This window comes from Cheilinus undulatus, linkage group 8, assembly GCF_018320785.1.
Source record: "Cheilinus undulatus linkage group 8, ASM1832078v1, whole genome shotgun sequence".
NCBI classification, from domain to species: Eukaryota; Metazoa; Chordata; class Actinopteri; order Labriformes; family Labridae; genus Cheilinus; species Cheilinus undulatus.
The window spans coordinates 53887200-53959288 of record NC_054872.1 but is presented as its reverse complement, the minus strand read 5'-3'; the positions used below and the strand labels follow the sequence as shown (position 1 = coordinate 53959288).

Here is a 72089-nt window from a genome sequence, read left to right as displayed (position 1 = left end):
GAAGGAAAGTCAAAATGTCGGAGGTCATCCTTTGAAGGCTTAAAAGGATGATGTCGTCAAAGGTTATAAAGCATTCAATCCTCCCGTGTTCATGCTGGCCTCTTTACATCAGCCGTTCCTCTCATTCTGCAGTCCTGGGATCCTTTATCAAACATAAACAGGTGATTTCTAAAAAGCCCCCCCATTCTGACTGTCTTTCACGGTTATCTTTATTAAACCATCAGATGGATGTAGACGGACCAGTCTGAACAGTTTTCATGTTTCTGAGTGAGATGGACGGATGGATTGGCATGACCTCAGCAGCGCCGTGGTGAGTTTGGATTTCCCATTAGTCTACATTTGAACTCTCGCTCTGTTCTGGTCATTCTGAAAGAGAAGTGAAAACACATGCAGCACAGTGAAATGATCAGCTCTCAGTGTTTTACCCACCAGTCTGGCCACCAGTCCAGATCCACAGGCGACGTCCAACACCTGAGCGTCCCCACGACCCCCAGGATAGTTAGCATGGAGGAAGTCCACCACCATGTTTGGACACCTGTACTTTATGATCTCTGAGTCCTGTTGGTGAGACGAGAGGTTGATGTTACAGCAGGGCTCTTTAACCACATGTAGACAGGTTTTTATGACAGATTTTCACATTTATAAAATAAAAATGTACAACTTTTTAACCTATTCCTGTTAAATATTTCTATTCTCTTCTAACATAAAAAGTTTTAGGGGCTACCACGAAGGTCTTTACACACTGAGTCCATTTTTCACGTGGAGTTTCTACATCACAGAAGAAATCCAGTCTGAGTACTGGCTGGAACATACATCCATTATCTTTTCTTTCAGAACAGGTTTGACAGTTTTACTTTTTTTCACAACCATCTAAGTCCTTCCACAGCTCCTGTCTTTGTCTCTCTTTAGAGACAGTGATTGATGAATAAACCGACCAATGAACATCAGAGATAAAGCACAACATTCATAGAACAGGAAGTCAAACATCTGGTGTACTGCCTCTAACCCGTGGCACACCAGCTTCTGCAAATAACCAACATGAGGATCTCTGTCTGGATGGACCCAGGGCTTGTCTTCTAATTTTTCAAGGACTGACAGACTTTTTAGTACCAGACATAACATTTTCAAAATGAAAACATATGTAGGACTGTGTGTGTGCAAGGTTAGAGTGTGTGTTTCATCTTTGGATCTGAGAAACAGTCATAATAATGACGGAGTCAGCACGCCTGGTCCTTGAGTTTGACACTTAGATGTTGTCATGAGTGGAGAAAAGCCCGTGCAGGAGGTCTGCACATTTATAAATCCAGCTAAATCCATGCCAAACAGGGAGAAAACTCCTGAATTACTCTAAAACCTGAGAGATGTTTCAGCTGTTGTGTGGTTTAAACAGTGTGCAGGAGTTTATCCTGCATTTCTAATCATTAAAGTGTGATCTGACCCAACGCTGAGTATCAACAACAAATTAGAAAATGAAAAAAAACATGTTTAACTTTCCACCAGACATCTTATCACTGACCTGCTCATATGTCTGAGCCCAGCGGTCATAGAAGTCTATCGTCTGCTGTGAGTCGTATTTTTCCCAGGACTTGAGGAACGTCTTCACATCATCTGCATTTCTGCTGGCGTGAGCCATGATGGGGGCGCCACTTCAGATTTACATAGGACGCACACGGCATGTTAAAGTCATCATTCAGTCAGAATTCACTGTGTAAACCAGATATTTACAGCTGATATAGACTGATATTTAAAGCTGATATAGACTGATATTTACAGCTGATATAGACTGATATTTACAGCTGATTTAGACTGATATTTACAGCTGATGTAGACTGATATTTACAGCTGATGTAGACTGATATTTACAGCTGATACAGACTGATATTTACAGCTGATATAGACTGATATTTACAGCTGATATAGACTGATATTTACAGCTGATATAGACTGATATTTACAGCTGATGTAGACTGATATTTACAGCTGATGTAGACTGATATTTACAGCTGATGTAAACTGATATTTACAGCTGATATAGACTGATATTTACAGCTGATGTAGACTGATATTTACAGCTGATACAGACTGATATTTACAGCTGATGTAGACTGATATTTACAGCTGATGTAGACTGCTATTTACAGCTGATATAGACTGCTATTTACAGCTGATATAGACTGCTATTTACAGCTGATATAGACTGATATTTACAGCTGATGTAGACTGCTATTTACAGCTGATATAGACTGATATTTACAGCTGATGTAGACTGATATTTACAGCTGATATAGACTGATATTTACAGCTGATATAGACTGATATTTACAGCTGATATAGACTGATATTTACAGCTGATATAGACTGATATTTACAGCTGATATAGACTGATATTTACAGCTGATATAGACTGATATTTACAGCTGATATAGACTGATATTTATAGCTGATATAGACTGATATTTACAGCTGATGTAGACTGATATTTACAGCTGATATAGACTGATATTTACAGCATATATATACTGACATTTCATTCTGATATACACTGATTTTTACACCTAATATAGACTGATGTTCACAGCTGATGTAGACTGATATTTATAACTGAAACAGACTATATCAGCTGTAAATATCAGTCTATATTAGCTGTAAATTTCAGTTTATATCAGCTGTTTTTTCATTTATTTGCACAAATCCACATAAATCAACCATTTAATATTTTTAAAAAATCTTAAAACTGAACACTGATGTTACAATGACATGCAGATTTTATTGTGAAAATCATCATAGGTAGTAGATCTCACTATTTTGACAGGATGAGGTATTTTGTTCTTACCTGTGTGAATGAGTCCAGGTGAAGAGGGCTCGTCTGAGTGTTCAGAGAAGCTGTCTCAGCGTGCTTTTAACGGCCAAAGAGCAGACTTGATCTAGAGTTTCTGGTTTGTCTTTCCCGAGAATGTGACGTGTCAGGTGTTTCCAATCACCATAGGACCCGCCCACCACCCACCACCCTCCTCCCCCTCCTCCTCTTCCTCGTCCCCCTGGGGGAAATCTTCAGCTCTATATGTGCTTCCCACGTCTGCACTGTTCTGCATGTTGAATGAATTTAAGGGTCCAACAGTGAATACAAAGCAGCAAAATCCAAAAATGATTTACTCTTCAGGAAACATTTTACCAGGATGAACAAGCAACGGAAGCTTCTAGTAGAAATCAACACTGATAATGCTGCAGCACATAAGTCAAGGCAAGTTTATTTGTGTAGCACATCTCAGCAACAAGGCGGTTCAAAGCGCTTCACACGGGTCATTGAAATACACTGACAAAGGGAAAAAACAACAATGAAACCATTTTAAACAAAGCATTAAAAGGTGATTAAAAACAGGAAATAAGACCCACACGAGATAGACACATCCCTAGTGTCATTTGTCTGAACTTTATATGTATAAAATCCAAAAAAGATAAAAACACACAGAAAATTTTTTAAAACAGCAAAAAAAAAAAAAAAGCTACAGTGCAGAGTTGGAGAAAAATTGGAAAATTAGAAAGGTAAAAAGTTTTTAGTCAAAGGCAGCAGTGAACAGGTGAGTCCTCAACCCTGATCTAAAAGAAGTCAAACCAGACCACCTGAGCGGTCTGGATGGTTCATACTGGACTAGAAGGTCTCTGATGTATTCTGGGCCTAAACCATCCAGATCTTTATAAGCTAACAGGAGGATCTTAAAGTCTACTCTCTGAGAGACAGGGAGCCAGTGTGGAGACCTCAGACCAGGACTGATGTGGTCCACTCTCTTGGTCTTAGTGAGGACTGGAGCAGCAGTGTTCTGGATCAGCTGCAGCTCTCTGATGGACTTTTTGGCAGACCAGTAAAGATCCTGTTCCAGTAGTCAACTGGACTGAAGATAAATGCATGGACCAGTTTTTCAAGGTCCTGCTGTGACATTAGTCCTTAATCCTATAAATATTCTTGAGGTGATAATACGCTGACTTTGTAATGGTTTTTATGTGGTTTTTGAAATTCAGGTCTGAATCCATGACACCACCCAGATTTCTGGCCTGGTCTGAGGTTTTTAACTGAAGTGACTGGAGCTGCATGCTGGTTTTTAGAGAGTCCTCCTTGGGTCCTAAAACAACTACCTCAGTTTTTTCTCTGTTTAACTGGAGAAAATTATGGCACATTAGTGAGCTATTGAGACCAAAGAAGATCCTCAGTCTCCACACCACCACCATGAACCAGGAGGCTTTTTACAAACAGATGTATGTGGTCGGCAGGTCAGAATGTATTTTAATCCAATAATGAGCCGTTTTCACATTGAGGTAATCTCTCACAGGTTTTTATTTCATGACTTCATGTTAAACCCAACAGACAGAGGGAGGGGTTAGAGACTAATACAAAGATTTCCTGTAGAGATAGATGTTCCCAGTGAGGTACTGGTCATTCTCCTGGTTGTCATGGTTACTATAAACATCCATCATGTATCTGCTTATCTCCCCGGTAGCAACAGGACTCCACAGGCCCTCCTCCACCATCAGCTGCAGCTCTTGCTCCATGCACTGCTTGTATCTCTCGCCAGATGCTGACTTTGGGTTCACCCTTGACATGCAAACATGGCCGCCTGCAGGAAGAGAAGTGAAGATCCTGGTTTTATGCCTGCTCGGTCCCCCCTAACAGTTTTACCTCAATGAATCTCCCTACAACCAGAGGTGTGTGTGTGTGTGTGTGGGGGGGGGTCTGATTACCCTGGCATACAGTGGGGGGGGGGGGCCTGAAAAGCCTGCAATGAAAAGAGTGTTTTTATGTATTTTTGGAATTTGTATGAAATAGAATAAAATAAAATACTTGGGGGCCCCTCCCTTAAAAATATCCAAATGGTATAGTCCAGCGCTGCAAAACAATGAAAGTTAATTTAATCTAACCATAGTAAAAATGTTGCTCATAAATGGGTCAATTATAGTTCAAAAATACATTCAAATGCAGAGATATTTGTAAAAATGACGCCACTTTTGCTGCTTGGCTAGCTGGTTAATGGGGCCCCTGTGTAATATTATTTCTGGGGGCCCTAAATTCCCAGCTATACCCCCGCCTACAACTGACACGGTTCATTACAGAGCGCTCTGTACAAATGATCTGAGCGTCTCTGCAGAAACCCTGAAGGAGGCTTTTACTTTGAAAAGCCCAAACTGGAAGTGAAACCGTGTTTTTGTGTTGCCTTCAGCGTATTCTACAACACAGAACAGTTTTCCATGTTTCCTCAGTCCATGTTAAATGAGCTTTGGTCCAGAGAAGACGGACCACGGTGTTTCTGGATCTTGTTCACATTTCTGCCTATGTCTGTTTTTAATGACGTGGCCCCTGAGGGCCCCTGAGGGCCCCTGAGGGCCCCTTCAGCCTTGTCCCTCGCTCTCAGAGATTTCTCCAGATTCTCTGAATCTTCTGATGATTCTGTGGACTGTAGATGGAGGGAGATTCAAAGTCTTCAGGAACATTTTCCTAAACTTGTTCCACATTTTTAGACTCAGTTTTTGTCAGATTGGTGAACCTCTGCCCATCTTCTCTGAGACTCTACCTCTCTAAAATGCTCCTTTTACACTGTCATGTGACTGACCTGTTCATAATTAACCTCATTAGTTGGAAAATTCTCTTTAAACTTAGCACCACATACGTTTCCAGCCTTTTGTTGCTCCGTCCCAACTTTTTTGAGATGTAATCAAATCCGGAATGCGGCAGTGTTTCATGTAGTGGTAAAATGTCTCGATACAGCAAAAAAAAAAAAAGGCAACAAAAAGGAGCACTCTCCTGACTTTTAACAGAAAGGTGCACGACCACAAAGGAAAGGTCAGCACTCCAAATGTCCTTTTACCGTTTATTAAGGCATGACAGGCCACAACGGACGACACGTAGGTCATCTTCAGCGTTGTACGTCTCACCATCTGATATGTCGTTTAGTTCTACTGTAAATAAATTAACTTTATTAGAATTACAGATCATTACATTTTGTTTGGTAACATTTTACAAGGTGACCCAACTTTTCTGGAATCTGGGTTGTAGCAGGAGGATTGAACGTTCTTAGTTTTCCTGCCACAGCTGGGGTCATAAATCGCCCCCACAGCTGATGCCAGAGAATAATCACAGTCTATCAGTAAGGAGGTACAGCAACAGAACGGCTGCTTCCTGTCTTCATACGCTCCTCAGCAGTCAAACATGCTACTCTATCAGCGACATGCATGTCAGATAAAGCACGGCTCTCTATCAATCATTGCTGTGGCTGAGAGGCACACCCTACTCTGGTAAAGACTTCTAATCTACTTCTAATCTCTGCCACGTGAGATTCATGGTCAGCGAGGGTCTCCAGGCCCCGCCCCGTTTACATGAACAGTAGATAAAGGTCAACCCACCTTTACAGCGGCTGTACTCTCAGGTTAGAGACAGACTTTAGTCCTCTCTGCTCTATCTGCCCCTCTCATGTGTCAAACCAGCACAAGCTTCTACAGCAGGGGGGTCAAACTCAAGGCCCGGGGGCCAAACCCGGCCCCTGGTACAGTACTACCGTATCATCTTTTGATTATAACCGGCCCACTGTTAAGAGGTGTGCAGATTTCCTCCAGTGTAACAGAGTCAGCTTTGATTATTTAGAATAACCTGGTGAAATCAGGAACACCTGAAAAAGAACCAATGTTCACAAGTCAGAGAGGAAAAGATAATAATGTTTCTGTTTCATCTTTCCAATGTTGTATCTCATGATTCTGACTTAAACTTCAGATTTTCACTTTTTTTCTCATATCTTTATTCTTCAATTAATAAATTTCATAGTTTTATTTCATATTTGACCTTTTAAACTCATCATTTCTCATTTCATCTCATATTTTAAAAGCATTATTTTAACTTTTGAATTCTTGTTTTGACCTTTTTAACTAATAAGTTTGATCTTTAATCTCAGATTTTGAGCCCTTTAACTCATCAGTTTGACTTTCTTTTATCTCAGAAAGATTCATCATCAGGGTTTTTTGGGGGGGGTTCATGTTTTATTATAGGTGAGAATGAAGGTGACAGTTTATGGATAAATGTTGACTCTGTTAGGCCCTCAGGTTAGGCCCAAATCCAGAATCTGGCCCCTATTGTGACTGACTTTTACATCCCTGGCCTAAATAGTCTGGCCCTCAGGTCTTATTGGAGGAAGTCTGGCCCAGGACCCAGTATGAGTTTGACTGTCCTGTTCTACTGGAACTGGCGTCCCAGTGTGAGTCCCAGCACTGCTGCAGAGCCAGTGTGTCTTCAGTTCACTCCTAAAAACACGCCAAAGACTGGAACAATCCAGACTGGTGGGTTTAATCACAGGGGCTGCAGCAGCCTCAGGCCGTCCCAGCAGTCAGGTTACCTGAGCTCAGGTGAGAACAGGTGTTATCTAAGCACCCCTACAGGTGTGCTCACTCTGCTACTTCATCCAACTTCCTGTCAGCACTGGAGCTGGGAATCAACAGGACATAGGCAGGCGTACAGGTAAACTATGACCCCAGTTCCAAAAAAGCTGGGACACTGTGTAAACTGTAAATAAAAGCAATGTTGTCAAATCTCATAAACCCAGATTTTGATGCATCATCACATTTTAAATAGTGGGGACAAGACTAGAGGGGCCTCATGATTCTGTACTCAGAACCTACCTACAAAAACTGTTCTCAGGTCAGATTTCAGCTTAGCAGTTTGTATGATGTGTTCAGTGCTCTGATTGGTTTAGAAGTGAGCCCTCGTACTATTGGCTGATAGTTCACAACTGCATGAGACCCGCCCCAGTTATCGTTCCTCAGTGATTCAGTAATATGGCTGTTCGGACTTTTGCACACCATCAGATTTCCCTTTTGTGTGTTATTGACCAGAACGTAAGTACTGACCCCGTAGATTTGTGTATGTGTCCATGTTTTAGGATGTGGGTGGATTCATACTGCTTCATTATGACACACGTGTTTTATGGTGTGCTCCTTACAAGCTCACCAGCTAGATTATTTCTTAGCACTACGTTATACTGCATCTACTTTACCATGTCTGTATGCTAACAGCGCTTCATTTCTTCATGTGGCAGGTAGACTCATTAGTAGGTGGTGTTTCAGCCTGGTAGAAGTGTTATAAGGCGTTTTCACCAACAGGTGGCGTAATTACCTCATTTATGGTCTCATCAGAAGCTACAGTAGCTGTTTATGTAGCTGTTGTGTTCTTGTGCATTTAAATTGATGTCTATTTTTCCTTTTGGCCAGTTTTGTTTCTATATTTGGTAATCTGTCAATTATCTAAGTGTCCTTTTATTATTAATGTTCTAAATCTGATTTCTATTTCTGCCTTATCCACCTTATTCCTGGGGCCGCTACTGCAAATCTGAATATGGGCGAAGCTTCTGGTGCTAAGGCTGAAGTACATAAATACATGTAATTTAATACAGCAGCTAACCATAGATGCTAACTACCAATGACAGTTGTTTGAGAGAAATTCACCATGAATTTGTAAATATTGATATATTTTTGAAATCATATGTTCACAGTGTTTGTACTGTAAGTAAGTAAATAAGGTGGATCTACATTATTCCTGGGGGTCTACTGCTATAAATGAGGTTGGAACTTCCTGTACAGTAGCAATAATAGCAAAACACCATTCTTCCAAGGGATTACTAAAGTGATTTGGCGTCAGCAGTGGTTGTTCTGAAATAAATATTTGCTGCATTAAATACTGCTTCATTTTTCTTAACTCAATAAAGTTAAATGAGCTGAATGTTTAAATAATATTTTCTGTAATGCTCTGTACCTGTTGCTTTGGTTGTGGTACTAATTATGTTAAATATGTCTATAACAGCAGTGTTTCAAACATGCTGTTCACTGTTTAAAGGCATTTTGGGATGTAAGTCTTTCAATACTGATTCACCGTTAATTCAAAACTTGACATTTACCAAACTGAAGAGCTGACAGCTTCAGTCATGGATCATTTTATTTAATATAGTTCCCACATTTAAGAGGGATTAGTTGGTGGAATAAGGATTTCAGCAACCCTACAAACTGGAAATGTTACCTGAAGGTGGTGTCCAAACTCATTTAACAAAACATGATCGTTTATTACTGTACTGATATGAAGCTAATAAAGTTAGCTAAATATGCTAGTCTAGGTTATCTGAGGTAATGTTGTCACTTTGTACTCAGAGAAATAATCATATTGTCCTGATTGAGGTGAAGCAGACGAAAGTTACATGTTTTCATGTCCGGATTGCTCTAAAAATCGCGTTTCACATCTCGTATTCAATGCAAAGTCCCGTTTAGATAGAAGGGACCAAAAGCTTTCCCCATTTTTCATGCAAAGACTCATTGGGACTAGGAATGAGGTGGATAGACCACAATCAAAGATATACAGTACAACATAGACCTGTGATGCCGTCTATGCTTGACGTGTGCACATGCCTTCATTAAAGTGGAAAACTAAACCAGTACCAGTGTACTGTGTGTACCTGTAGGGTTTTAGACAGCAGCCAGCCAGGTAGCAAGTCCTTACCAACATGTAAACTAGTCCTTAACAACATGTAAACTAGTCCTTACCAACATGTAAACTAGTCCGTACCAACATGTAAACTAGTCCTTAACAACATGTAAACTAGTCCTTACCAACATGTAAACTAGTCCTTAACAACATGTAAACTAGTCCTTACCAACATGTAAACTAGTCCGTACCAACATGTAAACTAGTCCTTAACAACATGTAAACTAGTCCTTACCAACATGTAAACTAGTCCTTAACAACATGTAAACTAGTCCTTACCAACATGTAAACTAGTCCTTAACAACATGTAAACTAGTCGTAAACTAGTCCTTACCAACATGTAAACTAGTCCTTACCAACATGTAAACTAGTCCGTACCAACATGTAAACTAGTCCGTACCAACATGTAAACTAGTCCTTACCAACATGTAAACTAGTCCTTACCAACATGTAAACTAGTCCTTACCAACATGTAAACTAGTCCTTACCAACATGTAAACTAGTCCGTACCAACATGTAAACTAGTCCTTACCAACATGTAAACTAGTCCGTACCAACATGTAAACTAGTCCGTACCAACATGTAAACTAGTCCTTACCAACATGTAAACTAGTCCTTACCAACATGTAAACTAGTCCTTACCAACATGTAAACTAGTCCTTACCAACATGTAAACTAGTCCGTACCAACATGTAAACTAGTCCGTACCAACATGTAAACTAGTCCTTACCAACATGTAAACTAGTCCTTACCAACATGTAAACTAGTCCTTAACAACATGTAAACTAGTCCTTACCAACATGTAAACTAGTCCTTACCAACATGTAAACTAGTCCGTACCAACATGTAAACTAGTCCGTACCAACATGTAAACTAGTCCTTACCAACATGTAAACTAGTCCTTACCAACATGTAAACTAGTCCTTACCAACATGTAAACTAGTCCGTACCAACATGTAAACTAGTCCGTACCAACATGTAAACTAGTCCTTACCAACATGTAAACTAGTCCTTACCAACATGTAAACTAGTCCTTACCAACATGTAAACTAGTCCGTACCAACATGTAAACTAGTCCTTACCAACATGTAAACTAGTCATTAACATGTAAACTAGTCCTTACCAACATGTAAACTAGTCCGTACCAACATGTAAACTAGTCCTTACCAACATGTAAACTAGTCCTTACCAACATGTAAACTAGTCCTTACCAACATGTAAACTAGTCCGTCACAACATGTAAACTAGTCCTTACCAACATGTAAACTAGTCCTTAACAACATGTAAACTAGTCCTTAACAACATGTAAACTAGTCCTTACCAACATGTAAACTAGTCCTTACCAACATGTAAACTAGTCCTTAACAACATGTAAACTAGTCCTTACCAACATGTAAACTAGTCCTTACCAACATGTAAACTAGTCCTTTACAACATGTAAACTAGTCCTTACCAACATGTAAACTAGTCCTTACCAACATGTAAACTAGTCCGTCACAACATGTAAACTAGTCCTTACCAACATGTAAACTAGTCCTTACCAACATGTAAACTAGTCCTTACCAACATGTAAACTAGTCCTTTACAACATGTAAACTAGTCCTTAACAACATGTAAACTAGTCCTTACCAACATGTAAACTAGTCCTTACCAACATGTAAACTAGTCCTTTACAACATGTAAACTAGTCCTTACCAACATGTAAACTAGTCCGTCACAACATGTAAACTAGTCCTTACCAACATGTAAACTAGTCCTTACCAACATGTAAACTAGTCCTTACCAACATGTAAACTAGTCCTTACCAACATGTAAACTAGTCCGTACCAACATGTAAACTAGTCCTTACCAACATGTAAACTAGTCCTTACCAACATGTAAACTAGTCCTTACCAACATGTAAACTAGTCCGTCACAACATGTAAACTAGTCCTTACCAACATGTAAACTAGTCCTTAACAACATGTAAACTAGTCCTTAACAACATGTAAACTAGTCCTTACCAACATGTAAACTAGTCCTTACCAACATGTAAACTAGTCCTTACCAACATGTAAACTAGTCCTTTACAACATGTAAACTAGTCCTTACCAACATGTAAACTAGTCCTTACCAACATGTAAACTAGTCCGTCACAACATGTAAACTAGTCCTTACCAACATGTAAACTAGTCCTTACCAACATGTAAACTAGTCCTTACCAACATGTAAACTAGTCCTTTACAACATGTAAACTAGTCCTTAACAACATGTAAACTAGTCCTTACCAACATGTAAACTAGTCCTTACCAACATGTAAACTAGTCCTTTACAACATGTAAACTAGTCCTTAACAACATGTAAACTAGTCCTTACCAACATGTAAACTAGTCCTTACCAACATGTAAACTAGTCCTTACCAACATGTAAACTAGTCCTTTACAACATGTAAACTAGTCCTTTACAACATGTAAACTAGTCCGTCACAACATGTAAACTAGTCCTTACCAACATGTAAACTAGTCCTTACCAACATGTAAACTAGTCCTTACCAACATGTAAACTAGTCCTTACCAACATGTAAACTAGTCCGTCACAACATGTAAACTAGTCCTTACCAACATGTAAACTAGTCCTTAACAACATGTAAACTAGTCCTTACCAACATGTAAACTAGTCCGTCACAACATGTAAACTAGTCCTTACCAACATGTAAACTAGTCCTTACCAACATGTAAACTAGTCCGTCACAACATGTAAACTAGTCCTTACCAACATGTAAACTAGTCCTTAACAACATGTAAACTAGTCCTTACCAACATGTAAACTAGTCCGTACCAACATGTAAACTAGTCCTTACCAACATGTAAACTAGTCCTTACCAACATGTAAACTAGTCCGTACCAACATGTAAACTAGTCCTTACCAACATGTAAACTAGTCCTTACCAACATGTAAACTAGTCCTTACCAACATGTAAACTAGTCCGTACCAACATGTAAACTAGTCCTTAACAACATGTAAACTAGTCCTTACCAACATGTAAACTAGTCCTTAACAACATGTAAACTAGTCCTTACCAACATGTAAACTAGTCCGTACCAACATGTAAACTAGTCCTTACCAACATGTAAACTAGTCCGTACCAACATGTAAACTAGTCCTTACCAACATGTAAACTAGTCCGTACCAACATGTAAACTAGTCCTTACCAACATGTAAACTAGTCCTTACCAACATGTAAACTAGTCCTTACCAACATGTAAACTAGTCCTTACCAACATGTAAACTAGTCCTTACCAACATGTAAACTAGTCCTTACCAACATGTAAACTAGTCCTTACCAACATGTAAACTAGTCCTTAACAACATGTAAACTAGTCCTTACCAACATGTAAACTAGTCCGTACCAACATGTAAACTAGTCCTTACCAACATGTAAACTAGTCCGTACCAACATGTAAACTAGTCCTTACCAACATGTAAACTAGTCCTTACCAACATGTAAACTAGTCCTTACCAACATGTAAACTAGTCCGTACCAACATGTAAACTAGTCCTTACCAACATGTAAACTAGTCCGTACCAACATGTAAACTAGTCCTTACCAACATGTAAACTAGTCCGTACCAACATGTAAACTAGTCCGTACCAACATGTAAACTAGTCCTTACCAACATGTAAACTAGTCCGTACCAACATGTAAACTAGTCCTTACCAACATGTAAACTAGTCCTTACCAACATGTAAACTAGTCCGTACTAACATGTAAACTAGTCCTTACCAACATGTAAACTAGTCCGTACCAACATGTAAACTAGTCCTTACCAACATGTAAACTAGTCCTTACCAACATGTAAACTAGTCCTTACCAACATGTAAACTAGTCCGTCACAACATGTAAACTAGTCCTTACCAACATGTAAACTAGTCCTTAACAACATGTAAACTAGTCCTTACCAACATGTAAACTAGTCCTTACCAACATGTAAACTAGTCCTTACCAACATGTAAACTAGTCCTTACCAACATGTAAACTAGTCCTTACCAACATGTAAACTAGTCCTCAACAACATGTAAACTAGTACTTAACAACATGTTAACAAGTCCTTAACAACATGTAAACTAGTCCGTCACAACATGTAAACAAGTCCTTTACAACATGTAAACTAGTCCTTACCAACATGTAAACTAGTCCTTACCAACATGTAAACTAGTCCTTTACAACATGTAAACTAGTCCTTAACAACATGTGAACTAGTCCTTACCAACATGTAAACTAGTCCTTACCAACATGTAAACTAGTCCTTACCAACATGTAAACTAGTCCTTACCAACATGTAAACTAGTCCTTTACAACATGTAAACTAGTCCTTACCAACATGTAAACTAGTCCTTACCAACATGTAAACTAGTCCGTCACAACATGTAAACTAGTCCTTACCAACATGTAAACTAGTCCTTACCAACATGTAAACTAGTCCTTACCAACATGTAAACTAGTCCTTTACAACATGTAAACTAGTCCTTACCAACATGTAAACTAGTCCTTACCAACATGTAAACTAGTCCTTAACAACATGTAAACTAGTCCTTACCAACATGTAAACTAGTCCTTACCAACATGTAAACTAGTCCTTAACAACATGTAAACTAGTCCTTACCAACATGTAAACTAGTCCGTCACAACATGTAAACTAGTCCTTACCAACATGTAAACTAGTCCTTACCAACATGTAAACTAGTCCGTCACAACATGTAAACTAGTCCTTACCAACATGTAAACTAGTCCGTCACAACATGTAAACTAGTCCTTACCAACATGTAAACTAGTCCTTAACATAATGTAAACTAGTCCTTACCAACATGTAAACTAGTCCGTCACAACATGTAAACTAGTCCGTCACAACATGTAAACTAGTCCTTACCAACATGTAAACTAGTCCTTAACAACATGTAAACTAGTCCCAAACATGTAAACTAGTCCTTCACAACATGTAAACTAGTCCCAAACATGTAAACTAGTCCTTACCAACATGTAAACTAGTCCTTACCAACATGTAAACTAGTCCGTCACAACATGTAAACTAGTCCTTACCAACATGTAAACTAGTCCTTACCAACATGTAAACTAGTCCTTAACAACATGTAAACTAGTCCCAAACATGTAAACTAGTCCTTCACAACATGTAAACTAGTCCCAAACATGTAAACTAGTCCTTAACAAAATGTGAAATAGTCCTTACAAGCATGTAAACTAGTCCTCAACAACATGTAAACTAGTACTTAACAACATGTTAACAAGTCCTTAACAACATGTAAACTAGTCCTTAACAACATGTTAACAAGTCCTTTACAACATGTAAACTAGTCCTTAACAACATGTAAACTAGTCCTTAACAACATGTAAAGTGGACCACACTTCAGTGTCGCAGTCAGAGGGTTACCTGGTTTGGTGACCTGGCAGAGCTCCCTGATGACGTTGACGGGGACAAAGCCGTCCCGTAGAGCACCGATGATCACCACCAAATCAAAAGAGTCTGAAAACAGCACAGGAAGTAGTAGAATTAATATTTAGGCCTGTTAACATGGAGGCAGTCTGCAACAACTCTACCAGACTACAATCTAACACATGAGGACAAAATTATTAAAACCATTCCAGACTGTTCCACAGTCTACAAGACAACCCCTTTCAGAACCACAAGGGTCTACATGATGATGTTTTTAGAACTACCATGGTCTACATGATGACCCCCTTTTAGAACTACCATGGTCTACATGATGATGTTTTTAGAACTACCATGGTCTACATGATGACCCCCTTTTAGAACTACCATGGTCTACATGATGATCCCCTTTTAGAACTATCATGGTCTACATGATGACCCCCTTTTAGAACTACCATGGTCTACATGATGACCCCCTTTTAGAACTACCATGGTCTACATGATGATGTTTTTAGAACTACCATGGTCTACATGATGACCCCCTTTTAGAACTACCATGGTCTACATGATGATCCCCTTTTAGAACTACCATGGTCTACATGATGACCCCCTTTTAGAACTACCAGGGTCTACATGATGATCCCCTTTTAGAACTACCATGGTCTACATGATGATGTTTTTAGAACTACCATGGTCTACATGATGACCCCCTTTTAGAACTACCATGGTCTACATGATGATCCCCTTTTAGAACTATCATGGTCTACATGATGACCCCCTTTTAGAACTATCATGGTCTACATGATGACCCCCTTTTAGAACTACCATGGTCTACATGATGACCCCCTTTTAGAACTACCAGGGTCTACATGATGACCCCCTTTTAGAACTACCAGGGTCTACATGATGACCCCCTTTTAGAACTACCATGGTCTACATGATGACCCCCTTTTAGAACTACCATGGTCTACATGATGCCCCCATTTTAGAACTATCATGGTCTACATGATGATGTTTTTAGAACTACCATGGTCTACATGATGCCCCCCTTTTAGAACTACCATGGTCTACATGATGCCCCCCTTTTAGAACTATCATGGTCTACATGATGATGTTTTTAGAACTACCATGGTCTACATGATGCCCCCCTTTTAGAACTATCATGGTCTACATGATGATGTTTTTAGAACTACCATGGTCTACATGATGACCCCCTTTTAGAACTACCAGGGTCTACATGATGACCCCCTTTTAGAACTACCATGGTCTACATGATGATGTTTTTAGAACTACCATGGTCTACATGATGCCCCCCTTTTAGAACTACCATGGTCTACATGATGCCCCCCTTTTAGAACTACCATGGTCTACATGATGCCCCCCTTTTAGAACTACCATGGTCTACATGATGCCCCCCTTTTAGAACTATCATGGTCTACATGATGATGTTTTTAGAACTACCATGGTCTACATGATGCCCCCCTTTTAGAACTATCATGGTCTACATGATGATGTTTTTAGAACTACCATGGTCTACATGATGACCCCCTTTTAGAACTACCATGGTCTACATGATGACCCCCTTTTAGAACTACCATGGTCTACATGATGCCCCCCTTTTTGAACTATCATGGTCTACATGATGATGTTTTTAGAACTACCATGGTCTACATGATGACCCCCTTTTAGAACTACCAGGGTCTACATGATGACCCCCTTTTAGAACTACCAGGGTCTACATGATGCCCCCCTTTTCGAACTATCATGGTCTACATGATGATGTTTTTAGAACTACCATGGTCTACATGATGACCCCCTTTTAGAACTACCAGGGTCTACATGATGACCCCCTTTTAGAACTACCAGGGTCTACATGATGACCCCCTTTTAGAACTACCATGGTCTACATGATGCCCCCCTTTTCGAACTATCATGGTCTACATGATGATGTTTTTAGAACTACCATGGTCTACATGATGACCCCCTTTTAGAACTACCAGGGTCTACATGATGACCCCCTTTTAGAACTACCATGGTCTACATGATGATGTTTTTAGAACTACCATGGTCTACATGATGCCCCCCTTTTCGAACTATCATGGTCTACATGATGATGTTTTTAGAACTACCATGGTCTACATGATGACCCCCTTTAGAACTCTGCAGGGCTGTTTTATGATAAAGAAGCATGCATGTGTTCTATAATGGTACCAGTGTCTGCAGGCAGTGGTTCTGTTCCCAGTAAGGCCAGTCTGAGGTCCTGGTAGAGTCCGGTCTTCTCTGCTAGCTCCAGCATGCCTTTACTGCCGTCCACTCCCACAAAGTTCCTGAAGCCCACTTCACTCATCTGGACACAGAGAGGAGGAGCTATCAGCGGTTAAACGACCCAACATTCATGAGGATCACAGCACACGTGTCTTCTCACCAGTTTAGCAGCCAGTCCAGATCCACAGGCCACATCCAAGACCTGAAGGTCCTCACGGCTATGGGGGAAGTTAGCGTGGAGGAAACTGACCACCCGGTTAGGAGCTCTGTAGTTCATCAGCTCTGAGTCCTGTTGGAGGAGAAGTTTAAACCAGACCACCGTCATTCCTCTGGTCTTTGTCAAACTGAGACTTTATTCCCCCAGGATCAATAAGGCCAGTTTTTCAGACATTTCAAACAACACAGCTGGACAGAAACTTCATATAAATGGACTTGTTTCATGGTCCTGGCTCGGGTTTTGGTCACTAACCTGTGCTTGTGTTGTAACTACATGCAGTTTTGCTGTATGCGTTTGGATGCTACGCTATTGCAGAGTGTTTTGGACACACATTTGTCTGAGAGCTCCCGGCCTCTGCAAATATAACTCTGTTAGTGTCTTTAGCCGTTGTTTGCTGGGTGATAGCAGAATGCTCACTAGCCAGCCCTGCAGCCTTCTGTCTAACAAAGTCCTCTGTCCAATATTTACTTAAGTCCGGCTTCTTCTAAGCTTGAGTTTTCATTGTTTTGTTGACCAGAACAGAGGGAAGTTAGAACTTTACAGCTCTAGGTGGCGCTGCAGTTATCATCAGAACATTTCTACAGACTAGAGTAAAACAGATGAGACCAGAGTTTACCTGATCTACCTGGAGAGGAGGAGATCCAGACCACTGATACTCAGTCCTGCAGACTTCCTAGTGTGGTCTATCCAGATGGTCTACCAAAGTCTAGAGGAGTCTAGTCCTGACCTAAGAGTCTAGCTGAGCCCCTTTAACATCTAAAATCCTCCTTGAGACTCCAACAGTCTGTTCAACTAAACGACTCTTTAATGTGAGCCGTTCATGAACCAGTCTGTTCAACTAAACGACTCTTTAATGTGAGCCGTTCATGAACCAGTCTGTTCAACTAAACGACTCTTTAATGTGAGCCGTTCATGAACCAGTCTGTTCAACTCAACGACTCTTTAATGTGAGCCGTTCATGAACCAGTCTGTTCAACTCAACGACTCTTTAATGTGAGCCGTTCATGAACTAGTCTGTTCAACTCAACGCCTCTTTAATGTGAGCCGTTCATGAACCAGTCTGTTCAATTCAACGACTCTTTAATGTGAGCCGTTCATGAACTAGTCTGTTCAACTCAACGACTCTTTAATGTGAGCCGTTCATGAACCAGTCTGTTCAACTAAACGACTCTTTAATGTGAGCCGTTCATGAACCAGTCTGTTCAACTCAACGACTCTTTAATGTGAGCCGTTCATGAACCAGTCTGTTCAACTAAACGACTCTTTAATGTGAGCCGTTCATGAACCAGTCTGTTCAACTCAACGACTCTTTAATGTGAGTCGTTCATGAACCAGTCTGTTCAACTCAAGAATCAAAAATGTTTTTATTTTCAGACTTGAATCCTTGTCGTAGTCCTAATTAGCTCAAAACATGGACTTAGAGAAATCACTCAGCAGACACATCTGAAACGCATCTTAACACACAAGGCATGATGGGAACTCCACCTTCAGATCTGACATATCAGCTCTGGTGCTTGGATCAGGTGTCTCTAGTTGGGCTAGACCACCTGTAAATGTGGAATTTCTCCTTGTAGGACTAATAAAGGAATCTCTCGTCTTAATGGGAGGACTTTGACCTCCTCTGGCTGAAATACCTTGAAGTCAAAGGTCACCAATCACAAGACAAAGGATTGTCTTTAAAGTAGACAGGAGCTTTCATTTTAAAAAGTGTTCTGAAAGTCTGTGAGCCAAGAAAAGAGTGTATTTCTATTAAGAAGTGGACATTTGGGATGTAAAGATGAAGATGGCTGATGATTGGTTAACGAGAGTAAAGAGGAGCGTCGCTGACCTGCTCATACGACTGAGCCCAACCATTGTAGAACTTCATCCTCTCCTGACGGTCCAGGTCTGTGGCGGACTGGAGCAGCGTCCTTATGTCGTCAATGGATCTACAGCCGTCAGACATTGTGGCGAGGAGACGAAGAGATGGCGAGGAGACGGCGCCCTAACTGTTAGGAGAATAGGAGGAGGTCTGCTTAGGAACATTTCCTCACCTTTACGTAAGCAGGAAAAGTAGCTGCAAGGGTGCAGGTAAACTATGACCCCAGTTCCAAAAAAGCTGGGACACTGTGTAAAATGTAAATAAGAGCAATGATTGTCTAATCTCATAACTCATATTTGTTTCTCGATAGAACAGAAACAGCAGATCAGAGGTTAAACTGACGCATTATAACATTTCAGGAAAATATTAACTCATTTAGGATTTGATGGCAGCAACACATCTCAAAACACTGCACTTTTTTCAACTCCTCATAACTTTGGCATTTCTTGGGCTATTTTCGCTATTCTATGATCAAACTCTTCAGCTTCTTGTGCTCTTTTCAGCTATTTATAACACTTTTTTCTACTATCTATACTTTTTGAACTATTTGGCTTTTCCTAAAACTAAAATAACATCTAAAATAACATCTTTCTGCTAGCTTTCACAACTACAGCTTAAATGGACTTTGTTTGAGTGCATGTTCTGGCCACTCAACTCAGTTTTCTGAGCCGTTTTTACAGAAGCTTTCACAGGTGTGACTAATTAGCTTTGATCTCAGTGTGACTGATTAGCTATGATGTCATACAGGCTTTGATCACCATAGCAACCTGGGAGTCTTCCAGACACACATCAACACTCTCTTAAACTGTCACATACAAGTGGCTTTGATTTATGGTTTTAAAGCTCTCATCTGAACAATATTATAAAACAATGTGCTGAAGAGTAAATCTGGAGACAAAGTTCTAAATGGATCTCTTTTTATATGTTTTTTGTTTTGTTTTGTTTTGTTTTTTACATTTTTCACTAATCAGGTATTGCACTATTCAGCTTTTATGCCATTTTCAACCATTTTTGTGCCTTTTAGCTATTTTTATGCCTTTTAACTATTTATACTATTTATATGCTATTTTAAGCTATTTAGTTATTCATGCAATTTTTAGAGTGTCCTTTAGCTATTTTGAGCTATTTAGCTATTTATGTTATTTTTAAAGATTTTTTTCAGCTATTCTATGCTATTTAGCTACTTATGCTATTTTTAGAGATTTTTCAGCTATTTTGTGCTATTTAGCTATTTATGCTATTTTTAGATATTTTTCAGCTATTGTATGCTATTAAGCTATTTATGCTTTTTTTGGAGATTTCTCCAGCTATTTTGAGCTATTTAGCTATTTATGCTATTTTTAGAGGTTTTTCCAGCTATTTTGAGCTATTAAGCTATATATGCTATTTTTAGATATTTTTCAGCTATTCTATGCTATTTAGCTATTTATGCTATTTTTAGAGATTTTTCAGCTATTTTGTGCTATTTAGCTATTTATGCTATTTTTAGATATTTTTCAGCTATTTTATGCTATTTAGCTATTTAGTTATTTATGCTATTTTTAGATTTTTTTTAGCTATTTTGAGCTATTTAGCTATTTATGCTATTTTTAGATATTTTTCAGCTATTCTATGCTATTTAGCTATTTTATGCTATTTTTAGATATTTTTCAGCTATTTTGTGCTATTTAGCTATTTATGCTATTTTTAGATATTTTTCAGCTATTTTATGCTATTTAGCTATTTATGCTATTTTTAGAGGTTTTTCCAGCTATTTTGAGCTATTTAGCTATTTTACACTATTTTTAGAGATTTTTCAGCTATTTTATGCTATTTTTAGATATTTTTCAGCTATTTTGTGCTATTTAGCTATTTATGCTATTTTTAGATATTTTTCAGCTATTCTATGCTATTTAGCTATTTATGCTATTTTTAGAGGTTTTTCCAGCTATTTTGAGCTATTTAGCTATTTTACACTATTTTTAGAGGTTTTTCCAGCTATTTAGAGCTATTTAGCTATTTTACACTATTTTTAGAGATTTTTCAGCTATTTTATGCTATTTTTAGATATTTTTCAGCTATTCTATGCTATTTAGCTATTTATGCTATTTTTAGAGGTTTTTCCAGCTATTTTGAGCTATTTAGCTATTTTACACTATTTTTAGAGATTTTTCAGCTATTTTATGCTATTTTTAGATATTTTTCAGCTATTTTGTGCTATTTAGCTATTTATGCTATTTTTAGATATTTTTCAGCTATTCTATGCTATTTAGCTATTTATGCTATTTTTAGAGGTTTTTCCAGCTATTTTGAGCTATTTAGCTATTTTACACTATTTTTAGAGGTTTTTCCAGCTATTTAGAGCTATTTAGCTATTTTACACTATTTTTAGAGATTTTTCAGCTATTTTATGCTATTTTTAGATATTTTTCAGCTATTCTATGCTATTTAGCTATTTTATGCTATTTTTAGATATTTTTCAGCTATTTTGTGCTATTTAGCTATTTATGCTATTTTTAGATATTTTTCAGCTATTTTATGCTATTTAGCTATTTATGCTATTTTTAGAGGTTTTTCCAGCTATTTTGAGCTATTTAACTATTTTACACTATTTTTAGAGATTTTTCAGCTATTTTATGCTATTTAGCTATTTTATGCTATTTTTAGATATTTTTCAGCTATTTTGTGCTATTTAGCTATTTATGCTATTTTTAGATATTTTTCAGCTATTCTATGCTATTTAGCTATTTATGCTATTTTTAGAGGTTTTTCCAGCTATTTTGAGCTATTTAGCTATTTTACACTATTTTTAGAGATTTTTCAGCTATTTTATGCTATTTAGCTATTTTATGCTATTTTTAGAGATTTTTCAGCTATTTTGTGCTATTTAGCTATTTATGCTATTTTTAGAGATTTTTCCAGCTATTTTGAGCTATTTAGCTATTTATGCTATTTTTTGAGTTTTTTCCAGCTATTTTGAGCTATTTAGCTATTTTATACTATTTTTAGATATTTTTCAGCTATTTTATGCTATTTAGCTATTTTATGCTATTTTTAGAGATTTTGCCAGCTATTTTGAGCTATTTAGCTATTTTATGCTATTTTTAGAAATTTTTCAGCTTTTTACGCTGTTTAGCTATGTTATGCTATTTTTAGAGATTTTTGTCAGCTATTTTGAGCTATTTAGCTATTTTATGCTATTTTTAGAAATTTTTCAGCTTTCTACGCTGTTTAGCTATGTTATGATATTTTCAGGGATTTTTCATGCTATTTTCAGCCTTTTTTTTTTTTTTTTTTTTTTTTTTTTTGCTTTTTCAGCTATTTACAGCAGTTCTTCCACAATTCAGCTCTCAGCATCCCCAAGTAATTTCACCTGAAATTGCATTTTTACCAAGATTTGTCTGACAAAACTCCCAAAAACCTATACATTTTTAGTCCTGCAGATGTTTTCCTCAGACACAGGTGAAGCTGGGTGTTTTTCTGCAGCACTGATGATGAAATCCACCCACCACAGCAGAATGCAGCCTTGTTCGTTTTGGCGCCAGGAGTTTGGATTAGTTCCAACGACTTGAACAAGTATGCATGAATGATTACAGGTTTAGCCCCGACAAATGTTGGAACTGTCGTCTTTGACATTAAAATGAGGAGAAAACTTTAAGGAGTCGTTTCAAGGGAAAAACATAGAAAAGCCCCCTCTAGAGTCCTCTGGTAACCCTCCAGGGTGCCTGTCATTGGATTAAATAAGAATATTTGCCGCTCCCTACCCTGACCGTTAAAATTCTCCACCTTCTACATTTCCAGAGACAGCAGCAGAGTTCAGGCTCACATCAGCTCTTTTTGTGAAATGTCTAAAAAAAACTCCTAAATCTCTTATAAAGGTTTAGTTGTAATCACATATTTCAGACCTGAGGGAACGGTCGAATGTGTCTGGAAAACACTGATAGAGGATCAGGGAAAACCTATCTGTGTCAGAGCTCTGCACCTAGTATTTCTGGATCAGAAAAGCTGAAGACCTTAACAAAAACACTGAAATACTACCTTAAATTAGACATATGATACATGCAGGTTAGTGTCTGTGGACTTACTGAAAACGAGACGTCAGCGCGAGAAAAGGTCCTTATAAGCAGTTTTATCAAAGCAAGGCACAACAGACGCGTCTCAACTTGTTGTCTTCTTCAGCGTTGTGAACACTGAGTGGAAGATCATCCTATATACAGGAATACACACACACACACACACACACACACACATATGTGCATATATGTGTGGCATCACTTCCACCCCCTAGACTGGTTTCATTCCTGTCTCTCAGGTCAACTCATTTCATCCGTCTCAAATCCTTCACATCCCAGCCCTCTCCGTGACTTCAGGTGTGCCCCAGGGCTCTGTCCTGGGGCCCCTTCTCTTCATCATCTACCTCCTTCCCCTTGGCAATATTTTTCACAAATTCAACATCCATTTTCACTGCTTCACGGATGACACCCAGCTCTACCTATCCAGCAAACCAAATTCTTCACTTTCACCCCACTCCCTCACCAACTACCAAAACAAAAACAGTAACCTCATTGGACAAAAACATTCACATGTGACATCAGAGAAGCCCTAAACCCCTCCCCTCAGGTCAAGAGTCTGGGTGTCATCCTTGACTCTATCCTTCCAAGCTCTCATCAGTAATATTACCCCGTCTGCTTATTTCCATCTACGCAACATCAATCTCCTCCACCCCTCCCTCACCCCCAGACTACTGTAACTCTCTCCTCTTTGGTCTCCCTCACAAATCTCTCCGTAAACTTCAACTGGTCCAGAATTCTGCCGCTTACGTCATCACCAAAACTCCCTCATTTCCCCACATCACCTCCGTCTGTCAGGATTGGTAAAAACTCAAAAGGGAAGGACTCAATTGCAAAGGCACAAAAAACTCTTTAATTAACTAAAAATGCAAAAACTACAACAAAGGTGCTAACAAAATCAAAATGCACAAAAAGGCCAAAATACTAAACCTAAAGATCACCAAAAGAACACGAGGGAACACTGGTTGAAAATCACAAGAGGTTACACGCAGGGGAATCACAGGCAGGATATGCAGACGAACTGACACAGACACAGGGAGACCCAGAAACTAAATAGACAGAGGGTGATTAGACACAGGGAGACAGGTGAGGCCAATGGCACAGGTGAGGGAGAACATGCGCAGGTGAAGGCAATCAGGGTGGAGGGAAAAACACAAGGGCAGGAAGAAAGCCAGAGGACACACACGAGGAGAAGAAAACTACAAAATAAAACAGGAAACACTGAACAGGAGCACGAGGAACACATTGAGGGAAACTGACACAACTTGAAACTAAAGACAAGGGAACACAGGAGATAGAAAAACAAACACAAGGAGCACCAGAAACCCAAGGACCTAAAAATTAACACAACTAAAGCCAAACCATGACACCGTCCTACAGCAGCTGGCTTCTGGTCAAATCCAGAATAGAATTCAAAACCCTCCTGCATGCATTCAAGGCCATCCACAATCTGAGCCCTCCTTATCTGTCTTATCCATGCAGGGTTGGTACTGTGGAGGTTTTACTCTGTCAGGGTTCATTCACAATCACAGACGTCCTTCACACTCCTCATCATCAGAGGTACTAATACGAGGACACATGCTGTACATCTGTCTCTATGATTTAGATAAGAATACCTGTCAGTGAGAGCCAAAAGCATCAAAATGTCTTTGATTTCAGTCAACAATGAGACTGGTCACACACAACTCCTGGACCCTGACCCCAGACTTACAGTCATAATAATAACAATAATAATAATAGAAACATAATAATAATAATAATAATAACAGTAATGATAACTAGACAATTTCCAAAAGCTGAAATCATGAGAGGGGCTCGGGGGGCTGTGCTGGTTTCATCACAGGGTCATTTATGACGATAGACCCGACTTGTCATTACAAGGTCATGTCCAAGTCCAGGCTGAAGCAGCATGTAGCTGGACAATGACACGGTGAAATGGTTGAGAAACACTGTACATGACAGGAGACTTCATTCATGTGTTTTAGTCATGTGTGGCCTGATTAGCTGATGCTGATCACCTGGCAACTGAGCTTCAGCTGTCTTCTTGATATACCTGGTGGTGTTGGCCCTCCCTATGAGCTGAGGTAACATTATGACTACAAATGGACGTGGCCGTGATACAAAGAAACAATGAAATCAGCCTGATGAAACAGTGTGTCTGTCTCTCTTACTCACATGGCCTGGTCATAGTTTAATAGCAGTTACTGGAACATGAGGCTGAGAAGTTTGTGCAGATTCACATATGCATGTAACTTTTGCACACACACAACCACACACACATGTACGCGTCACGTGCCAACACACAAGCAAACACATCATCTCTCCCATTCTTTTCATATGGGATATATGTGTGGCTGTCTTTAGTGACTAACGTCACCAAAGACTTTAGGGGGGACTGTATGTGGATGAGAAGCCACCCACAGTCCCACCATCCTGTTACAGCAGTGTTACTCAAACAAAGAGCCAAACTGTTGAAAATACCTGTTGAAAAAATGACTGAAATGGGCAAAAAGCAGTCAAGAGTGGCAAAAATGGGCCAGAAAATAGGTATAAAGAGGTATTTAATGACAAAATGTAAATTAGATAGGTCAAAACGGGGAGATAAAACTGAAAAGGGGCAATAAAAGGATGAAATGATTTTTAAAATGGGTTAAAAGTTGCTAAAAAATACTCAAAATGGGAAAAATGTGGGGATAAAAATGTTTTTTATTGGCAAGAGGAAGCTTAAATAGGCAAAAAGTAGGAAAAAAGTGGTATTTAATGACAAAACATTGCTCAAGTGGAAAAAAAAGGCAAAAAATTGTGAGTAATGGCAACAAGGTTTACCTTTTTAAGGTTTTCTGGGGGAATAACATTTAAATTAAGACATAAAAGAGCCACAAATACTCACAAAAGAGCTACATGCGGCTCCAGAACCACAGGTTGAGTACCATTGTGTTAAAGCATTGTTTAAATGGGCTGCTTTATTGGAACAGCTCCATGTGTGTGCAGCTCATTGAGGGCTGTATGTGTGTCAATCAGTGATGACATCATCAAAGGACCATAGCTGCTGTTGCCATGGGGATATGCCCCACCAGCGACAAACTGGTCTGAAAGACCTGATTTCTGCTGCTGAGAGGCTTCTGAACAAATGTTAATTATGGGACAACTGTAAATGCTAGGTGAAAAGTAAAATGATCGTGAGCTTCGGACAGTTCTAGGGAACGTGAAGATGTAATGTTTTTTAAGATACTGTGAGAAATGACGGAGTTATGGCAGTGTCAAAACAGTCAGTTCAATAGGAGAAAAAAATAAGTTTCCATTGGCTCTTATGGGACAAAATCAGGGACCACCGCCTAAACAGCTGGCTGTCATTTCAGTTTAAAAAGAGGTAGGGCTTCAAAAATGGGTTCATATGAGTCCCAGGAACTGTGACCACATTCTGTGAAAAAATCATTCACCTCCTATGTATGGTTTGGCCGTGAGGGCAAGTTGTTCGCAACATGTTCGGTTCATGTGTCTGCTCTCTCAGCCTCTAGGGTGATGACATCACACACTCTAGCAGGGTGATTTTTAATCATTTTCACTCAACGCACAGGAGTTTTGAAGACTCACCTATCAAAAACTGTAAACCCCATCATTATACCAAAAACGTTCCTGCAGACAGGACAAAAATACCTGCGTTTTAAAGTTTGAATGATCCGTGTAGGTGAAAGTATGGCGAGGCAGTAGGGGTGGTAAAAACTCCTTTTTTTGTGGTTTCTTCGTCCCTCTCCCCATTCATTTCAAATGGGACTTCTTTTTTTAGTTTTTGGGTAAAACTTTGCGAAAAATTGGCGAATTTCTTAGAAAAGACATAGCATACCGATCAGGAACAAACCACACATCTGAAGTATAATTTGCAGTGGTTTTCTCAAAGTCCTAGGAGGAGTAGCGAAGCAAAATATTGTCCGGAAGATGGAGAAAAAAACTAAAAAGAAAGACACAGAAAACAATAGTGGCTCGTGGCAAAGCCCCTAATAATAATAAAAATAATGATAATAATAATAATAATAAAAATAATGATAATAATAATAATAATTATTATTATTATTATAAAAATAATAATATTTACAGTAATAATGATATAATAATAATAATAATAGTTATAATACTAATACTAATACTACTACTACTACTAATAATAATAACAATAAAAATAATGATAATAATAATAATAATAAAAATAATGATAATAATAATAATAATTATTATTATTATAAAAATAATAATATTTACAGTAATAATGATATAATAATAATAATAATAGTTATAATACTAATACTAATACTACTACTACTACTACTAATAATAATAATAATTGTATTAATAATAACAGTAATAATGATAATAATGATATTAATAATAATAATAATAATAATATTTACTATTTACTACTCAGATCATAATGAAGTCCTCTGCTTGGCTGCAGAGTAGAGAGCAGGAACTCACCTGTGCAGGTAGAGAGGTAGAGGAGTCTGTGTGAGTTCTGATCAGTGACTGTGTCTGCTTGGACTGTAGTTACCTGTTAAATCCTCACATATGCAGCCTGAGGCTCCCATCATCAAACACAAAGATACGAGTTCAGGATTACTGCCTGTGTGTTTGAGGACACGCTTAAGACAAAAAACAGGTTTATGTTCAAACAACCAGCAGAGAGACAGAGTCATGAAGGTCAGGACCCTTTATTTCTACAGCGCCATATATAACCATATATAAATATAAATATGACATCATCTTCCTGCAGCCTGTTGATATGATGACATTAAAGGACAGAATGTTGGTGAAGCCGGGGGTGTTGGGTGCTTTTTTCCTGGTTTTTAGAAGGTTCCAGAGGACAGTCACATAAGGGGAAGGTTGCTGCTGTGGTCTAATAGTGGTCTGGACTTTCAGTAGGCTGGTTTTTCTGTCCTGGTCTGATGAAAGATGGAGAAGTGTTGATGAAGGAGAGGCTTAGGAGAAACAGAACGTACCAGACATTTCAAGGTTTGGATGATTATATTCTATAAATGCAATAAACTAAACAGATCTGGATTTTTGAAAAGTTTGTATCAGATCTGTGAACCTAGATGTGGATCTGGTCCAGACCACATGAATCTCGCTCACAGTTTTCAGATCTTAGATGACTGTAAAGGAAGTTAAATGGATGTTTTCCTCAGTGAAGATGGCGTTAGGAGCAGCACTCTGTTAACTCCATAGGTCAGGGGTGTCAGACTCACTGACAGCAGGGGCCGGATTCTGAACTTGGGTCTAACCTGAGGGTCTAACAGGGTCCACATTTAACCATCGACCGTCAACCTAAAAGATCAACATGATCAGTTAAAAACTCAACATCTGAGATGAAAGTCAAACTTAGAAATTTAAAGCTAAAAAAAGAAAGTTAAAATGTCTTTAAAAGGCAAAATATGAGATAGATAACATTAAAAATCATGACTTTAAAAGGTCAAAATATGAAATAACTAGGGCTGTCAATAGATTAAAATTTTTAATAGTGATTAATCTCACAAATTCCATAGTTAACTCGCGATTAATCGCAAATTAATCACACCTTTTTGTCTGTTCTAAATATACCTAACAGTACTATTTCTCAAGATTTAAATACCCTTATCAACACAAGTGGACAAAAATGCTTTCTTTATGCAAATGTTTGTTCAACAACCCAAAACAACAACAGATAAAGTCCAGAACATTCTCTAGTCTGAGCTCAGAGATACTGAACGCTGCAAAAATCTGCTGAGAGCATAACATGGTAAACTCAAGACCAACAGATGGAGATACTGACCTTAATGTAACATTACTGAATAATACCACAATGTAGAGTCAAACTTTAGACTTCTAGAAGTTACCTCCTCTGTTCTCAGCAGCTGAACACAGAACAACAGATCTCATCATCACACATGGACATAAAGAAGTCAAGTCTCTGCTGAGAGCTCAGCAGTAAGGCACAGACACATCTAATGGTGTTTCACTGTTCTGATGTGAGTAAGGTGGACACATCTGCCCTGCTCAAGACAAAAAGCAAGTCATTACTTAAAAATGTCTGCTATTATTTATCAGATTTTTACTTTCAAACTAAAAAATGTAGTCCAAATGTAAAATAAATGCTGACAGTAAGAAATGACTGTCATCAGTCCAGTAGATTTACTGGAATGATGTCAATAAACACACGTGAAGCTGCTTTTCAAAACTCATGAACACACAAAGTCAAAGAAGTCTGAGTGGAGAACTCTGAAGGTGTAGTAAGAGGACTGAACCATCTCTTCATTCTTCAGATCATAGAAGAGCTACAGATTTAATATAAAACCATTTTTCTTCCTAAATAAAGGAGAGCCACAGTCTAATAATGCTTTCAGCCAGTGTGCGAAATACCCGGCCTTAATCGGGGGGTCCACCCTAACTAGTGCTCCAGTATCAGGCTGAAGTCTCACACAGCATGCAGTATACAGGACCACAAGTAATGCATGCACACACATTAAACACACATCACCCATTCTAGCATCATCATCAACAAAGCTGCACACAGCTGCAGGACCACAGAGCAACTCTGCTCTGTGACCAAATAGGACACTCGCACGTCCCTCTCGTGTGGGCGCACTCACACATACACACGCATACGTGCACATATGAACCCAGCCAACCGACGTATGGCAAAATATATATTTCAGTATGAAGCACAGCAGGTCTATCACAGTCAGGTAATTGAGTCTGGGTTTAATAGATTTTTTTGGAGACCCCAACTCACCGGTAGATGTGCTAGCAGCTCCCTCACCAGGATTAGCTCGGGATGTCTCTGCTCCATCTTCATCACTGTTTCGGTTTAGTCTTTTAGATGTGAATCCAAAGTTTTCAAGCAAAGAACTTTGCTTTCTCTGACATATTTTGCTGAATTTAAGCTCACTGAGTCCACAATTTCAGGAGGGTAACCAAAGCGGTCATCATCATCGGCGGTCACTAGAGGTCGAGTATGACTGTCCTCCTTATTGGTTGTTGTGGGTCTTCAGGTGGGCAAAGAGGCCGATCCTGGACCCGCATACTTTGGTGCAGTGTGGGCAGGGATGGGCCGTGGGGATTGTGGGTTTGCTCTGGGCCATTTTGGTGGAAGCCTTCTCCTTTCTGAGTCTGCGTTTTGCTTCTGCAGCACGGCGGAGATCGTCATTGTAACATGCGGCTCCCTCCTGGACAAGCTGTTTCCATGATGCCCTCTTAGTTGCTGCATCCTCGCATGGCCAGTCCATCTGAGCTGGTTCTGGGCGATGATGGCAGTGATGTCGGCCTCCTCCAGGACGCTGGTGTTGGTTTGTCTGTCTTCCCAGAAGATGTTAAAGATTTTTCTGAGGCAACTCTGGTGATGTGCCTCCAGAGCTTTCAGGTGCCTGCTGTATGTGGTCCAGGTCTCTGACCCATACAGCAAAGTGGGCAGCACCACCGCTCTGTAGACCAGGATCTTTGTTTTGGTCTGGAGGTTGCGGTTTTCAAAGACCCTTGTTCTCAGTCTTGCGAAGGCCCCACTAGCAAAACTGATACGGTGGTGTATTTCCTCATCAATATTTGCCTTAGAAGACAGGAGGCTCCCAAGGTAGGTAAAGTGGTTCACATTTTCCAATTTGGCGGTGCCAACAGATATAGATGGGAGTGAGGGGGGTGTGGTTGCATTGGGTGGTGGCTGGAAGAGAATCTGGGTCTTTTTTATGTTGAGGGCCAGACCAAGCTGCACATATGCCTTGGCAAAGGCATTGAGAATGCACTGCAGGTCCTCCTCTGAGTGAGCCACAAGAGCATTGTCATAGGCATACTGCAGCTCCATGATGGATGTGATGGTAGTCCTGCTTTTGGCCCTGAATCTCTTGATGTTGAGAAGTTGTCCGTCAGTTCTGTACATAATTCTGACACCTGGGGGGAGGTGTACACCAGTGAGATGGAGGATGGCAGAGATGAAAATGGAGAGCAGGGTGGGGGCAGTCATGCAGCCTTGCTTGACTCCTGTGTCACTCCTGAAGGGGTCAGTTTCATTTCCACCACCACTGAGTACTGTCGCTGACATGCTGTCATGCAGCAGTTTCAGAATCCGGATGTACTTATCTGGGCAGCCCATTTTGGCGAGAACCAGCCAGAGAACCTGACGGTTTACGGAGTCAAAAGCTTTGGTGAGGTCTATGAAGGCCATGTATAGAGGTTGGTATTGTTCCCTGCATTTTTCCTGCAGTTGGCAAGCAATGAATATCATGTCCATGGTGCCTCTGTTTGGGCGGAAACCACTCTGAGACTCAGGGAGATTGTTTTCTGACAGTGGGAGGAGTCTACTGGCCAAAACCCTAGCAAGGGCTTTCCCGGTGGTGGACAGCAGGGAGATGCCACGGTAGTTCCCACAGTCTGCCTTGTCTCCCTTCTTAAAAATGGAGACTATCAGGGCATCTCGAAGCTGTGCTGGGATTTCCTCCTTTTCCCAAACTTTAAGGAGTAGGGCATGGATATGCCTGAGGACATCAGGCCCGCCTTCCTTCAGGATCTCTGCTGGGATGCCATCAGGTCCGGCTGCCTTGTTGTTCTTCATCCCCATTATGGCATCCTGCACCTCTTCCAGGCTAGGAAGTGCACCCATGTCCTCTTTGATAGGCTGTTGAGGGAGTTGGTCAAGGGCCTCCATCTCAGGAGTGGTGTCTCTATTTAATAGCTCCTCATAGTGCTCTTTCCACCGAGTTGCAATAGACTCACTGTCCTTCAGCAGGGTCAGCCCATCCTTGGAGCGAAGGGGGGCTAGGCAGCGATGGCTAGGGCCATAGACCGCTTTTGTGGCATCAAAGAAGCCTCTGGTATCCCTGCAGTCAGCACGCTGCTGAATCTCCAGAGCCTTTCTTGTCCACCACCCATTCTTCAGCTGCCTGACCCGGGATTGAACGGCTGCCTTTGCTTTGGTATGGGCTGCTCTTTTAACCTTGCAATTGATGTCATTTTGCAAGATGATGAAGGCTTGCCGCTTGGCGTTCATGAGCAGTTGGATCTCAGTGTCATTCTCATCAAACCAGTCTTGATGTTTCTGGGTTTTGTAGCCAAGGGTGCTTTTGCAGGAGTTGATGGTGATTGACCTCAGCAGTTCCCAGTGTTTTTCAATGTCCTCTGGATATTGCCTGGGCAACTCAGTGCTGAGCGTGGCCTGCAGTCTCTGTCGGAAGGTAGAGTCAACAAGCCTTTCGATGTTGAGCTTTGGCCAGCACTGCTGTTTTTGCACCCTTCTTTTCCGCTTGAGACTAAAGGACATGACGGAGCAGATGAGGCGGTGATCTGTCCAGCAGTCATCTGCACTGATCATCGCTCTGGTGTTGCAAACATCACGGCGGTCTTTGGTGCAGACAACTATGTAGTCGATGAGATGCCAAAGCTTGGAGCGGGGATTGATCCAGGATGTTTTAAGTTTATTCTTTTGGCGGTAAAGTGTGTTAGTGATTATGAGATTGTGTTCTGCACATTTTGATAGGAGATGGATACCGTTGGAGTTCACGTTTCCAACACCTTCCTTCCCTATAGTGCCTCTCCAGAGGTTGTGATTTCGTCCCACCCTGGCATTGAAGTCTCCAAGCAGGATTGGCTTGTCCTCCTTGGGGACTTGGGACAAGATGTTGTCCAAGGCAACATAAAAGGTCTCTTTCACTTCGTCCTGTGCATCAAGTGTTGGGGCATACGCACTAACAACTGTGGCCTTTTGGCCACCTGAGAGCGACAGGCGTATGGTCATTAGGTGCTCACTGATGCCCACAGGGAGTTCGGAGAGCTGGCTGATTAGGGTGTTCTTGATCGCAAATCCCACGCCATGGATCCTAGGCTCATCAGCAGGTTTTCCTTTCCAGAAGAAAGTATATCCCCCTTTCTCCTCCTTCAGTTGCCCTTCATCCGCCAGTCCGGTTTCAGAGAGTGCTGCAATGTCGATCCGAGATCTCCTTAGCTCTCTGGCGATGATAGCAGTTCACCTTTTTCCACCGCGAGGTACCAGTTACCGTGCATGGCCACGAGGAGGCGTGTACAAGATCTCGGCAGTGGAGAGGCTATGTACCGGCTGAGGAGGCTTACGCACTCGGCTCCTCTTTTCACCCCTCAAGAAGAAGGGCTATCCGGTGGCAGCAGCTGAGAGCAGAGAGTAACAAGCAGAAAGCGACATGCAGCATGCACTATCTACAAGCACAAACTAACTCCAACACTACTGCACTGGCGCATCACATGCCCTGTGTGCAAAGCACACCCACACACAACCAAAGCGGTAAGAAATACACAAGCTGTATGGCAGGGTTACGCGAGGTCATTGTTTTGGAGCATTTGAAACAGCGCCCCCCACATTTGGAAGCTTTATCAGAGATATTATTCTCCGTATTCTTATATGTGAATAAATTCTTTACAATGAACTTCATTAAAACAAAAATTACGTGGCAATCGCAAGTGAAAAATGACATAAATACTTCTCAAGAGACCCCCCAAAATTTTGCAGTTGAGGGTTTCAAGGGGTCTCTTGTGTCAATTAAGGGGTCTCAGACCCCCCATATTTCCCACAGTGCTTTCAGCTTCTATTCTGATACTCTACAGAGCTCATTCACTAACCTCTGCTCTCCTGTCACACACCAGCCTCTGCTGCTCTGTCTCCTCCTCCTCCTCATGATGCAGCTGTACATTCACCAGCATCAGACAATTTCCTACAGGGACTGCAGAGTCTTTGACACTTTTGCAGCATCTTGATTGACCTTTTTTTTTTAATTTTGGCGTTTATGTACAGTCCCAGTCAATTGTTTTAGTAAGTTTTGTTTTTTTCCGAATACTTTCACTTCCAAGCAGGAAATGTGTGGGGATGAGAGCGGGGGGGGGGTCAAACGGACCTTTAGGAGACGTGATCGGACCAGTCAACAGTCATTATGATTAGTCTGCGCAGCTGTGGTGCCGGTTCATGGCAGATATAATAGTCTAAATAAATGAATAAATCATACTGGCCCAAAAGTGCGTCAGCACACTGGGAAATGCTCGGTATGCCAGATAGCAAGTCCATCCCTGCAGAGTTGTCTGAGTGTCTCCATTGAAAACAAATCCAGCATGGCGAGGGGGGGGCGGCTCTCTGCATTAGCGGTGTGCATGGCCAGCGAGTGGTGCGGGCTATATAAGACTCTACGAACTTCCTGTAACTCCATTCATGTCAACAGTAGGAGAAAATAACTTCAGTCTTATCTGACATGATCTGAAAGCTGAACCTGTCATTCAAAGTCTCTGTCCTTTATCCATTTCTGCTAGCTTGTACTGGCACTTGACAGCGGAACTTCCTGTCTGGCAAACTACGGGATGGGTCGAGGGTCATACAGAACACGCATGCGTTAATCGTGCGACAAAAAAATTAGCGGCGTTAAAAGTAATTTGAGTTAACGTGATATTAACACGTTAACTTTGACAGCCCTAATAATAACATGAAAAATCATGACTTTAAAGGTCAAAGTATGAAATAACATTAAAATCCATGACTTTAAAGGTCAAAATATGAAATAACATTAAAATCCATGACTTTAAAGGTCAAAATATGAAATAACATTAAAATCCATGACTTTAAAGGTCAAAATATGAAATAACATTAAAATCCATGACTTTAAAGGTCAAAATATGGGCTTGCTGGTAGTCGAGTGGTTAAGGCGCACACCATATACGCAGGCGACCCGGTTCAAATTTGGCCTGTGGCACTATTTCCTGCATGTCTCTCCCCGCTCTCTTCCCTGTTTCCGACTCTATCCACTGTACTATCCAAAAAAAGGCCAAAATACATCTTGAAAGAAAAAAAAAATCTTATGATTAAATCATTTAAATGTGTAATAAATATGTAAAGAAAATGAATTAAAACATGAATAGGTAAATAAATAAATTAACAAAATTAATAAAGAATAAATAAATATGTAAATAAATTAATTAATACTCGAATAAGTAAGAAAGTAAGTAAATAAATAAATAAATAATTTAAATGAGTAATGAATTAATAAATATATAAATTAATTAATTAACACATGAATAAGTAAGTAAGTTAATAAATAAATAAATAATTTAAATGAATAATGAATAAATAAATATGTGAATAAATGAATTAATTTCTGAACAAGTAAATAATTAATAAATAAGTAAATAAAAAATTGAATTATTTAAGTGAATACTTGATAAATAAATATGTGATAAACAAAGTAATACGTGAATAAGTAGGTAAATAAGTAAATAAATAATTGAATTATTCAAATGATTGGTAAATAAATAAATAAATAAAGTCACTTCCTGTTCCATGGTCTCTCCATCAGCTGCTCTTCTTCATGTTCATAAAAGTACAATTCCTGTTTATTATCTAACACCGCGGTGACGCAGCACGGGGGGCGGAGTCTACACTCCCGCGAGGACCACTACACTGACGATCATGATGTAACGATGTCTCACTCTGAAAATATTTTAGGACCAAGACACGATGAAAGTGATGCTTCGTCTTCTGTGGACAGGACAGATACCGGAGCCTCAGACAAAAAAACAGGTGTTTCAGCTGTCATTGATTTTCTTTGGTTATGTTCTGAGGCCAGGACTGGAGAGCTTTAGAATTTAACTTTAACAAAGTCAGCTCTGAGTTTAACCAGTGTGTTTCAGTCTTTATGAAAAGACTGGTGAAAAGAATATTTGTAAAAAAGTTTAATAAAGGTATTCTGACTCCAGATTTATAATATAGCAGCCTAACAATAATCACTAGAAGTCAGATTCACATTCACTATTAAAGTGTATTAACCAACAATATTTAAATAAATAAAAATGTAGTTGTTTTAAAAGGGTGTTGGTTTGAATGAAGGTTTGGAGGGTCTTTGTTTCAGAGATACACCTTCTGTTGTTTAAACAGTTGTTTTAGCTGTGAAGAATGTTTAAATTTCAACAACATTTCACTGTGAAGTAAATACTGTTTCACAGTGAATAAAGGTTTTAGTGTGACGAGACTGAGATGAAATCAGAAATCTGACTTTATTCTCAAAATTGAAAAAAAAAAACAAGTATCTCTTTATTCTTTTTTTTTTTTGTTCAGTGGCCCCTAACCTCTTCCGTAGAATTATGTTTGTTCCTCAAAACTTGAGAAAAACCGTTGAGTCTCCAAAATAAATGTTCAGATATCCTGCATGTCTTTGGCCTAACTAAACTGCCCCAACATATAATACAGAGTGAGTCATCACTCTATTAGACGATCCTGGTCCAGTCTCATCGCGAGCTCCTCCGCGCAGCCTCCCTGCATCCTCGCGCGAGCATCACTGTGCACCGAGCGGAGCAGCGGCAGAGACGTCGACGGCTCCGAGCTCCGTCCGCGGACATATGAGGACTTTCTCCCCCGGATCAGCGGCTGCTTTTCGGTGATTTCCCTCCTCGTCGTCCTTCTGGATGGATGTGAAGTAAAAGCGCGCGGTCGTCAGTCGGTGTCCTCTCCATCTGAGTGCTCTTCTCCCCGCTCCGTCAGCTCCGCATCCTGCCCTCATCCACAAAATGGCGGACATGATCGAGCTGGGACCCGCCTACGGTGAGTACCAGGGCCTGTCTGCTCCATCTCTCTGCTGTTTCACGCTGAAATAGCTTTCCTAACTCTTCCTTGTCTCGTTCTATCAGGATTTGGCGCCATTTTGTCGTGGTTTTAACCGCTCTGCTGTCGTAAATGTCCTGTGTCATCTTGGATTGTTGTCGGTTGGTGAAGCCTTGTGATGCCAACACCCTTCGCTCTTCTTTTACCGTCTTCGATATTTTCAGCTTAATTTCATCCCTGAATATTAATATTTCCCGCCTAAATAGCATCATTTCTCCTGCCTGGGCTCGTGAGACCATTTCAGCTGGTTTGATTTCACACCAGAGAGGCTGAATCCATGAAGGACAAAATATTCACTCTTTCTGTTGTTTTTTTTTTTTTTGTGGACTGATAGAGAAAAAAACCTTAAAATATCTTTAATTGAGTTTTATTTTTACAAATTAACCCCACAGAAAAATAACATCATCCCGATAGACGCGTCAATCAGGGCGGTCTCGTGCTCCTACGCACAGTCTGCCTCAGTGTGCGTGCGCGTGCCCGTCGGGGTGGGTAGAGGGTGACGTCATGTCTGTATCCGGAGCTGGTGCTGTGGAGAGGCAGAGATTAAAGCTTTCAGCGCTGATAAACGGTTATCCTGATTGATTATCGATCAGCTGAGCGATCAGAGAGATGGAGCAGGAATGAACGGTTCACTGTTGCATCAGAGATTTTAACGAGTCTGACGTATGATGGAGCTCTAGAGCCACTCTGAAATAAAGACAACCCACTAAAACCCTGACAGTTTCACAGTTCAAGTCTTTACAGCTGTTGATTTATCATCACTAAAACTCAGAAGGTCACACATGCTCACTACTGATGGGGAAGAAAGTCTGACCGAATGAAGCACAAGTCTGTCAGTTTAGAGCAGCGTTACCCAGCCCTGCTCAACCAGAGAGCCAGACTGTTGAAAAATACACCTGCAGGAGCCACAATCTAAGACGGGAAAGGTGGCAAAAATGGGCAGAAGTGACCAAATAATGAGTTAAAACGTTGTAAAAAGTGACCAAAATGGGCAAAAATCAGAAAAAAAGATGGGAGATTGGGTAAAAAGTGGCATTTAATCGCAAAATACAGCTGAAATGGGCAAGAAGTGTCAAAAAGGGGCAAACATTACAAAAAGCAGAAGAAACGTATCAAAAAGGGACATAAAGACGTGGCAAAAATGGGCTTAAAGCAGCAAACACTGGGAGAAAAGTGGAAAAACAGGGCAGACAGTGGCAAAAATGGCTGAAAATTGATGAAAGAATGAGTCACATGTGGCAAAAACGGTCCAAGAGTGGCAAAAACGTGGAGAGAAAAAGTGAAAAGTGACTAAAATGGGAAGAAATCAGCTTAAAGGTGGCAAAAATGGGCAATAAGCATCAAAGAGTGGCAAAATGGGAAATTAGTGGCATTTAATTGCAAAGGGCAGCTTAAATGAGCCAAAAGTGGCAAACAGCTGGATAAACGTGTCAAAAATGGGCTTAAAGCAGTAAAAATGGAATTCAAGGAGCAAACAATGCAAATGAGAGCGATGGAAATATGCAGACAAAAACAGAGGATGACAATTTAACCCTACTGTGTGGGAAACAAACGGATTTATGTGACTTGCAATGTGTAATTTCTGAGGTCAAATTTTCCTTTTTTAAGGTTTTCTGGGGCAATAATATTTGAAATTAAGACATAAAAGAGCCACACGCTGAGCATCACTGGTTTACAGCCTCATTTTTAAAGACACAGTATTTTATGTCTTTATTAGGGGTGTGACGAGACTCTCATGAGACGAGATTTTACACTTTTGTTTAATAGATGGGTGGATAATATGTCCTTTATACAACTGAAAGTCATAAAGCATTCAGGTCTATTCAGACATGTTTAAACTAACTTCTCTTGTACTGAACAGGCTATTAATGCTTACAGTTTATCTTGTCTAACTCTGACTCTAACTGAACATTTTAATGCTCTTCAAATCAAACCTTTCATTTTAATAGTCTACCACATCTTTATTTTACTACACTATACACTCACTGCCACAATTACAATAATCATAATAAAGGCATTTAGATTATTTTAAAGTACTTTAAACACTGTTTACAGCAGACAGAGATATGAAGAGCTGCATCAGTAAAATCAAACTGATTCTCATCCTCTTTAAGGACATCTGTATTGCTGTTAGTAACACGTTTGCTGTAATGTAGAGAAATAGATTAACTGATCGTTTTTGTGTGCTTTTTGTTCATATGAGCTTCAACAGTGTTGGACATGACGCATAGGTGAGTGTGTGTGTTCATGTGTGTGCGCTGGTGAGAGTGTGTGTCTCTGCTCTGCCTGTCAGACAACAAGCAGGGCGCCTTTAAATGGTGCTAAAACTGCGGTTTTTGGAGCTAACAGTGGACTCTGTGGCGCTGAGAGAGAGTCTGTTTCACTAAGTTTACCGCTGAAGTACACAACCACCTGTTGCTGCTTCTGTTGATCTTCTGATTGATGATGCCACAGCCAACAGCCGATGGACGTGAGGCTGACAGACGGTGAGACGAGAAGAAGACAAGAGGAAGCAGCGCGGAAACAAAGTTACAAACTCAAAGATAGCGGCACTAAGATCGAGTCTGCGCGCATACACAGACTAATGTAACACTGAATTCACCTGACAGAGCCTGCACAGCAGCAACATTTCATCATTTTGGACCGTTATGATGAACTTAGTACCCACTGGCAGATCATGTGGGGCCCCAAGAAGCTCAAGCAGAGGAGGCCTTTACACTTGGTTTAGAGGGGCGAGTTAAGACTGAGGACTAAGACTGAGGATTAAGATTGAGGGTTAAGGCTGAGGGTTAAGGCTGATGGTTAAGGATGAGGGTTAAGGCTGAGGGTTAAGGCTGAGGGTTAAGATTGAGGGTTAAGGCTGAGGGTTAAGGCTGAGGGTTAAGATTGAGGGTTAAGGCTGAGGGTTAAGGCTGATGGTTAAGGCTGAGGGTTAAGGCTGATGGTTAAGATTGAGGGTTAAGGCTGAGGGTTAAGGCTGAGGGTTAAGGCTGATGGTTAAGATTGAGGGTTAAGGCTGAGGGTTAAGGCTGAGGGTTAAGGCTGAGGGTTAAGGCTGAGGGTTAAGATTGAGGGTTAAGGATGAGGGTTAAGGCTGAGGGTTAAGATTGAGGGTTAAGGCTGAGGGTTAAGGCTGAGGGTTAAGGATGAGGGTTAAGGCTGAGGGTTAAGATTGAGGGTTAAGGCTGAGGGTTAAGGCTGATGGTTAAGGCTGATGGTTAAGGATGAGGGTTAAGGCTGAGGGTTAAGGCTGAGGGTTAAGATTGAGGGTTAAGGCTGAGGGTTAAGGCTGAGGGTTAAGATTGAGGGTTAAGACTGAGGGTTAAGGCTGAGGGTTAAGGCTGATGGTTAAGATTGAGGGTTAAGGCTGAGGGTTAAGGCTGAGGGTTAAGGCTGATGGTTAAGATTGAGGGTTAAGGCTGAGGGTTAAGGCTGAGGGTTAAGGCTGAGGGTTAAGGCTGAGGGTTAAGGCTGAGGGTTAAGATTGAGGGTTAAGGCTGAGGGTTAAGGCTGAGGGTTAAGACTGAGGGTTAAGGCTGAGGGTTAAGACTGAGGGTTAAGGCTGAGGGTTAAGGCTGAGGGTTAAGACTGAGGGTTAAGGCTGAGGGTTAAGACTGAGGGTTAAGGCTGAGGGTTAAGGCTGATGGTTAAGGCTGAGGGTTAAGGCTGAGGGTTAAGACTGAGGGTTAAGGCTGAGGGTTAAGGCTGAGGGTTAAGGCTGAGGGTTAAGGCTGATGGTTAAGACTGAGGGTTAAGGCTGAGGGTTAAGACTGAGGGTTAAGGCTGAGGGTTAAGACTGAGGGTTAAGGCTGAGGGTTAAGGCTGAGGGTTAAGATTGAGGGTTAAGGCTGAGGGTTAAGATTGAGGGTTAAGGCTGAGGGTTAAGGCTGAGGGTTAAGATTGAGGGTTAAGGCTGAGGGTTAAGATTGAGGGTTAAGGCTGAGGGTTAAGGCTGAGGGTTAAGACTGAGGGTTAAGGCTGAGGGTTAAGGCTGAGGGTTAAGGATGAGGGTTAAGGCTGAGGGTTAAGGCTGAGGGTTAAGACTGAGGGTTAAGGCTGAGGGTTAAGGCTGAGGGTTAAGGCTGAGGGTTAAGGCTGAGGGTTAAGGCTGAGGGTTAAGACTGAGGGTTAAGGCTGAGGGTTAAGACTGAGGGTTAAGACTGAGGGTTAAGGCTGAGGGTTAAGGCTGATGGTTAAGACTGAGGGTTAAGGCTGAGGGTTAAGGCTGAGGGTTAAGGCTGAGGGTTAAGACTGAGGGTTAAGGCTGAGGGTTAAGACTGAGGGTTAAGGCTGAGGGTTAAGGCTGAGGGTTAAGGCTGAGGGTTAAGATTGAGGGTTAAGATTGAGGGTTAAGATTGAGGGTTAAGGCTGAGGGTTAAGGCTGAGGGTTAAGATTGAGGGTTAAGACTGAGGGTTAAGGCTGAGGGTTAAGATTGAGGGTTAAGGCTGAGGGTTAAGGGGAGAATTAGGATTGGGCCTTAAGGTATATGTTACAGACAGAATCATGACATTTGAACTCAAACACAGCTCAGCTTTCACCACTTCTATTCCAAGTCTTTGTCTTCATTTTGTCTTTACCCCGGACTACAGCAGAGTATCGTTAGTGGTATCGATGAGGACTCAGATCAATAAGGAGCATCGATAACAGTATCGATGTCAATAACATTAATGATCCCCATCCCTATCAGAGAATTACAACTTCCTGTAAGAGACAGAGAGTCTGGATCTGTCGGAGCAGAGCATCATCAGCATAGAACTCACTGATTGTCAACTGGCGGCCCGGGGGCCAAATCAGGCCCCCCAAAGCTTCCTGTCTGGCCCCCAGAAGATCTTTAAATTCAGAAAACAGGAAAAGAAAATGTTGTGGTTTTAGAGTATTCTTTGGTTTTCAATGTCTGCATCTGTTAAATCCAGCCCAAAAACAATTCATATTCAAACAGTTTGAGATTGACCTCACATTTGACCAGTCACTCCGAGACAACTTGGCAGTACGTGTGGTTAGAAGACGAGACGAGACTTTTCTTAACATCATACTTCTAACCTTATGCGTGGCTTTTACCGTACATACGGACTTTACCTCTGAACTATCGTACGCTGCCTTCGTCTTTTGTTCAAAATGATCAAGGCACTCGCCGTAGATGTAACCAGGGCTTGACATTTACACCGGCCAACTAGCCAAATGCGGGTGGATTTCAGCTGGACAGGTACCAGATTGACCCTAACTAGTAACTTGGCCAGTGGAATTTATCAGTGTGACAACCACAGCATTCTCTGGTGGGCATTTGTCTGAGTGAGAATTAGATGGAACCAGCTGCATTTCTGATTTTTAAACAAAGCTAATTCAAACTCAATGTTTTAATGTTAGAATAATCTTAGTATCCATTAAACAAGGAAATGGAGTATGTGTTTCATCTCATACCAGACATACCCAGTTTGGCATGTAACACATAGTTTCCCATCAACACAATTATGGCCATTGGAAATGCTCAGTGGCTAGTAACTTTTCAAATACAAGTAGCCATGGTGGCCAGTGAGCAAAAAGTTAACGTCAAGCCCTGGATGTAACTTAAACCGTAGCACGCAACAGGTTTTGAGCGTCAAGCTTCCCTGCAGCGGATTCCTGGGAGATGAGATTTTAGGAGAATTGCAAGGCCTACGCCCAAAACTCCCTTCAATGGAAACGCATTCAATTGTACTTAATCGAAATTTAAGAAATATCACTTTTATTTTGCGAAAAACTGTAATGGAAACCCAGCTTCTGTCAAGACTAAATCTGGCCCTTGTGCAGATGTCCTTAATGAGCCCTGCTCTAACTGAACATCAGTGTAATAACTAGAGGTGTCCCGATCCAATAATGATATCAGATATCGGTCCGATATCAGCAAAAAAACGACTATCGGATTATAGCGGATCACATCTAAAATCTCCGATTTAAGCACTCCGATACAAGCAGTCCATTCCAGACTCAGCTCCAGCACTTCTATCCAGCAGCGCCACAGGATCCAGCACGCAGAGCCCACAACAGCGTGCTTGAGCGCTAACCGCTAACACAGTAGCAAGGAGTGGGAGTGATGTCGGCCGTGTCGCAGTATTTTTTGTTAAAGTCAGATAAAGACGTTGCAGCTGAGTGCAAAACTTGCCACGCACAAGTTCCCCGTGGTGGCAAAGGACCGGGGAAGTTTAAAACGACCGATCTCATCGGGCATTTGAAGAAGCATCACAGAAAACAGCATGAGGATTTTCACAAGACGGCGAAGACACAACAAGGCTCTGGGTCCTTCAAACAACCGACGAAACATTTGGAAAGTGTGATAAACTCCTACGGGACAAATGGAGAGCTACCTCTGTGAGGCCACTGTTGAACATAAGAACAATCCTTTACTTTATTGGAGAGCCAGCCAAGCTCGACTCCCCACTCTGCCAGCAGCAGCTAAGTTCCTCTGTGCTCCCTGCACGAGTGTCGAGAGCGAGAGGCTCTTTAGCACAGCATCAGTTATCACTGAGGGGCACGGCATGCCGAAATGCTCATCTTCTTCAAAAGAATCTCCACATCATGCTCGGACTGCAGAAAGTGGAGATGGAGGAGTAGGAAGGGTTTAGTTAGGAATTTAGTTCACTGGGCGATTATTATTTGTTTTCTGCTCTTGATATCAGGGTGAGATGTTTATTCTGAAGTTGGAGCAGTGGACTCTTAACTTTGAGCAGTTGGACAGTAGACAATACTGTGTGTTTCTTTTCTCTGCCCTCAGTTGTTCCCACCACACACTGGCAGTAAAAAATAACTGAGGTGAACTTCGTTTGTTATTTTGCACTTTAAAAGTCTGATTTGTTTTTATTGGATTTATTGAGGTCATTTTTCAGGCTTGTCTAATTTATTGTTGATTTATTCTATTTAATTGTAGAGTGTGCTCATGTTTAAGGTCAAAATGTATGTAACCCATTGGTTAATAATAAATGGGTCAGTTTTTCTCCTACCTACTGTTGCTGACCTGTTCTCTGAGTGAAATCACATGATCAAGCCTTTTCTAACATTCCATAGGGGAGAGTGGGGTGAGATGTGCCAGTTTTTACTCAAAGTGATTTTAAAGTGAGGCCATGACAGAAATGCCTCCAACTTAAGTCTGTACACATATTCCAGGACGTGGTTCATCCCTGGGAACAGTAACTTTGGATCTGAAATAAACTGTTTAAGAAATACAGCTTTCAGAAAAAAAGTGGTCTCGTGGCACAACTTGCCCCCGGTGCGGGGTAAGTTGTGCCTTTGGGGAGAATACGTTGGGGTAAATTGTGCCAGTGATTATTGAGGATAATTAAAGTAAAACAGAACATTTGAATCTCATAAACTATAATGCTCTATAAAAGCGAGACAAATTCAATACAAAGTTACTCATTTAAGTTTTATTTAGATTTCATCACCCTGTTAAACTAATGGAATAAGTCATATTTTCTAGTTTTTGAGGAAACACAAAAATCTTTAATACACAATATGTGATATTTGTGAATCATTTAACAGAGTGATATTGGCCAGTTCTGAACATCTCATTGTGGCTTAGGCCAGTTAGAAACTGAATAAACTGCTCTTTCACAACAGAGCGACCTCTAAAGTGAAATCAGAGTTAGCTGAATTAAACAAACAGCAGGTAAATCTAACACTGATGAGGTCCACCTCCTCACTCCTCCAACTGTTCTTGCCCTTTCTTCACTGGGTTCTAGGTGTGTAGGTCTCCGTGTGTCGATTTGTGAGGGTGGGTGGGTCTGGGTGAGCGGGTGTGTGGGTTAGGGTCTAGGCCTGTTGGTCTGGGATTTGTGTCTCTGGGTGTGTGGGTCTGGTTGTGTGGGTGTCAGGGTTTGGATGTGTCTGTGGGTCTGGGTTTATGGGTGTGGCACTGGCACAACTTAACCCAGGCCCTTTGGCACAAATCCCCCCACCCCCAGTATTTTTGAAAAACTAGCATGATCCAGCAGTTTAGAGCTAACATCATGCTAACTGTATAGACTCATTGTGTAGCCTAATAAAGCACTAGAACATGTTGTTCAGACACAACAATCAAAAAACCTTGATCATAGAAATTTTACTCTAAAAGGCAAAAATCAGTTTTTTGAGCTAAAATGTGCTTACCTCTCATGCCATGTGTCTCTCTTTTATACAGGATGAGTAAACTGGATGGCTCTTCAAATATATGTGGTCACATGACCAGTTTCTTCTATGGTTTTCTATAAACAAGGAGTGGCACTACTCTCCCTTTGGCACAAATCCCCCCACTCTCCCCTACTACAAAATAAGTAATGAAAGTATGTATGATTCATGCCGATATCGTATCAGCCCTTATCGGTATCGGCCGATACTCAAAGCTGAAATATCGGTATTGTATCGGAAGTGAAAACATCTGATCGGGACATCCCTAGTAATAACGGGACATTATGATAAACACTGTTGATATAAAGAGGAAGTACCAGCGGCTCTAAGACTGAGCCCTGGAGAACTCCGTTTTTAACCTGGAGTACTTAGAAGTGAAGCCTGCACACTCTTCTCCTGGATTCATCTGTTCGTTCAGACAGAGCCAATCAGTGCAGTCTGTCTCAACGAGTCAATAAAAAGAGCCGCTCAGAGCTCCTTACTGTCCCAGGACTCTATAAAATCACTGCCTACCTCTGCAGCAGCCCCGGTAGGGCTGTGTTTAATCTGATAAACACATCAAACATTGTTGGCCAATCAAAACTCTTTAAGTTGGTCACTCACCAGAGATTCCAGCCCCGGGGCTAAGACACGGTTTAGAGATGGGCCTGTAACTGTTTAGGTCTCCTCCTTTAACAGAGGAAGCACGGAGACATCCAGACAGGTCAGACCACACGTAAAAAAAATCAGCTGACAACTTTAAAAACACGGCTCTAGATGATCCGGACCGGCCAGTTTCCTACCATCTTTAAGTCTTTGGGCCAGCAGTGTGTATGTTTCAGTGCTGAAATATCTAGTGTCCTTTCCTGTACTGTATTTATGTTTTATCGGGGGTCAGTATCTCAGATGTTTCCTAAGGTTTTCAGAGACAGAGGAGTTCTTACTTTAATGCTGACAGGTCGTGTCTTCTCCTAGTGGTTCCATTCAGTCACCCAAACTCACCAGACCCTCATTACCAGAACAAACCCTCTCAGCTGTGTTTAACCATTTAGTCTCCTCTGGACTTACAGTCTTAAAGACTTCATCGATAAAGAGCAAAGAAATAAATAAGAAATAAAGAGCGCTGAAAGCTTTTCTTTGCTTTCCTCCTGACCGGCCCTGGCATGAGTTTTATCCACCAACATCATCAGCTGTCTGTCGAGCTCAGGTTACTCCCAGAGCTGCACATGTCTCCTACCTGAGTTTGTCTGGCCGCTCTGATTGGCTGTAATGAATGTGACAGGTAGAGCACCATCCAACCACCTTCTAGGAAGTTTCTGGACAGTCCTTCCTGTATGTGAAATAAAGCCATGCAGTGATTGAATAGGCAATTTTAAACCCTTCTAACCAATTCTTGCCACTTTCTCCCATCTGTGCCTCTGTTGACCCTCTGTTATTTACTACTTTTTACACCCCTTTTTGCAAATTTTAACCACAGTTAACCATTTTTGTCATTTTGTATCAATTTTTTATCCCTTCCCACCGAATTTCCACCAGTTATTTGCTCTTTAAAGCCACTTCAGCTGCTTTTTAATCCCCTTTGACCACTTTTTGTGGCAGTTTTTGCTACTTTAACCCATTTATGTTCATTAAAAATCCAATTTTATCATCGTTTCCACCATTTTTTGCCATTAGCCATTTTTAACTGTGAGATGCAAAATTGAAAATATAGAGAAAACACTAATTTCTTCCCTACATTCCTGACTTTTTATCCAATTATTTTTACTTTTTACTTTTTCTAATTTTTATGACTCAACAAGGATGTTATAAATCATCAAGGTTAAGTTCCCATTTTTTATACTGGAGGAAATCTGCAGACCTCAGACTGGTGGGACAGTTGTAAAAAAGATAAATGATCTGGTGGGCTGGGTTTAACTGCACCACGGGCCAGATTTGGCCCCCGGGCCTTGAGTTTGACACCCCTGATGTAAACTGTAGGACAGCATTCAGCAGCATGTCTGGAGGGAGTCATATTTCCTCCAGGAATGATGCTGTGTAGACAGTAGCAGTGGAAACATAGGCAGACATGTTTGCTCTGTGAGCAGTTTACAGTCCACCTGCAGTGTTTGATGCAGTCCTTCCTCTGCTACACGGGCCATATGAAGAGCTGGCTCTGAGGTACTGGTCTGAGGTACTGGTCTGAGGCACTGGTCTGAGGTATTGGTCTGAGGTACTGGTCTGAGGTACTGGTCTGAGGCACTGGTCTGAGGCACTGGTCTGAGGTATTGGTCTGAGGTACTGGTCTGAGGTACTGGTCTGAGGCACTGGTCTGAGGTATTGGTCTGAGGTACTGGTCTGAGGTACTGGTCTGAGGCACTGGTCTGAGGTACTGGTCTGAGGTACTGGTCTGAGGCACTGGTCTGAGGCACTGGTCTGAGGCACTGGTCTGAGGTATTGGTCTGAGGTACTGGTCTGAGGTACTGGTCTGAGGCACTGGTCTGAGGCACTGGTCTGAGGTATTGGTCTGAGGTACTGGTCTGAGGTACTGGTCTGAGGCACTGGTCTGAGGTATTGGTCTGAGGTACTGGTCTGAGGTACTGGTCTGAGGCACTGGTCTGAGGTACTGGTCTGAGGTACTGGTCTGAGGCACTGGTCTGAGGTACTGGTCTGAGGTAGTGGTCTGAGGTACTGGTCTGAGGTACTGGTCTGAGGTACTGGTCTGAGGTACTGGTCTGAGGCACTGGTCTGAGGTATTGGTCTGAGGTACTGGTCTGAGGTACTGGTATGAGGTACTGGTCTGAGGCACTGGTCTGAGGCACTGGTCTGAGGCACTGGTCTGAGGTATTGGTCTGAGGTACTGGTCTGAGGTACTGGTCTGAGGTATTGGTCTGAGGTACTGGTCTGAGGTACTGGTCTGAGGTACTGGTCTGAGGTACTGGTCTGAGGTACTGGTCTGAGGTACTGGTCTGAGGCACTGGTCTGAGGCACTGGTCTGAGGTACTGGTCTGAGGTACTGGTCTGAGGCACTGGTCTGAGGCATTGGTCTGAGGTACTGGTCTGAGGTACTGGTATGAGGTACTGGTCTGAGGCACTGGTCTGAGGCACTGGTCTGAGGCACTGGTCTGAGGTATTGGTCTGAGGTACTGGTCTGAGGTACTGGTCTGAGGTACTGGTCTGAGGTACTGGTCTGAGGTACTGGTCTGAGGTACTGGTCTGAGGTACTAGTCTGAGACACTGGTCTGAGGTACTGGTCTGAGGTACTGGTCTGAGGTACTGGTCTGAGGTATTGGTCTGAGGTACTGGTCTGAGGTACTGGTCTGAGGTATTGGTCTGAGGTACTGGTCTGAGGTATTGGTCTGAGGTACTGGTCTGAGGTACTGGTCTGAGGTATTGGTCTGAGGTACTGGTCTGAGGTATTGGTCTGAGATATTGGTCTGAGGTATTGGTCTGAGGTACTGGTCTGAGGTATTGGTCTGAGGTACTGGTCTGAGGTACTGGTCTGAGGTATTGGTCTGAGGTACTGGTCTGAGGTACTGGTCTGAGGTATTGGTCTGAGGCACTGGTCTGAGGTACTGGTCTGAGGTACTGGTCTGAGGTATTGGTCTGAGGTATTGGTCTGAGGTACTGGTCTGAGGTACTGGTCTGAGGTATTGGTCTGAGGTACTGGTCTGAGGTATTGGTCTGAGGTACTGGTCTGAGGTACTGGTCTGAGGTACTGGTCTGAGGTACTGGTCTGAGGTACTGGTCTAAGGTAGTGGTCTGAGGTACTGGTCTGAGGTACTGGTCTGAGGTAGTGGTCTGAGGTACTGGTCTGAGGTACTGGTCTAAGGTAGTGGTCTGAGGTACTGGTCTGAGGTACTGGTCTAAGGTACTGGTCTGAGGTACTGGTCTGAGGTACTGGTCTAAGGTAGTGGTCTGAGGTACTGGTCTGAGGTACTGGTCTGAGGTACTGGTCTAAGGTAGTGGTCTGAGGTACTGGTCTGAGGTACTGGTCTGAGGTACTGGTCTAAGGTAGTGGTCTGAGGTACTGGTCTGAGGTACTGGTCTAAGGTAGTGGTCTGAGGTACTGGTCTGAGGTACTGGTCTGAGGTACTGGTCTGAGGTACTGGTCTGAGGTACTGGTCTAAGGTAGTGGTCTGAGGTACTGGTCTGAGGCACTGGTCTGAGGTACTGGTCTGAGGTACTGGTCTGAGGTACTGGTCTGAGGTACTGGTCTAAGGTAGTGGTCTGAGGTACTGGTCTGAGGTACTGGTCTAAGGTACTGGTCTGAGGTACTGGTCTAAGGTAGTGGTCTGAGGTACTGGTCTGAGGTACTGGTCTGAGGTACTGGTCTAAGGTAGTGGTCTGAGGTACTGGTCTAAGGTACTGGTCTGAGGTACTGGTCTGAGGTATTGGTCTGAGGTACTGGTCTGAGGTACTGGTCTGAGGTATTGGTCTGAGGTACTGGTCTGAGGTATTGGTCTGAGATATTGGTCTGAGGTATTGGTCTGAGGTACTGGTCTGAGGTATTGGTCTGAGGTACTGGTCTGAGGTACTGGTCTGAGGTATTGGTCTGAGGTACTGGTCTGAGGTACTGGTCTGAGGTATTGGTCTGAGGCACTGGTCTGAGGTACTGGTCTGAGGTACTGGTCTGAGGTATTGGTCTGAGGTATTGGTCTGAGGTACTGGTCTGAGGTACTGGTCTGAGGTATTGGTCTGAGGTACTGGTCTGAGGTATTGGTCTGAGGTACTGGTCTGAGGTACTGGTCTGAGGTACTGGTCTGAGGTACTGGTCTGAGGTACTGGTCTAAGGTAGTGGTCTGAGGTACTGGTCTGAGGTACTGGTCTGAGGTAGTGGTCTGAGGTACTGGTCTGAGGTACTGGTCTAAGGTAGTGGTCTGAGGTACTGGTCTGAGGTACTGGTCTAAGGTACTGGTCTGAGGTACTGGTCTGAGGTACTGGTCTAAGGTAGTGGTCTGAGGTACTGGTCTGAGGTACTGGTCTGAGGTACTGGTCTAAGGTAGTGGTCTGAGGTACTGGTCTGAGGTACTGGTCTGAGGTACTGGTCTAAGGTAGTGGTCTGAGGTACTGGTCTGAGGTACTGGTCTAAGGTAGTGGTCTGAGGTACTGGTCTGAGGTACTGGTCTGAGGTACTGGTCTGAGGTACTGGTCTAAGGTAGTGGTCTGAGGTACTGGTCTGAGGCACTGGTCTGAGGTACTGGTCTGAGGTACTGGTCTGAGGTACTGGTCTGAGGTACTGGTCTAAGGTAGTGGTCTGAGGTACTGGTCTGAGGTACTGGTCTAAGGTACTGGTCTGAGGTACTGGTCTAAGGTAGTGGTCTGAGGTACTGGTCTGAGGTACTGGTCTGAGGTACTGGTCTAAGGTAGTGGTCTGAGGTACTGGTCTAAGGTACTGGTCTGAGGCACTGCTGATGGAGAGGTTTAGGTCTTTAGAGATAAAATCATCATCAGAGACGACAGTAGATTCCATCCCTAACTATCCAGACCTCTGCTACATCCCTACGTCTCCATGCTTGTGTGTGTGTGTGTGTGTGTGTGTGTGTGGGGGAGGGGGGTCTTTGCTGCATCAGTGTGTCCTTGTGAGAGACACCAGGACAACAATCCTCCTCTGTATGCAGTGAACAAAGAGCTCCTCTGACTCCTCCTCCTCGCGCCGCTCTTCCTCTTCGCCCCGCCCGTCTCCCACCCCTCCCTCCTCCTCCTCCTCTGCTTCCTCCCTCCCCCTCAGCAGGATCAGTTTCACTCAAACACTTGAGTCCTCTGAGACCTGGACCATCCTCAGGTTCTCCTTTAAGTGCAGGGTTGATAAAAGTGGCCCTGAGGGTTCTCCACGTTTGGTTGAAGCCAAACCGAGTCAGATGAGTGTTTGAATCTCAGTGATGTGCACACCCACAGCCTTACATCTACATTTACAGAGTGTTTCAGCAGCATGGTACACTCTGACCTCCTCCAGGGTTAGGGACAGGAACATTTCCCTATCAGTGACTCAGACGTGGATCCTACAGATATGTTTTAGCATGTTCTCCTCCCAAACACTGGTGTTCAACATTTTTAGTCATCCAATCAGAAAATTCACAGGAAGGAATCGATTAGGGCTGGGCAATTAATCAAAACATAGATTAAATCACAATGTGACCTACAGCAGTTTTACAACCGCAGGGGGTAAATATCTCTTTGACCTGAAATGTGTTCTGAAATACCAGTTTAATACATTTTTTTAAGCAGAGGTGTTTTACTCTACACATAATGCAAACATTCAAGTGCCAATATTTTATAGAACAGTTGACAAAAGTTCCTACTTTCCTTGTTTTTGTATATTTTTGTCTTCTTCAAAATAAGAAATCCATGAAATCATCACTCCCTTCATCACAATTCAGATCAAATTTGCAATAAAACATTTTTGTTTGATTGGTTTGAATTTTAAGGGATTTTTCCTGAGAAATTTGTAGATATTTTTGCAGAAATTTGAGAAATTTATTTTTACATTTTTAGGAATTTAATTTGAATTTTGGGGGGAAATTTGCTTTGAAAATTGAAAGTATCTTCTTGAAAGTTTGATAAATTTCTTTTTAAATTTTTGGGAATTTGATTTGAATTTCTTTGGAAATTTGTTTAGAAAATTTTAGGTATTTTAATGGAGATTTTTAACATTTATTTGTACATTTTGGGAAATTTGATTCAAATCTCTGGGGTAGTTAGCTTTGAAACCTTTAGGTAATTTCATGAAAATTTGAGGAATGTATTTGTACATTTTTAAGAAGTTGATTTGAATTTTGGGGGGGGGGGGGTGCTTTGATTTTTTTTTTTTTTTTTTTTTTTTAGTTAATGTCTTAGAATTTTTGAATATTTATTTGTAGATTTTGGGAGATTGGATATAAATTTTTGGGGTTAAATAGTTTTGTGTGTTATAATATAGAACGGTTTGTAAGATGAGGAACCTGAAGAATAATCACATGTTAAATTGCAGTGTTGGGTGAAAAAATCGCAGTTAGATTATTTTCCCTAAACCTTCAACCTTCAGAATCGATAAGGCATCAATATCAATAAAATCGTATCAACTTCCACCCCTAGCAGAGATGGTGGGGGTCCATGGTCTCCAGGGCTGTTATTTTAGGGGTCAGAGACTGAAAACTTGTCCGTTCCCGCTCTGTCTCCATGCACTGAGAAATGTCACATGCCTCCATGTTGGTTTGACCTTTGACCTGGGAATGTGAATTAAACTGTGGTTGGTTATCTGACCTCGGCGTCGTGAATCTTTAAGGATCCTGTTGTTTAATCTCTGTTTCCTTCTGTCCCCCCTCCCCTCTGTGTCTCAGCCATGTCCCCGGTCCTGGCGGGCTTCCTGGGCGCAGGCGTTCTGGTCCTGGTGGTGGTGGTTCTGGTTCTGCTCTGGTCCTTTTGTCAGCGGCGTTACCTCAGAATCTCTGGGCGCTACAAGCTGCATGGCGACCGGTACTGTGACGCCGAAGACCCCCCCTACAAGTTCATCCACATGCTGAAGGGCATCAGCATTTACCCAGAGTCCCTCAGCAGCAGCAAGAGGATCGTACGAGGTATCCGGCGAGCCGACCGCTCTGACCGTGACGGCGAGCGAGGCTGTCCTGGTGCTACGGGGCGGGGCATGGTGCTGGTGGATGCGGAGAACAACATCCTGGACGTACCAGGGCAGCTGCAGATGAGTCACCTGGTCCCCCCTGCAGGATCAGGCCCCGCCCATGGACAGGCCCGTCTAGAGCGGGCGCTGCCAGTGCGAGCGGACTACTGCTGCCTGGACAGCAGCTCAGCCAGCAGTAGCCAGACCAGCAGCAAGACGGCGTCCCCCTTCACCCCCGCCTCCTCGGACCCTGAACCCGAGCCCAGCCTGGGCTCCATCAGCCTCACGGTCGACTACAACTTCCCCAAGAAGGCTCTGGTGGTGACCATCGTGGGGGCCCGGGGCCTCCCCGCCATGGACGAGCAAGCCGGCAGCTCAGACCCCTACGTGAAGATGACCATCCTGCCTGAGAAGAAGCACCGCGTCAAGACCCGGGTGCTCAGGAAGACCCTGGACCCACTCTTTGACGAGACCTTCACCTTCTACGGCGTGGCGTACAGCGCGCTCCCCGAGCTCACCCTGCACTTCCTGGTGCTCAGCTTTGACCGCTTCGCACGCGATGATGTCATCGGGGAGGCCGTCGTGCCACTGAAGGGCGTCGACCCGAGCACGGGACGTGTCCACCTGAGTCAGCAAATCAGCAAGAGGAACATGCAGGTGAGGGGGCGAGGTCTAGCGGCTCTTAAAGGAGCTTTTTTTTCCTTATGTAGAGAGATAGAGAGCAGAGTTCGTAGGTGCTTGAAAACATGTTCAACAGGACTACATTACCCACAATCCTACAGGTTCACAGGGACCTCCCTGATGACTGAAGCCGTCTTTAGGTGGGAAACGATCCAGCATCATTAGCTTCTGCTGGACTCTGGAGACTCTCAGTCTACATAAAAATACAATCGTGGTTGCAGTCTGGATCCTAGACTCTCCACATGGGTCCTGGCTTTGCTTACATAGGCGTCGGTCATGTTACCGTAGCATTCATCTAAGATCTTATCTTCTCTGGTCCCGTATTTCATGTTCTGGTGGAAACCAGGCAGTGGCAGTTGGAGTTTGCAGTGATTGAAATCCCTGAGGATGAAAACCCGATCCTCTGGGGTGAGTGAAAGTCGGTGGTGCACACAGTCATTGATTTGGGCTGCTGCGCTCGCAGCATTGCCGCTGGGTGGGACCAGGGGCGTGGCTAGGGAAAGAGTATTACACAGGCCCCCCCTTGCTGGCCAAGCAAAAAATGTTGCATCATTTTTTACAAATACACTGCCTGGCCAAAAAAAAAGTCACCACCAAAAAGAGGTCACACACTCTAATATTTCGTTGGACCGCCTTTGGCTTTGATTACAGCACACATTCGCTGTGGCATTGTTTCGATAAGCTTCTGCAATGTCACAAGATTTATTTCCATCCAGTGTTGTGTTATTTTTTCACCAAGATCTTGTATTGAGCTGAAAGATAATCGCCCATGCAGTAATTATCCAATAGGAGGCTCGTGCCTATCTGCTTAGTTAAATCCAGGTGGCCACTTTTTTTTTGGCCAGGCAGTGTATATGTGCATTTTAATGTATTTTTGAAGAATACGAAGAAAAAATGGGTACAAACACACTTTTCACTGCAGGGCCGCTCCCTGCTGTGGGCCCAGGTAATCAGTCCCCTTTCCCACCCGTGCTACATCCCTGGTGGGACGTAAACAGTGCAGAGGAGGATATTCCCAAATTCATGAGGCAAATAAAAAGGTCTTAGTTAGACACAGAAGTTCCACATGGGGGTTGGTCTGACATTTCTGAGGATCATTGATGGTGGACGCTGGTGGACTCCTCCTTTCTGTCCCCTTCTCCTGAGGCATGTCCTCAGGTTTGCAGGTCGCCGTGTATCCTCAGGGGCGAGGCACCCATAGCTCGGAGAGACAATAGCGCATCTCTCAGGTTGTTTCCCTCCCGCACAGGTGGCGTTTGGCCTTGTGAAAGCAACGCCAGGATAAAAAGTGCCAATAGAAGTTTGCCATGGTGGCGATCATGATGTACAATCCAGAGTCAACGTTAAACACAAGTAAAACTAGTAAAAACTCATAAAAGCAACTTAAAACAGGGATAAAATACAGAGGAGGAGGAGGAGGAGGAGGATTGATACTACCGTCCTCCCTCAGAAACAAACTGCCATGAACTGTCCTGGTACTGTGACTCAGAGTCCTCTCACTCCTCCGTGTGGGACTGTGTTGTTGTTGTTGTTGTTGTTGTTGTTGTTGTTGTCGTCGTGGTCGTGGTGTGGCTGCTGACTAAATGCTGCCGTCAGCGTGGATGTGAGCTCAGCTCTGTCTGCTCTTAATCAGGTTAGTTAGATTTAGGAGAATGTGAGCGTGTTGTTGAGTCAGAGGGTGTCAGCTTTAACTCAGACCTGAGTCCTGATTCCAGTCCTGGTCTGGATTAGGGTAGGTCTCGGCGATATGGCCCAAAAATCATATCACTGTGTTTGTCTTACCTTTGGCAGTAACGGTGTTATATCACACTATTACAAAATTAAACAGAGATCATGTTTTTCAGTCCAAACCCCAATGTTGTTAACCCTCAGGCATCGCTGTAATTTACTACCTTTAAAGCCCTTAAGGACAAAAATGTCCACTTCCAATAAACTACTATAAAAATTTAACCGGTTTGATCTTTTTTTTGGCTTTTTTTGCATACATCTCTTTAACAACTTCAGCTGTGCTCAAAACTACCAAACATTCAATCATTTTGAGGATTTTAACCCTTTAAATGCCAGTTTGATTACTAAAAGGTCAAAAAATGTGGTTTGAATGGGAGTCAGTGGAACGTTTTTGTCTACAAGTGACTCTAAAGGGTAGTAAATATTAAATCTGATGCTACATAAAAACTAATAATTCATCCAAGTCAGTATTTGGGCTAATGTTTGACATACCAAGGACTGACTTAAAAAAAACATCCCCCATCCCCCAACATTAGTTATCTGGAAAATAATGACTGTTTTGTGTGGGGTTTTTTAGAAAAAATATGACCATCCTGTCATCAAACTGGTATTTAAAGGGTTAAAATCCTGAAAACTATTCAATATTTGATTGTATTGATCAGAACTGAAGATGATCAAAAGATTTGACCAAAACAAGCAGAAAAAAATATTAAATTATACTATTTTTAATGACATTTTTGGAAGTAGACTTTTTTGTCCTTAATGACTCTAAAGGGTAGTAAATTTTAAATCAGATGCTACACAGAAACTAATAATTCATCAGAGTCAATATTTTGGCTACTGTTTGACATACCCAGGTAGGGGTGTGCGGTTTATGCGGCAGACGGTATAAATGATATAAATATGGCCTACGGTAGAGATTTGGACCCTGCCGACCAATCGCGATAAGGCTTGTTAATGACGTCACTCACGTCGTACCTGCCTCAGTGTGACTTAGCAGGCAAAAACATGTTTGTTCCTCTCAAAGTGTGACGGCTGTACCGCAGCTAAGTCAGTGAGCCGTCTCTGTCAGTCTACCTGGGGCTGAAACACAAGCTAAGTGCTGCTTTAGCTGGTCTCAGAGCCCAGCGCTGCAGCTCTTCCTCTTACAATGTCATAAACAACCGTTTAAAAGTGTATTTTAACTTGTGACTTTCTTTTCTAAGTCCACAGTGAGTCAAAGATCCAGGCTGCGGTGTTAAATGAGGTCAGAAAAGCTGCTGTAAACTAGCTGTATTCTCCGGTAGGCTACCAAAGCTAAGCTAACTCAGTACTAAACACAGTACTTTCATCAAGCTCTTCAAAATAAAAGTCTGTGGCTGTTATTTTTCTGAAACGCTTTTATTGTGAACGCCTTCACTAGGAAACGTGTTCAAGTCATTAGCAGCTTAACACACCTCATCAGGTTAGAGATGAAATGTGAACCTTGGAGAGCAGTTAGACAGAAGTAAACCTACAGAGACTTAAAAAAAACATGTTTTCTGTGTTCCTATACTTAGAGATAAATTGAGTATGCCATCAAAGTCTTGTTTTAAGGGGAGAAGGGGGTTAATAACACTTGAATTTGGATTTAAAAAATTTGTAATACCGTGATATAATACCGTTATCGTCAACGGCAAGAAAAATACCCTGATATGATTTTTAGGCCATATCACCCAGGCCTATACCCAGGCCTGATTTAAAAAAACATCCCCACCCCCCAACATTAGTTATCTGGAAAATAATGACTGTTTTCAGTGTTTTTTAGAAAAAATATGACCATCCTGTAATCAAACTGGCATTTAAAGGGTTAAAATCCTGAAATTATTCAATATTTGATTGTATTGATCACAACTGAAGATGATCAAAAGATCTGACCAAAAAAAAACAGAAAAAAATATTAAATTATACTATTTTTATTGACATTTTTGGAAGTGGACGTTTTTGTCCTTAATGACTCCAAAGGGTAGTAAATTTTAAATCAGATGTTACACAAAAACTAAAAATGCATTAAAGTCAATATTTTGGTTAATCACTGACATGTCCAAGCTGGATTTAGAAATAATGCCCCAGACATCCAACCTTTGGTTTGAGGAAGATTTCACATTTTTTCATAAAAACGACATTGACTTTAAGTAATCAAACTGGCATTTAAAGGGTTAAAATCCTCAAAATGATTGAATGTTTGGTAGTTTTGAGCACAGCTGCAGTTGTTTAAGAGATTTATGAAAAAAAAAGCCGAAAAAATATGAATCTGTCAAGTTTTTATAGCAGTTTTTTGGAGGTGGACATTTTTGTCCTTCAGGGCTTTAAAGGGTAGTAAAATTTTTTCAGTGTGTCTCTGACCTGTTAGAGAAATTGAAATTAGAATTCAAAAATCTGTCTAGAAAGAAACTTTGTTAAAAAAAAATGAGGCCATATGCACTAACACAGCCAGAATGGTGAGCAGAGAAAGAGGACAGATCAGACCAAATGGACAGAAACGTCCCTGGTGATGGCTGAGGGTTGACCCCTACTCCCCTTAAACAAGCCTCTGAAGGCAGACTGACGTTACGTCTGAGCAGAGTTTACATGTCTCTCTGTGTTCACTTCCTTCTAACTGAGCTCCATGTTTATGTTTCATCTCTCCTGATGAGGATGTGGAGCTGCTCATGACTGGAACACGTCTCCTGGTTTCAGAAAAATATCAGCCGCAGACTTTTATTGTGAAGAGCTTGACAACCTTAGTGTGTTTAGCATTGAGTTAGCTTTAGCTGCTGTACCGGTGAGTTTCTGCAGCTAGTTTACAGCCGGGATCTTTGACTCAGCGTGGACTTAGAAGAGAAAGTCACAGGTTCAAACACACCTTTAAACGGTTGTTTAAGCTGCCGTAGATGAAGAGCTGCAGCGCTGCAACACTAACCCAGACCAGCCAAAGCACCGTCTCTAACAGTTACTACCCTCCATGATGGTCCACCTCTACCTCTGAATTCTCTCTAACAGAGCTGTGTGTGTGTGTGTGTGTGTGTGGGGGGGTGTGTGTGTTTGTGTGTTTTCAGTGTGAGAGTCGTGGCGAGCTGCTGGCATCTCTGTCCTATCAGCCGGTGTCCCACCGTCTCAGCGTGGTGGTCCTGAAGGCTCGACACCTCCCAAAGATGGACATCACCGGCCTGTCAGCCAGTGAGTACAGCATCTGAGCAGCAGGGGGCGCTGCAGCACTCTGTGTGACTCAGAGGAAGTGACAGTCTGACTTGGTTCTGGGTCTGAGTCTAGCTCTGACTGCAGTTCCTCTGCAGGGACGGAGATGAATGACATCAAACAATGATTTCATGAAGGAATCTTTGATTTATTCAGATAAAATGAGAATAAAGTTAAATTAAAGGACATTTTTAGTCCTTTAGTCTTTCAGCTGTTCTTCTGTCAGTGTGAGAGCGCCCTCTGCTGGAGATAAAAACTGTTGTCATGTGACTTTTTCATATCTCATGTTTTAAAATGTTATGATCTCCACAAATTTAGTGATTTATAGAACAACCCCGATCACAAAAAAAGTTGGGTCACTGTGTAAAATGTCAACGATTGTCTAATCTCATAAACTCATATTTGATTCTCAGTAGAACAGAAACAACAGATCAGAGTTAAACTGAGACATTTTAACATTTCAGGAAAATATCAGCTCATTTAGAATCTGATGGCAGCAACACATGTCAAAAAAGTAGGGACAGGACCGTGTTTACCATTGTCTTCTTTAATAACAGTCTGTAAACGTCTGGAAGTGAGGAGAGGAATGTTGTCCCATTCTTGTCTGATGTAGGATTCTAGCTGCTCTACAGTCCTGGCTCTTCTTTGTTGAGCATATGTGTCTCTAAAAGCTCTCTCTACTGTTCAGCATTGATAGTTCCTTTCCAGATGTTAGAGCTGCCCACGCCATAGGCACTAATGCAACCCCATACCATCAGAGATGCAGGCTTTAGACCTGAGCCAGGAGGACCAGCTGGATGCTCCAGATCCTCTTTAGTCCACAGGACACGGCATTAAGGTTTCCTCTGACCACAGAACAGTTTTCCATGTTTCCTCAGTCCATGTTAAATGGGCTTTGGTCCAGAGAAGATGGACCACGTTGTTTCTGGATCCTGTTCACATATGGCTTCTTCTCTCCATGATAATTAACCTCAGTAGTTGTAAAATACTCCTCCAGCTGTTTTTCATCAGTACCACTTACTTTTCCAGCCTTTTGTTACCCTGTCCCTACTTTTTGAGATGTGTTGCTGCCATCAAATTCTAAATGAGCTAATATTTTCCTGAAAGGTTCTATTGTGAATCAAGTATGAGTTTATTACCTCCGCCAAGGAGGTCATGTGATCAGGTGGGTTAGTTAGTTTGTTAGCAGCATAACTCAAAAAGTTGTGGACAGATTTTGATGAAAATTTTCAGGAAATGTCAGAAATGGCATAAGGAAGAACTGATTAGACTTTGGGACTGATCCGGATCATTGTCTGGATCTAGGAACTTTTAAAGGATTCTGTACCATTGGGAGATAGGGCTAATGGTGGAGGTCTGCACTCTCTGAGTGCTTTTCTAGTTTTTAATATTATTCCCCCAGGAAACCTTAGAAAAGGGAAACTTTTTTGCCCTTTTTCACAATTTTTTGCCACTTTTTTACCCATTTAAGGTACCTTTGTCATTAAATACCTTTTTTTTTCCTACCTTTTTGCCCATTTTTTGCCACTCTATCCCATTTTTGCCCTTTTCCACCATTTTTCTCCCAATTTTCACCCATTTACGCTACATTTTGTCATTAAATACCACTTTTTCCCAGTTTTTGCACATTTTTGACACTTTTATCCCACTTTTGCCCTTTTTCACCAATTTTCACCATTTTTCACCCATTTAAGCTAACTTTGCCATTAAATGCCTCTTTTTTTCCTACTTCTTTGCCCATTTTGACACTTTTGTTGCAACTTTCTAAACATTTTTTTACCACTTTTATCCCATTTTTGCCCTTTTTCACCAATTTTTGCCATTTTTCACCCATTTAAGCTACCTTTTGCCACTATATATCACTTGTTTCCTCTGTTGCCCCTTTTGCCACTTATCACATTTTTGCCCTTTTTCGCCAACTTTTTTGCTACTTTTCACCCATTCAAGCTATCTTTTAGCATAAATACAACTCTTCCTACTTCTTGCCCATTTTGACAATTTTTTGCAACTTTTCACCATTTTTTTCTCCCAATTTTCACCAATTTCAGCTCCCTTTTGCCACTATATACCACTTGTTTCCTATTTTTTGCCCATTTTTTGCCACTCTTGACTGCTTTTTCCCATTTTAGTAATTTTCACTCATTTTTGCTGCATTTGTACCATTTTATGTCACCTATAACTTATTTTTTTGTCACTTCTCCCCCATTTTTTGCTACTTTCTGATCCCTTTTCCACTTTTATCTCCATTTTACCCCATTTTTGTTGCTTTTTGACCATTTTTGCCACCTTTAACTTATCGTTATTGCTACTTCAAGCTGTTTTTGCTTCACCTCTTAGATATTGGCTTTTGCAAAGGTATTTTTCACCAGTTTGGCTCTTTGGTTGAGTAACACTGGTCTATCATGTTAACGTGGTTCCATCTCTCGTTTTTTCTTCGTTCCTCCACAGACCCGTACGTGAAGGTCAACGTATTCTATGGTCGTAAACGCATCGCCAAGAAGAAGACCCACGTGAAGAAGTGCACTCTGAACCCGGTCTTCAACGAGTCCTTCATCTATGACATCCCACCAGAGCTGCTGCCCGAGATCTCTGTAGAGTTCCTGGTCGTCGACTTCGACCGGACCACCAAGAACGAGGTTCTGGGCCGCCTGCTGCTCGGCCTCCACAGCCCCAACCCCTCTGGCGCCTCCCACTGGAGGGAGGTCTGCGAAAACCCCCGCCGGCAGATCTCTAAATGGCACAACCTGAGCGAGTACTGAGGGAGAGACGGACTCGATGTACAGAAGACGCACTCATACATGCACCCACACACTGTTGTGATCATAGTAACACTCTCTGTCTCTAATCTCTACGACATCTGTAAAAGAATCCTGCAGTCGTTTCTCAAACAAAAGAAGTTTTTAAAACAAAACCATGACGTCCATTTCTACGACTGTTCTGTGTCTCCTCGGCTGTGTGGACGAGGGGAAGAATGCTCACCAAAAGAGAAAAAAAAGACGCCCCTCTCGCTGTTGTTGTCATGCTCTCATCGCATGTCTGTCCCAGAAAAAGAAACCATCGTTGTGACCGAGCGGCAGGAACAGATTCAGCTCCCACAGGAGGAAAATACTAACACCGCTTTAACTAATATAACCCAGAAGAATTATTCCGCGTTAGGACCCGTAAGAAACTGCTTCAACCCCCTGACTCGCTCCGCCACTCGGTGAAGTCGTCTCCATGTCTGGGGGGATTTTGGTTGTTTTAGGCAGCATGCTCCCAGCCTGCAGAGTGGCAGACCCTCTCCTCTAAAAGAATAAATCATTCATTGTTTCATCCCTTGCTCCTGCAGCAGAACCAACCGATTCACCCCACCCGAGGAGGAGGAGGAGTCCGTGCTCGACTCCTTCAGACCGAACTGTAGAATCTTACACAGCTCAGAAGACGAGCAGACTCATGGACCATGTAAAATATGTGTTTGTAACATGAATGATATTTAACGGACTAAATCCTGATCATCCTTGGAGGCAGCTGTGGCGCTGGTCGATGTTCAAACCTGGCTGTTGATCATGAAATCATTCTCCAGCGAGGGCTGTCACCATACCAGAGTCTGAGCTTAGAGCAGAAATCTAATGGTGGAAATTAGTTCTCATCTCTTCTTCTAGTGTCAGAGTCCCAGTAAGCAGACTTTTTCTCTCACATCCGGCCTTGACAACAAATCCCAGTCTTTCTAACTGGCTATTTTAAAGCAGTGATACTCAACGTGTGGCTCTTTTATGTCCTTATTTTAGATATTATTCCCCCAGAAAACCCTTCAAAAAGGACATTTTTGTTAACATTTTAACCATTTTTGCCACTTGTCAGCAATTTAAGCTATCTTTTGCCATTAAACACCCATTTTTTGCTTCTTTTTGCCACCCTTTCCCCATTTTTTCCTTTTTTCACCATTGTTTTGCCACTTTTTTCCATTTAAGCTACCTTTTGCCATTAAATACCACTTGTTTCCTTTTTTTCCCCAAATTTTTGCCTCTTCTTTTGGCCACTTTTGTCCATTTTTCACCGTTTTTTGCCCATTTAAGCTACCTTTTGCTATTAAAGACCCCTTTTTTCCTATTTTTTGCCCATTTTTTGCCTCTTCATTTTGGCGCTTTTTCCCCATTTTCTCCCTTTTTCACACTTTTTTTTCCACTTTTTGCCCATTTTTTCCACTTTTGTCCCCATTTTGCCCTTTTTCACAGTTTTTTTGCCACCTTTTGTCCATTTAAGCTACCTTTTTCAATTACATACCACTTGTTTCCTATTTTGCCAGTCTTCACTGCTTTTTGCCCATTTTCAGTCACTTTTCACTCATTTTTTTGCCATGATTTTGCCACTTTTTGACCATTTTTTCCACCTGTAACTCATTCTTTTTGTCACTTCTCACCTGTTTCTGCTACTTTTTGACCATTTTTCCTCTTTTTCTCCCCATTTTTGCCTCTTTTCACCCATTTTTGCTGCTGTTTGACCATTTTTGCCTCCTTTAACTTATTTTTATTGCTACTTTAGGCCGTTTTTGCCAGTTTTCACCTCTTAGATTGTGGCTCTTGCGAATCCATTTTTTAACAGTTTGGCTCTTTGGTTGAGCAGGGTTGAGTAACACTGTTTTAAAGGAATATCCACAGAAGGCACGAGTCGGCAACTTCTGGAAAAGTGGGTGGAACTGGTGAGGAGCGAGGGTTTCCTCACCAGTTCCACCCAGTTTTCCAGAAGTTGCTGACAAAGGTGAGTCAACATGAGGGAAAGATTGTCTGTGGTCAGCAGTTGTTTTGTCCTTGGAACCCTCCCATGATGCCACTGTTGCCCAGTCTGTTTCTTGAATCATGAACTCTGACCTTAACTGAGTCCATGAGGCCTGCAGGTCTTTAGATGTGGTTCTGGGTTCTTCTGAGACCTCATGGATGAGTCGTCCATGTTCTCTTGGAGTCATGTTGGTAGGCCAGACACTCCTGGGAAGGTTCATCATTGTTCACAGTTTTCCCCATTTGTGGATAATGGCTCTCAGCTTAGCCAAAGCTTTAGAAATGTCTTTGTAACCCTTTCCACACTGCTGCATGTCAAGGGCTTTGTCAGTGATTGCTGATGAGTACGTCATAATCGAGCTTCTCCTCTTCAGACAGACTTTGAAGGTACGCTTGCGTTCACACTGATCAAACGAACCAGACTAAAGGGTTCTTGGATCCAGGTCCCTAAAGTCCTCATACTCTGCTATCATGACAGCCCTTTGTTGGCATCCTGTGTGCATGGCAGACAAACGGATGTTGATATAAGGCTGAAGAGCTGAAACGGTGAAACTCCTTCAGATGATCTGATCATTGATCCTGATGTCCGACTTCAAATCAGAGAAAAAAAAGATGTTAAACAGAATCAGGACAGCGATTATGTTTAGGGAAGTTAAGACATAACTGTTGTCCTCATGTTGGGAGAATGTGGTCACTAAATCAGCACGTTAGTTTATGTCGGGATAAAGAGATCATGAAGTCTGGGTTCATCATCGTCAGCAGCCTCAACTCCTCTCTCTCTCTATCTCTCTCTCTCTCTCTCTGTGTTTTCTCCACCTCACCTGTTTTCTGACCTCACCTGTCCGTGTCTCCCAGCAGTAATGTCTAACCCCGCCTGCTGATGGTGCCGTTACAGCTGATTGGAGTGTTTTTTTAAAGCCCAGTTTATCCACAGTGATCTTGAATAATCTGTTTTCTCTGAGCGGTGACTGTTCTCTGAGTTAAAGCACATTCTGGTCCAAATATAAAGATGAATTTACTCCACGTTTCATCGATGAGGCTGCAGCTCCATCACTCAGTCAAGCTCGATCAATCGATCAGCTCATGTATAAATAAAGTTGTCTTTGAATAGGAGCTGCTCTGACTGTAGATTTGTACAGACGTGAACATGTTTGCTGGTTTCCTTCTTGTCTGATGTCCTCAGAGCTTTTGTGTGTTTGAGCGCCCCCTGCTGTAGACCTGGATGCTAACCTCTCTGTTAGGTTTGTTAACACTAATTGGACGTGCAAATAAAAAAACAAGTAAGCCCTGAACGCACCGTCTCAGCCTCGTTTCTTTTACATGATGTTAATAAAGTTTTTCTCTGTCTAAGGCTCCAGAGATCGCTAGAAATACTGCCCGGTCATTTAAAACGTCTCTGAGACCTCAGAACATTTAGGTCTCAGTGAACCTTGACCTTAATCAGAATCCTGAGATCGAAGTCAGAACCCTTCGATTACAGCCAGAATCCTGAGATTAAAGACAGGATTCTGAGATCAAAGACAGGATTCTGAGATCAAAGACAGGATTCTGAGATCAAAGACAAGATTCTGAGATTAAAGTTAGAATCCTGAGATTAAAGACAGGATTCTGAGATCAAAGACAAGATTCTGACATTAAAGACAGGATTCTGAGATTAAAGACAAGATTCTGAGATCAAAGATAGGATTCTGAGATCAAAGATAGGATTCTGAGATCAAAGACGGGATTCAGAGATCAAAGATAGGATTCTGAGATCAAAGACGGGATTCTGAGATCAAAGTTAGAATCCTGAGATTAAAGACAGGATTCTGAGATCAAAGACAGGATTCTGAGATCAAAGACAGGATTCTGAGATCAAAGACAGGATTCTGAGATTAAAGTTAGAATCCTGAGATTAAAGACAGGATTCTGAGATCAAAGACAGGATTCTGAGATTAAAGACAGGATTCTGAGATCAAAGACAAGATTCTGAGATCAAAGTTAGAATCCTGAGATTAAAGACAAGATTCTGAGATCAAAGATAGGATTCTGAGATCAAAGACAGGATTCTGAGATCAAAGACAGGATTCTGAGATTAAAGTTAGAATCCTGAGATTAAAGACAGGATTCTGAGATCAAAGACAGGATTCTGAGATTAAAGACAGGATTCTGAGATCAAAGACAAGATTCTGAGATTAAAGACAGGATTCTGAGATTAAAGACAAGATTCTGAGATCAAAGATAGGATTCTGAGATCAAAGACGGGATTCTGAGATCAGTGACGGGATTCTGAGATCAAAGATAGGATTCTGAGATCAAAGACGGGATTCTGAGATCAAAGTTAGAATCCTGAGATTAAAGACAGGATTCTGAGATCAAAGACAGGATTCTGAGATCAAAGACAGGATTCTGAGATTAAAGTTAGAATCCTGAGATTAAAGACAGGATTCTGAGATCAAAGACAGGATTCTGAGATTAAAGACAGGATTCTGAGATCAAAGACAAGATTCTGAGATTAAAGACAGGATTCTGAGATTAAAGACAAGATTCTGAGATCAAAGATAGGATTCTGAGATCAAAGACGGGATTCTGAGATCAAAGACAGGATTCTGAGATCAAAGATAGGATTCTGAGATCAAAGACGGGATTCTGAGATCAAAGACGGGATTCAGAGATCAAAGACGGGATTCTGAGATCAAAGATAGGATTCTGAGATCAAAGACAGGATTCTGAGATCAAAGACAGGATTCTGAGATCAAAGACAGGATTCTGAGATCAAAGACAGGATTCTGAGATTAAAGTTAGAATCCTGAGATTAAAGACAGGATTCTGAGATCAAAGACAGGATTCTGAGATTAAAGACAGGATTCTGAGATCAAAGACAAGATTCTGAGATTAAAGACAGGATTCTGAGATTAAAGACAAGATTCTGAGATCAAAGATAGGATTCTGAGATCAAAGACGGGATTCTGAGATCAAAGACAGGATTCTGAGATCAAAGATAGGATTCTGAGATCGAAGACGGGATTCTGAGATCAAAGACTGGATTCAGAGATCAAAGACGGGATTCTGAGATCAATGACGGGGTTCTGAGATCAAAGATGGGATTCTAAAATCAAGAACACGATTCTGAGATTAAAGACAGGATTCTGAGATCAAAGACAGGATTCTGAGATCAAAGACAGGATTCTGAGATCAAAGACAGGATTCTGAGATTAAATACGGGATTCTGAGATCAAAGACGGGATTCTGAGATCAAAGACAGGATTCTGAGATCAAAGACAGGATTCTTAGATTAAAGACAGGATTCTGAGATCAAAGACAGGATTCTGAGATCAAAGACAAGATTCTGAGATTAAAGACAGGATTCTGAGATCGAAGACGTCATTCTGAGATCGAAGACGGGATTCTGAGATCAAAGATAGGATTCTGAGATCAATGACGGGATTCAGAGATCAAAGATGGGATTCTGAGATCAATGACGGGATTCTGAGATCAAAGACAAGATTCTGAGATTAAAGACAGGATTCTGAGATTAAAGACAAGATTCTGAGATTAAAGACAGGATTCTGAGATCAAAGACGGGATTCTGAGATCAAAGACAAGATTCTGAGATTAAAGACAGGATTCTGAGATCAAAGACGGGATTCTGAGATCAAAGACAGGATTCTGAGATTAAAGACAGGATTCTGAGATCAAAGACAAGATTCTGAGATCAAAGACAGGATTCTGAGATTAAAGGCAGGATTCTGAGATCAAAGATAGGATTCTGAGATCAAAGACGGGATTCTGAGATCAAAGACGGGATTCTGAGATCAAAGATAGGATTCTGAGATCAAAGACGGGATTCAGAGATCAAAGACAGGATTCTGAGATTAAAGTTAGAATCCTGAGATTAAAGACAGGATTCTGAGATCAAAGACAGGATTCTGAGATCAAAGACGGGATTCTGAGATCAAAGACAGGATTCTGAGATTAAAGACAGGATTCTGAGATCAAAGACAAGATTCTGAGATTAAAGACAGGATTCTGAGATTAAAGACAAGATTCTGAGATCAAAGATAGGATTCTGAGATCAAAGACGGGATTCTGAGATCAAAGACGGGATTCTGAGATCAAAGATAGGATTCTGAGATCAAAGACAGGATTCAGAGATCAAAGACGGGATTCTGAGATCAAAGACGGGATTCTGAGATCAAAGATAGGATTCTGAGATCAAAGACGGGATTCTGAGAGCAAAGACGGGATTCAGAGATCAAAGATGGGATTCTGAGATCAAAGATGGGATTCTGAGATCAATGATGGGATTCTGAGATTAAAGTCAGAATCCTGAGATTAAAGTCAGGATTTCAGCTTAGAGTCAGGATTATATTTATACATACATTATATTCAGAGGCCAGACTATCCACGCTGACACTGAAGGGTTTTCTCTGTGAGAGTTTAATGACGTCTTTTTCTTGAACCTTTTAGATTTCTTAGAAAAGTTGTGAAAGCTCTTGTTGGACTTCCTGTCAGACCGCCGCCTTCAGAGCTGATGGTTGTTGAAATGAATCCATGTGACCTTCGGCGTGGAGACACTCTGAGGTGTTTCTATAATAAAGAAGGATTCACAGGAGTCACAAGGAGAGGCGTGACCGAGGAAACGATGCTGTAATAATCGAGGAGGGGAGGGAAATAGAAGAAAAGCAGGCCTGAAGCAACGTGTGTGGGTGTCAGTGGTGTTAGTCCCAAACAACAAGGAGTTTAATAATCCACCACCTTACTTACATGAGATCTGATCAGTTTAAAGAAAGAATGAGAATAATCCAACGTTCATGTCATCATCAGAGCACATCCGGGACAAAAACCCCGATGTTTAGTGGACAGACATTGATCTGGATCTCAGACCAGGGGGGTTCTGGAGTCAGGACTCTCTCAGAGACAGTGGCGGTCATTGTGATGACTTTTATCTAAATTTAATGACGCAGTAAGCTCCTGATGGGTCGACTTTATGTCAGCTGTGACCTACAGTTCAGGGCGGAGTTTAACCAGCTGACGGAGCAGCGCTCTACCCGTGAAATGACGATTTTCAGACCTTTGGTAGGAAATTCCAACATGAAGAGCAACATTTAGTGTTGGATAAGAACAGAAACATCTTTGAGTTAGAGCTGACAGGAGAAAAAGCCTTAAATGAATGATAGTGAAGGGAAACGATCCATCAGAGATTCATCATTAAACCATGGACCCTGTTTAGACTCATGTCTGACTCTGATCATGGCTGTTCCTTAGTTTCTCATTCCTCGTCTTAAAACGTTCAAATCTCTGAAATGTTTCATTTATTTATTTAAGGTTTATTTAATAGGGACAGATACAATAAACATAGACAACTGAGAACAGGCATCCCATGCAGGTATCATAGTGTTTGTGGAGAATGCTAATTTGCAACACCCGTCCCTAGAAGGGCTTTTGTGAGAATAAAAAGCTAAAACAGTTGATTAAAAAGAGAAAAAATGACCGGGTGAGCAGCTCTGTTGCTGAAATAACCAGGATTTGGTAGCTCTCTCAAAGGTGGTGAAGGCTGTGACACATTTCAGGTGTTCAGGTAGAGAGTTCACTCCTCTCACAGAGAATGCAGTCTGAGTAAAATGAAGTTTTGTAAAATGAAACGACAGTTTCCGTTTGATGCTGCTCTGGTGGATCTGCTGCAGCTCTGGAGTCTCCTTAGATATGTGCAGAAAGGTGGAGGAGCAAGTCCATTTAAGCATTTAAACACAAACTTTACATTGTGAAATTTATAAAATTACTAAAACTTAAGACCTTGTATTTGTTTAAAGCATGGCAGTGATGGTGTCTAATCTGTTTTTTATCCAGGATTTTTGGAGCTCAGTTGTAGAGACACTCTTAGGGTTCGATCACTGACTGATTTGTTTGGGACCAGGCTGTTAAACCATAGGAAAGGTGTGAAAGTACCATCAAATTTAAAAACATAAAAGCACAGTTATTTGTCAAGCAGTTTCTTATCATCCTAAAACAACAGAGATTAGCCCTAATGCTTTGGCCGATCATGTCTGCTTTTCTGCTGGTTTATATAATAAATAAATAAATGCATACAAATCCTAATGAGTCTAATAAGGTCTAATGAACTTAACCTTTGACCTTTGACCCACCAAATCCAATGAATCCATTTCTGAGTCAGAGTGAGGTCTGAAGAAAATCAAAGTTTCCTGAAGAGAGTGTGGTCATAAGAAGACCGTCAGAGAACCCAAAAACACCACGCCTCCATCTTTAGCCATCGCCGAGCAGAGCCACAGTGATGGGTGGGACTCAGGATCTTTAATGAGATTATTCTGAGAATATTTTCTAAGTTTTTGCTTCTATTTTGAAAGGACAGCATTAGCACAGTCCATCCTCACAGCTTCCACTTCAGGATCAGTCCTCAGGGCAACCAGGATTAATGAGTAACTTATCTTAACGCGGATCTGCTCTGACCTTCAGGGGAAATTCTGAGAAATTCCAAGGATTTTCTCTGAATGTCTTCATGGCTATTCTTATGAACACGGCCCCCGGAGGGAAAGTCCACGTGCTGAAGATCAAGTTTAGGAGTCTAACCTTTAAATCTTTAAACACCACTGATGTTAAAATCTCTGCTTGTTTTGATCAAATACACCAAAAAAAAAAGATTTACTCTTCTTCTTATTATTATATTATCTTTACTGACAGAAGCCTCTGTGGGGGTTTCTGATGTCACCAATGGTTCTAGTTTGATGTAAAAAACACAGATCATGACCCCAAACGTCCTGAAGTCCTCTAGGACGGACACCAACAGACACAACTAAACCCTCATGTCCTCTGACGTACGTCCTCTGAGCCGGCTCGACAGGAAGTTCATCCAACGTACCGCAGAAACTCAAAAATGTGCATGAAAAAAGTCTGACATGTAGAAGAAAAATATCTAAATCTAGGAGTTTAAGAGGCTGAAAATTTAAAAGAAAAACATTTTCTAAATTTGTAAAGTCAGAAATTTAGAAAAAAAAAAGGACTTTAAAAAGTTTGGGAATTTGAGAAGTTATAAATTCAAAGCCAAAAGTATAAATGTCAAAGATTTTTAGTAGTGACCCATGACTGGATAAAAACGATGGCAGTAGGAATCTAAGACGTTCAAGATCTGTTTCCGTGTCGCTATTCTTTATAATTTCATGCTGAGAAGGAGACGTGTATGTTTGCTGTCCAGTGAATGGGAACCAACAGATAACAAGCATTAATGGGCTATGATAACTTGGCCAACATCTGTCAAGTACTCTAATCTCCAGAACTTTCAATGGTTGAAGATTTCCCTACTGAACACCAGTATTTGACAAATACATTTTTTTAGAGACTCATCATTTTTGGGTGGTTACACCCAGATAGTCAAACCTGCAAACAAGCAAACACATCATTGCATCAGTATTGCTAAGGAAATTATATGTATGTAGGCCCAATGAACTTTAAATTATATTAACTAATATTCAGTGTATGATATCATTTTCAGCTAACTTTAAATCAAGTTTTGAAGTCTACATCATACAATTTTGATAAATATCACATAACCTTTTTTTGTACTAAAATTTGTCTAGTTAACAGTTAAGACATTCGGCTCTACAATGCAATTTACATTCATTAACTTTGTTAATAATCTATTTTGGGGTATTATGCAGTACTCATTTAAAGCACATGACACTGTAGATACCCTTTTGCACTACATCAACACACAACAACAAGTATCACATTACTTTGCTTCAGACATTTTTGTGAAGGTGCCTCGCCCTGTCCCTTGTCATTCTTAATTTGTGGGATAATAAAGCGCTATGTTAATGTTATTGAACACTGGTGCACATTATTTTGTTTTGTGGGGTTCTCTTAAATTTGGAATTTACACATTGTTTTTTATGTTGAATTGTCAGGCATTGTCAAAACATTCAACCCATACAACCAAATTAAACACAAACACATTACCACTATAAACAAGGAGACAAATCCTGAATAAAGGACACAGTTTGATCTGCAACATAAAGAAACAAAAGCAGCAAAATTAAAAACAATGCTTTAAGACCCTTATACAATATCAAGCAACCTAAAAAGGATAACCACGCCTCTGATGTTGTAAGAGATTATGTTGTAATTCTTATAAACATAAGACAGTTGTTTTCAGTTGACATGGTAACCATCTTGTTTACACTACATCAAAATAGAAAATGAAATGTTGGTCGTTTCAATGTAAACATTTAGACTTAGCACTTGCAGTTCTTGTATTTGTATGTTTTCAAACAGAGTTTAGGCCAGAAAAGCCTAAGATGGTTTGAAGATGGATGAAGATGGTTTGAGCGTGACATCAAGCTTACTCAGCAATTTGGAATCAGCCTCGTCATACCAAGACATGCAAGTCAAGACAACACAAGCAAAAGCAAACAGAACCAACCCAGAGGGCTGACTTATCATCACAACCTGCTAGGTTGATTTCCCAGTGGTTTTAATACGCTCTGAAAATACAGCCAACTTCAAATGTAAAAAGTATGTGAACTATACCTTTATCTTCATTCTGCTTTAACCTCAGATCCAGGTCAGTGTGAGGTAAATACTCTGCAAAGGAATCAAAAGAAAAAATTGGTTCAAACAAAGACTGAACTTCAAGCCCCGATTTTAAACTTCTGTGGTTAATTTCTCCACTTTGCTAAGCTTTAATACTAGATTGTTTTCCCTTTTAAGGATGCAGTAGCAGAAATTATTGATCATTAATATGATGGTTTTAAAAAGATAGGGACACTTTGAGAGTATCTACACATTCAAAACGATGCTAGCTCTAAAGGATGAATTTTTAGGTGGAACTGTTATTTTACCGACATGATGCTGATTAGCTGGGGCGAAGACATTTCTGGGTAAAACGCCACCGACTCGTACGAAATTAGGCTAAGCTCCAGATATTTGACTCTCCTGGCTCCGCCCCTGGTCCATATTACCACATAAGCCAGCCGAGCATTAGCAACATTAGCTTTAGCTATGCATGCTAAAAATAATGTAGCTGCAAAAGCCTGCAGAGCAACAATAAGCTAAACATAATTAGCTTTAACAACAGTAATGTTAACTAAAGCTAACAAAGACTAAGTAAGATA

At 41.4% G+C, this 72089-nt stretch overlaps 3 protein-coding genes across 3 annotated transcripts in view; 1 reads left to right on the top strand and 2 right to left on the bottom strand.

Moving 5' to 3' along the window:
* The window catches only part of LOC121513907 (methyltransferase-like protein 27), a 9613-nt gene extending 6652 nt beyond the window's left edge, over positions 1–2961 (bottom strand). Inside the window, exons 1-3 of the mRNA XM_041793930.1 lie at positions 2834–2961; positions 1517–1646; positions 430–558 (exon numbers count right to left, since the gene is read on the bottom strand). Of these exons, the coding sequence (XP_041649864.1) occupies positions 430–558; positions 1517–1633 (246 nt within the window). The 5' untranslated portion in view covers positions 1634–1646; positions 2834–2961. The remainder of the gene's footprint in view (positions 1–429; positions 559–1516; positions 1647–2833) is intronic.
* Positions 2962–4380: 1419 nt separating this feature from the next.
* LOC121514211 (methyltransferase-like protein 27) lies at positions 4381–19355 on the bottom strand. Its single transcript, XM_041794312.1, has 5 exons — positions 19239–19355; positions 17354–17482; positions 17140–17275; positions 14929–15021; positions 4381–4610 (listed from the first exon to the last, which is right to left on the bottom strand). Exons 1-5 carry the CDS (start codon positions 19353–19355, stop codon positions 4381–4383), a joined length of 705 nt encoding a protein of 234 aa, XP_041650246.1.
* Positions 19356–36631: 17276 nt separating this feature from the next.
* On the top strand, positions 36632–62071 carry syt11b (synaptotagmin XIb). Its single transcript, XM_041792819.1, has 4 exons — positions 36632–36878; positions 52350–53284; positions 58093–58213; positions 60680–62071. The coding sequence occupies exons 1-4, from the start codon at positions 36845–36847 to the stop codon at positions 60988–60990; spliced, it is 1401 nt and encodes a 466-aa protein (XP_041648753.1). The 5' UTR covers positions 36632–36844; the 3' UTR covers positions 60991–62071.
* The last annotated feature ends 10018 nt before the right edge of the window (positions 62072–72089 follow it).

Bases quoted from the DNA above. Each gene is read 5' to 3' on its own strand.
- syt11b (XM_041792819.1), top strand. From the start codon at position 36,845: ATGGCGGACATGATCGAGCTGGGACCCGCCTACG. The intron at 36,879-52,349 runs GTGAGTACCAGG...TCTGTGTCTCAG, and splicing joins CGAGCTGGGACCCGCCTACG to CCATGTCCCCGGTCCTGGCG. The intron at 53,285-58,092 runs GTGAGGGGGCGA...GTGTGTTTTCAG, and splicing joins TCAGCAAGAGGAACATGCAG to TGTGAGAGTCGTGGCGAGCT.
- LOC121514211 (XM_041794312.1), bottom strand. From the start codon at position 19,355: ATGTCTGACGGCTGTAGATCCATTGACGACATAAGGACGCTGCTCCAG. The intron at 17,276-17,353 runs GTGAGAAGACAC...CTCTGTGTCCAG, and splicing joins CTGGACTGGCTGCTAAACTG to ATGAGTGAAGTGGGCTTCAG. The intron at 4,611-14,928 runs GTAACCCTCTGA...CTCTTCCTGCAG, and splicing joins CTGCCAGGTCACCAAACCAG to GCGGCCATGTTTGCATGTCA.